This window comes from Apteryx rowi, unplaced genomic scaffold (assembly GCF_003343035.1).
Source record: "Apteryx rowi isolate R43461 unplaced genomic scaffold, aptRow1 scaffold_563, whole genome shotgun sequence".
Classification (NCBI taxonomy): Eukaryota; Metazoa; Chordata; class Aves; order Apterygiformes; family Apterygidae; genus Apteryx; species Apteryx rowi.
The window spans coordinates 249990-322078 of NW_020450831.1; the positions used below are offsets into that span (position 1 = coordinate 249990).

At 37.8% G+C, this 72089-nt stretch overlaps 1 protein-coding gene across 3 annotated transcripts; it reads left to right on the forward strand.

Annotated features, from left to right (window-relative positions):
- Positions 1–14976: 14976 nt before the first annotated feature.
- SPTLC1 (serine palmitoyltransferase long chain base subunit 1) lies at positions 14977–53002 on the forward strand. 3 transcript variants are annotated; one of them, XM_026081959.1, is made up of 15 exons: positions 14977–15076; positions 17919–18026; positions 25632–25726; positions 29378–29471; positions 29939–30011; positions 34681–34813; positions 36413–36542; positions 38561–38650; positions 39367–39474; positions 40455–40550; positions 40803–40899; positions 42120–42174; positions 47649–47766; positions 48561–48634; positions 49127–53002. In XM_026081959.1, exons 1-15 carry the CDS (start codon positions 15011–15013, stop codon positions 49218–49220), a joined length of 1431 nt encoding a protein of 476 aa, XP_025937744.1. In that variant the 5' UTR covers positions 14977–15010; the 3' UTR covers positions 49221–53002. The 3 variants fall into 3 exon arrangements, with proteins under 3 accessions (XP_025937744.1, XP_025937746.1, XP_025937745.1); XM_026081961.1 differs by lacking the exon at positions 48561–48634; XM_026081960.1 differs by lacking the exon at positions 40455–40550.
- The last annotated feature ends 19087 nt before the right edge of the window (positions 53003–72089 follow it).

Sequence of the window (72089 nt, forward strand, 5' to 3'; positions counted from 1 at the left end):
AAATGCCTATGTCAGGACTGACATTAAATTCAAGACACAGGTGTTTAAAAACAACATGTAACAATTGCCAGCACCATCCATCCCATTTTCTGAGAGTGTTAACTTAAATATTTTTAGGTAAATTACTTAAGAAAAATTGAAGTTTATTTGTTATGGAGTTTGTACTAAAAAATAAACAGATAGTTCAAATGACTTCATTAAATTTTCTAATTGTATTATCCAGGCCAGTTAAGGTTGTCAGGAAATAGATGCACCTGCTGTTTCCTGACTCTGGTTGATTTGTGTACATACACACAATAAGTGTATGAGGAGAAAAAAATTTCATAATCCACTCTTATAAATAAGACAATCTAGTTCAGTCCCAAATTATACGAAGTCATACTTTTATTTTTTTAAGCAAAGCTAGCCATTTTTACTTGCATCCTCAGATAATGGGTGTAACTGCTTCATATCATTCCTTTTGCATGATATTATTCAAAAGCATTTGTATAACCATGAATGATTCGCACCAACTAGGCCAGTCCCAAGCTATTGCATTACACAGATGTTGCATCACACCTGTACTTTCCAGCAGCAATGAGATTAGTACTGGTACTACCAGATGCTTCTAGCAAACATTGGGTCAGATACAACTGCAGCAGTTCCAAAAGCCTCCAGAAAACAGAGGTGAAGTCCATCACTGAGTGGCTAAACTGCAGAAATTGCTCAGAACATCCTTAGCTAGTGTTTTGCACGAGGTCAAAGAGAACAGGAATTAGTGTGCTGCAACATAGATATGCAAACTAAGCTTTTATTTTGCGAACAAGAAATTTCATAAGACATCCATATTAATCCTGGGAAGTTGGGGGGTGGTAATCAAAAAGCAGAAAGCGCATCTGAATACTGGAGGAGGGTGGGAAGGTCTCATGCCTAAGATAACATTCCTCCCAGCAGGACAGTCAGGAGTCAATTACTAGCACAGAAAGAATGTAGGGCAGTATGTCAGATCCTGGTAAGATATTTTTCCAGTGAGATGGTGTTAGTATTTAATCCTTTCTGGCTTGATTTTCCTCTCTCATTTACTTCTTCTTAAATTCCAAAGTATTACTGAAAAGTGGTCATTGACAATGCAATATAACCCGCAGTCTTGGTCAAGGATAAAAGATGATGGCTTTGGGACATTCATGCTTCCTGTCTTATAAGAAAATATAAAGCATGTTTCGTAAGAATGGAAAACCATCTTGACCTTCCAACCCTGAAAACTGGGCCACGAATTAGATAATAGCTCGGCTTTCACGCTGGCCCCCACTTCATTACCAAAAATAAAATTTGGCAACCTGAATTTAATTCCACTTTTCCTCACCCAAAGAAAATGTTTACTAATTCCTTGACTAGAATGTGGTTCAGTGGTGCTAAAAGGAAAAATATCAAACAATTTCTCCCAACTCTTCTGTTCCTAAAAAAAAAAAAATCCCCCAAACTCCCTGAAGCCAAAAGACCCCTTTAGTTTATACTAAATCTACATGTATTAAATACCTAATGAATGTTTGTGGGCCAACTGCTGTGACTAGGATAATAAAAAAGGTAACGAACGAATCATTCTTTACACGTTAAAAACCCAGTTTAACACAATCTATTTCCTTACAACCCCAGCAAAAAAGCCTTCTGAAAGGTCAGCGAGTCCTTCCCTTTCAGCACCTTGCGCACCCCTCAAAAATCACCTGGAGAAGACGACCTTTCTTTTCCATGTGTGTTCTCACTCAGCACCTATCACCACCATATCTGAGCTCCTTCTACGAAGGTTTTAAACAGTGTGACTAACATCTACCATATGTTGTTTGTACTCTCATCCTTTCCCCAGGGAGGAAATGTGCAGTAAAGAGTTTTGTTTTCAAAGGGATTTGGGGTTTTTTTTTGTTTGTTTTGTTTTTTTGTAGCATATGTAGAAAGTTAACTTATCTGAGCTTTGGCCCCAAAGAAGAAAATTCGTTCAGACCTCAGCCTGACAAACATTGCCCAGTCAGCAATATTGCCTCCGTGGGTGGCTAGCACACCTCAAGTGCCTCTTGAGTACGATTGCAATGTTGTGTGGGTGGGAGATGGTCTTATCCCTGCCGGCAGGAGTGTCAAAGATCAAACCCCAATACCCTGAGTTTCATGTGGAAATCCAGAAACGTGCAATTACTTCTGTGTTCTGTGTACTTGGTGCAAGGCACTATGCCAGGACTACATGCGTGTATTCTGAATCCAGTATTAAGCTCAATGCGTAGTGCTTTTTGTGGCATATGTGACTTCTTTGTTTTTCATGACTCATTATCCTTAGAGAGAAAACATACTTAATCATAGCTGCCATCTAACAAGATCAACATCTAGCAAGAGGTATGAGTCTGAACCTTCTCCTAAAATGCATTTTTTTTTAAACAAGGCCAGCCACATACAGTCTGGAGCACTGGTATCATTTCCGCAATTTTTTGATCCCTTACCTGTGCAATTATTCTGCCAGCCTTCTCTAAAATCGCGTTAGCTAAACTTAACCAGTTCCTAACTGTCAGGATATTTGAATCAGTAAAGCACATGTAATGCTCTACTGTATACACTCTTACAATGTTATAGTGAATACATTGAAAGTGTTCGGTTGAGAAGCTGAAAGATGTTTGAAAGAATCCCTAGAGCAGGCCTGAGCAATCTAATTCTTTTTAATGTCTCCTTTTTCTCTTTATAGTATATTGTTTGCCTCTTGACTTTCAGGTTAGCTGTGCTAACTGCCCTGATTAATAGGAATACTCTTACTGATAGAAAATGCACTTTCTCAGCCCCGACAAAGAGTAAACATCATGAAGAAAGAGAAATGTATTTCTGAAAGAAGTTTCAGCAGTTGTCTAAYGACAGAGATATAGGAACAGGTTTTCTATTTGGAAACTAACATAACTGTCGTCTGAAAGGTATATAATTGCAAACAGAAGAGCACCCAGGAATCAGTAGAACATACTTTTTCTAGTGAAGTATCAGTGTGCCCCTGATCTGAAACCACTCTGACAATTTCTCTCTTTCCCCACTGAATAGAGAACAAGAGGTTTGTCAGTATTGGTGCTTTTTATGTCTTGGTATGTTTGACAGGAACTGGATCAAGACTGCTAGCCGCCCCTCTGCAAGTCACATAACTTTAAAAATAATTTAGTTGTGATAGGACCACCTCTAGGTCGGACTCAAACCAATTTCCTTCTGATCCTTCTATTAACTCACAGGCAGAGATTTTCAGTGGAGGAGCCTTCTAGTATTAGAAGTGCACCTTGTTTGGCTGACTGAAAGGGCTTTTAAGATTTTTAGGGACTGCAACAGCTTTACCAAAGAAAACAGGCATCACTTGAACCAGTTGCTGAAGCGTGTGGGTAAGCAAGCCCTTCTTACAGCTCTGAGGTCAATGAAACAAGAAATAAGAGCTGGTTTTCCAGCTTCCCTCTCTTGCATTCTTGCTTCCCTTTCTTAGCACAGGAAAAAAAAAAAAAACCAAAACACCACCAAAAAACCCCCAGAGTTTTCCTGGAATACAGCATAAAATGTGTAAGATAAGCATAATGACCTCTGCTATTTTTACTTTCCCACAGCACTGTTGCATGAACTCCAGTGGCTTCAGTGCATTGCCACTCTCTGGCAGTAGATGTCCCCTTGTGCCCATCACTTTGTAAGAAAGGCTAATAGCTGCAAAATTACATGAACGATTTTGATCTGCTCATCTCCACAATTTTTTTACCTTGCTTATTTCCACAAAGGTCTGAGAAAATGCAGAATATGTTGCTTCTATGTTTTCTTAAATGCAGGACTGAAGGATTGAGAAGCAGTGTCAAAAATCCGTGAATCTCAATTTAGTTTTCATTTTATGCCTTCAAACAAATAAAATTAGGATGATGATTTTTAGTTAACTTTGCCAATTTCCCATAAAAATCATGAGTCAATCTGTAAAAGACACTCCTTCTTGACTGTGGTTTAAGTGCATTTCCTCTCTAACATGGAACTTTTTTCTCATAATCAAGCACCTAAATATCCATTCTCACAGACTGGTTTTAGCAAGTTAGATACATAAGTGAGAAAGTAAGTAAAATAATTGCAAAACTTTGAATTTGATGTCTTTTTGCTCTGTATTTCTGAGGGGAGCAGAATTCATTTCTGAATGTGCACTATTTTAAGTGTGCACTATTTTAGTTTTGAGTACTAGAATCATCCTACCACTCTTCTAAATTAGTAGGAGCAGGAGCAATCCTCTTAAGTCAGTTACAGGAGATGGCCACTGCTAGCTGTCAGAGCTAGTTCAGCAGTTATGGAAAGTTTACACCACTCACCAACACTTGCCCTGGTGGGGGGGGGCTCAGGATCCAGCCAATAATGATGTTTTTTCAAACCCTGCAATGTACTTTTGCAAATTCGTGGGGACAAAAATCCAGTGCAGATGTTTTGCACAAGTTTCTCTATAAGGGGGCATAAGTGTGGTTAAGGGAAAAAGAAAAGCCTTATTTCTGTAGCTAGCCACTCATATCCATTTTTGGTTAAAATATTTAACAGAAAAATCATTTGGAAAATGTATTATAATTTTGCAAATGTTTTCTACACATTTGTTACTCCATATGGAATAAAGAAATGTGTCTGGGAATGCTGGTACCACAACTCCAAATTCTTATTGTCTCACTCATTTCCTGATATGATCCACACACAAAAACCCTTGAAGTATGAATTGACTGTAAAGGCTACTGTTGCACAAGCCACTGGATTCGAGATAAACTTTCAGGTAATTTAACAGTATATGATTCCTTTTCCCCAGATGTGCTTGGAGCAGGAGGAAACACAAGTAATGTTACAGCATTAGAGAACAGAATACAGAAATTTGAAGAACTACTAAAGGAAAAATGCAGCAGAATCTACCCAGTGCTTCCCTTTTCTTTTCTATGTTAATATAGACATGATGCAAAGAACTACACCAAGGCATTTTATCTCCCAGGTTCAGAGAGAATTAAGATTTGGAAGTACCTCTGTATGTTCTTAATGTGTTTCTCTCTTCAATGAAAAGCAAATGCGTTATAATTGAAAAACACAACAAACCGATCAGGAAAGAATGTGACCAGATTAATTTATCCCCTAGTTTTGACAGCAACTGTCAGAGTTGATAAAGTTGATCAGATTTTTTGCACTGAAATTTAGTTTAAAAAAAAAAAATTTTTTTTCAAGAATGAAGCATTTGCCAGATTTTTCTCTAGCTGTAATCATTGACACCCTCTCCCCCAAATAATCAAGTATTCACATTTGCTTCAATCAGTGGTATCTGTTACTGATACCAGTGGGAACAAGTAAGCTCTCAACTCACTTCTCAACTTGGTAAGTGCCAAGATAGTCACCATGTCACCACCTTTCCTCTCTTCTGGAAAAAGAAGTCAGACTCTTGGGAGAGCTGTTCCATTTGGTTACTATGTTTAAGCAATGAGCAGCTGATTTTAAGATGCTTTATCATCTTAAATGTTTATTAAGACCAGTGTCATATATTTAAATAATCAGAATGTAATCCAAGGGAACTAGAATAAAAGTCACAAAGAAGAAACAGCAACTGAAACTAGCTAACTTTTTTTCGAAAACAAGAAGGCCAGAAAAACTCCAATCCACTACCTTTCACAGAAGACCATTTTAAGACATCAGATATCCTATTTTTAATATGAATTCTAAAGTAAAACAATGGTATATGTGGGAATTTATATTTAAAATATCCTACCACTTTAGTCACAAAATTGCAGTCATTTCACAGAATCGCAGAATGGTTGAGGTTGGAAGGGACCTCTGCAGATCATCTAGTCCAATCCCCCCACTCAAACAGGGCCACCTAGAGTATGTTTCCAAGGATTGTGTCCAGACAGCTTTTGAACATATCCAAGGAAGGAGACTCCACAGCCTCTCTGGGCAACCTGTTCCAGTGCACTGTTACCCTCACAGAAAAAAAGTTTTTCCTCATATTCAGATGGAACTTCCTGTGTTTCAGTTTGTGCCCGTTGCCTCGCGTCCTGTTGCTGGGTACCACTGAGAAGAGTCTGGTCCCATCCTCTTTACACCTTCCCTTCAGATACTTGTACACATAGATAAGATCCCCCTGTCAGTCTTCTCTTCTTCAGGCTGAACAGTCCCAGCTCTCTCAGCCTTTCCTCATAAGAGAGATGCTCCAGTCCCTTAATCATCTTAGCGGCCTTTGGCTGGACTTGCTCCAGTAGCTCCATGTCTCTCTCGTATTGGGAAGCCCAGAACTGGACGCAGTACTCCAGATGTGGCCTCACCAGGGCTGAGTAGAGGGAGAGGATCACCTCCCTTGACCTGCTGGCAGCACTATTCCTGATGCACCCCAGGATACCATTGGCCTTCTTGGCCACAAGGGCACATTGCTGGCCCATGGTTAACTTGGTGTCCACCAGCACTCCCAGGTCCTTCTCCGCAGAGCTGCTTTCCAGCAGGTCAACCCCCAACCTGTCCTGGTGCCGGGTGTTATTCCTCCCCAGGTGCAGGACCCTGCACTTGCCTTTGTTGAACTTCATGAGGTTCCTCTCTGCCCACCTCTCCAGCCTGTCCAGGTCTCTCTGAATGGCAGCACAGCCCTCTGGTGTATCCACCACTCCTCCCAGTTTTGTATCGTCAGCAAACTTGCTGAGGGTGCACTCTGTCCCTTCATCCAGCTCACTGATGAATAAGTTGACAATACTGGACCCAGTATTGATCCTTGGGGGACACTGCTAGCTACAGGTCTCCAAAAGAAGGGAAAAAATTATTAGGATAATCACAGAGCATATTCAGAGAGAGCACAAGCTAAGATGTGCCAGTTTTTTCTTTTGAAATTGCACACTAACTTTAGTGGCTGACGCAAACAATTGTGTGCAGCAGACTTTTCTTCCAATGCAAACATATTACAGAAGCTATGCTATAAAAACACTAAGCATTTCACAATGCTGAAGAGCACACTGTTAAATTCTGAAAAGCTTCAAAAAACAATTAGTCTTTCCTTTGATTCCAGCAGACTTTCACTAGATTTTCAGAGGCGTCAGAAAGATCAGAATCCATCTTATAAATCCACAGACGTTCATTGTATTAACAAAGACTGCTTTGTTATCTCAAATCTCTGTTCAAACCTACTGTTCAGGTCCCTCTGACAGATACATTTCAACACTTACTTTGTGCAGAAAAGTGGGGGGAGGTTTCTCAGTCATTTGATTTTCTGAACTTATCATTTTACCCAGTTTATTTATCTTTTCGATGTCAACTGCTTACAATTACCTAATTTTCTGCAACATCTGGGGCAACTGTGGATGCTTAATAATGAAGAACATGCAGTTTGTATTGCATTAATTGGCTATGAAGCAGCAGTTGAAGAGGGTAACTATGTTTTTACTCAGGCCATACTCAGGTAAATTCATATGGATTAAAAGCCAGGTAAGAATTTCAAAGCTTGAAAGAGTAATGCTCTATCAGTTCAAAAATATTTTTAGCCACATCTGTTCTGAATTCATAGCAGTTATGTTGCAATTCTCTGAGTAGCAAATATATGCAAGGTGTTGCCTGTCAGGCTTGACTAGCTCTGCCAACACATTCACACACATTTTACCTATAACCACAAAGAATTTCAGCTTGTGTTCTGGTACGTGTTACGTGGAACTGTAAACACTACAGTGCCTTTCTGAACTTCAGTATAGTGGCAAGAATGATGAGCTGGCAAGCAATTATTTTGTGTTTTTCTGGTTGAAATTTACTTGCTTCTTTAATATGCAATTTTAGAAGTGTATCTTCAGGGAAGCAAACTCCTTCATGGTGAAAGCCATGCTTTAAGATGCTGAAGTTAGCATGACTTTTCAAACTTCTCTCTACTCTGATAACTCCATCCAAAGTCTCTTGTTTTTAAATCCAGGTATGCTAGTAAGAGTTTTGCAGTCACTTGCTGGAGACCACATTGTTACCATTAAAATGCAAAATTACCTAAATAGCAAAAGAGCTGAATTGAAGAAAAGGAAAAAAACAACATCTGTCAAAGGTGTCACAAAGTCAATGAGTGCTTTACTAATGAAGGTGTGCTGGAACCAACACAATGGAGTTGCCAAGAGCATTAAACATTATGCAGTCAATGAAGAAACCCAGCCAGCGAGGAGGGAAAACAAAGGTTATGTTCTCATAGCAGCTCAACCTGCTCTCAAAGCTCCTGGAGATGGTTGGTGAAGGTTTCTAGCTTGCTTAAAACTTTAATTAAACATTCAGCTCTGGCAATCTGAGAATGTTAAGACAGCACTTGATACTAAAATACTTAATGCCCCATGATGCTACATGGATCTAAGAAACTACCAGAAATTGAGCCCTGTGCCCCATGATCAAGAGATGCTCTTGCTTTTACTGAAATCAACAAATACTTACTGTCATTCCATTTTTCTCCAAGCCAAGAAAAAGTGACTGCATAGAGCACAACTCCACCCCAGTTTTAATGTGTTCTGCAATACTGCAGACAATATTTTTAAATTGCAATGTCTGCAAAAGGTTAACAGTTCTTTTCTACTTTTCATCAGAAAAAATTGTTGACAATTACCAATGGAAGCACAAGGAGGATAAATCTGTTGTTAATCTTTGAATAYGATCTGCTACCTGGATGGATTTAACCTGTAGTCAGATTTAAGACTTGGACCTGAATTTGTCATGCTTGATTGATCAGTGCCAATTCATTAACGTTGGTGCTGGAAGGTAGGTACATTTTGTGGTTTCTTTGTGTGTTACCTGCAGTAACTCCATTAGAATGGCTTTGGGTACAAATCTGCCCATCAGGTCTACCTGCCTAGATATGCTTGGGAAATAGCTATTAGTCAATTCAATGTGAGCAAAATATGGGACAAGAAGTGAAGAACACTAATTCCAAGCTGTCTCATTTTAATACAGTGCTCAGGTTTCTAAAAGAAATGTGATTTAGACCATAACAATTTGGACATTGGTTATACTACTTAAGACCAGCCCTCTCTTTGTCCTGCTTTCTCTAAGACCCTGTAATTATGCTCCAAGAGAGTCCTCAGGCTCTCAAATTTCCTTTTGAAAAAAAGTACTTTGTGGGATTCCAGTCACTGTACCTGGGGGTCCAATTGCATCTTATTCCTATTTTATTGATTGTGTACCCAGTATTGTAGATACCCATGCTAGCAAAAATAATCACCAGTAATATCTACCATGTTAAAACACTTGTCTAACAGTATATTATGCAAAACTGCTTTTTGATACTATGATTAAAGCTCAGCAACTAGAATGTGCCAGAGAAATACTCTCTTTTCCCCACAGGCCTGATTTTCAGTTGTTTAGATGTCCCCAGTTTTTACCAATGTAGGCACAACTCCCATAGAAAAGCAGACTGAGAGAGAGGAGTTTAAGGTGCAATAATGTGTTCTATTCTGCAAACAGCTTCAAAGTTTAAATTTCTGTATGTTTCTATTATCATAAGATAATAGCACCATCTTTTTTTTGTTTCTTTTGCATCAGTGGCTTTAAGCCTTACAAGTGCACACGGCTAGCACTTCAGATATACTGCACTTTTTATACTGCATTTTTTACCCGATTTAAACAACTCAAATAAATGGTTTACCCCTTCTATTTGAACTATTCCATTATATTAGCTATTTTCACATTTGTAAATACTTGTAAAATATTTTGACCAAGGTTGACAGGTTTTTCATTGATTTGTAAACATAAAAGAGAAAAAGAGATTAGTTACAGCTGATACCTTCCTGCAAGCCAGCAGCCAGCTATTATAATGTTTTCAACAAAGATGAGGCAAGGTAAAGGTGAGTTCACATCAGCAGGAGACTAAGATATGAATTTAATATACTACTAAAAACAGTGTTACTGTTAGAAAGCTACCTTTCTAAATATAAAAAGCCAAAGACAACCACTACAAATCTCCCACTCCCTGCTCTTAAAGCTATTCATGAATTTTGCACAAAACAGTAACTGAGTAAGGGGCGTGCTCTTTGGACCAAAGGTTTGAAGCAGAAGGTGGACACCAGCTTCTTCTCCAGCTACGTATTAAGGTGGGGGAGAGGAATGGGTGAGCCACCCATCCATTTCCTTCTGCAGTGGAGGCACTTAGCCCAGGAGAAAGCTCTGGACTGCAAACTCCCAACCTGCGTATGCCTGAAGCTTGAATAAGAGACGTGTGGAATTTAGCCACACAGCATACATTAGGTAGCTCTGCAATAGCAGCATTACAACACTGCATATGGGTAACTGGCCCTCTCCTAGGCAAACACTCTAGTTTAAATGGTGTCTGTTCTTTTAGTGGTCCTAGTGGCCTGGCTGAGAGAGATACTGATCATCTTCCCATGGTTGCTGGTTTATATCTGCTGGAGGCTCTTAAAAGTTTCTAATACAAGGTTTTTTTGGTCATCTCAGAACTGGGTCTGCATGTTGTCAGTTCCATTTTAAGGCACTTAATTCTGCCATGTATTGGAAACTCAGATGCTTAGCCCAGTGCTGCCAAACTCACCTGGGTAACAGGCACTGAAAAGGAGAAGTATAAGCATAAGGAGCACTGCTGTGCCTGCACTGCTGTGCCTACATCCCTGTGCTAAGTTAGCTTTTTGTTTCAAAGGTCTACATGCACTGGAAATGCTTTGAGAAGAGGGCTATGGTTGCTCTTACACAATTGCAATAGTCATTAACTCCAAACAATTGAGGTCAGATTTGGTCCTCACTGTATGCCAGAAAAGTATCACATTTTCACTTCATGCCACTTCATGTCACATTTGTTCATGATGCCATGATACAGTTTGAGATAGCTAGAATGCACCACCGCTCTGACTGGGAGGTGCCTTACTCATACACGAAACTAGTATCAGAGGTTGCAGTTTCCAGATGTTTCCTAGGCAGATCTAAGACAGGTTTCTGCTGATGAAGTTAAATCAGAGCTACTTCACTACTGAACTGGGATTACGCACATTTCCAAGATGCAGTGGCACATGGCTTCAGATAATGCTAAATTTATCCTACACTCCACTTGCCTTGTGAACAATTACTCCTCCAGGTGTCAGGTAAATTCTGGAACTTGATATTCAAGTTCTTCTTTTCTTGGCACTTGCACAATACTCTTTCACAACATCTTTCTGCTTCCCACTAGGAGTTGGGACATGCTTTTTGGGCTTAAGACTGCTCCCAACTGACTTGGGACATTTTCTATGCTTGCTGCCAGCATCATCTTGGTTCAGTATCAGGTTTCAAGACGAAGGAAAAAAAAAGGAATAACTAGTAGGAATACCCTGCTATTCTCCTTTCCAGTGCAGGGTTGCTTTCCCAATGCTTTAAGACAAGGCTCTTTGATTATTTTTTGAGGGTAGCCACAGAGTCAACAAGTTACCACTGGGCACACTGAAAACACAATATAAGCTAAGCTTTGCCACCCAGCCTGTGTGAGAATGGTGACAAAGACTCCCTTGTGTCCTATCTCCTTTGTCATCATCCCTCTTCTGTGTGTGTGTGGGGGGGAGCGCTTGAATGACTCCCAGGACCTGTTCCCACGTTTCTCTTCCCACTCTCCCCTCCATGTGCATATCTCCAAGAGAGCAATGCAAGCAGGAATGCCAGCAACTACCGCCATGCCCTACACAATTAAGGTTGAAGGATGGCGTGTCCTACTGCCATTCTCCCCCCTTCCCAGGCCATAAAGTATCAGGTTGAAAGGAGCTGGGGGCAAGCCCCAACACAGTAGGAGGGGGTGGATGTTATTACCTCACTTCCATCCCAGCTCCTACTCTCTCAGACTTAACAGAAAAAGAATGAATAAGCCAGAGGAGGAGCTAAGAGGGAGGAACATAACTGGTACTGGCTGCCTCTGTGATATTTAGGAAAATTAAAATTCCTGATAGCCCTATTAAGGCCCATTTTTCTGCTTGTAGAGTGATCAGAGAATAACTTCAGATAACTGGCACGCAAGTGCTGAGTTGGGGGACCTGAGCTGGAAATTTGAAGCAGGATGGGGGAAACAAGTGGGTTGGTGAGGAAGGTCTGGAACAAGAACAATTAAGGAATACTGTGCAACTGGAGGATTTGAGGTAAGATGAAATTTGACACTTCCGGAACAGGAATTTCTATAGGGCATTATCTCAATAGCTTTTGTTAGGGCTTTAAGTTGAGATCTAGACTCAAGACTTTTTTCCTCTCACCTTGCTTCCTGGCCACAAACTCTGCCTTTGCAAGGACTCCTCCCTTCACCTCCCCCTCTTTTTTGCTGTCAGGAGTATAGCAGCCTTAAGCAATTAGCAGCAGTTGCCTTGTGTTGGAACAATGAAACTAGTGAACGATAGGGATAGGTTCATTATTTTAAGAGACCCAGCCCTAAAATAATCCAGACCAGGAACTCAGAATTCACTGCCAGAATTACTGGTAAGTATGTTACTAACTTGACTGCAGTTCAAGCTGGAAACAACTCACCCAGGGTCTCCCCAAATGGCCTTCTTAGTCTCCCAATCTTACATGCACACTACAAACACCAAAAGTCAGAATCTGATGTGGAGAGTGGGGGTACATCTTAATCAGCAGCCCACTAAGACAGCTGATACGGCGAAGACAGCTTCTGGGGACAATTTGGGACTGGGCTGCATACCAAACACATTCTTACAGACTGGTAGCAGCAGCCATCTCCCAAGAGCCCAGGACTTCTCTCCAGCATGATGCAATGGCCACAAATGTACTTAACAGTGACCAGAATAATCTTCACACAGCTAAAAAACAAAAGGGGCGTTTATTGTCTCTGTCTTGACTCCTGAGATAGCCTCAAACCACATTTTTTCCTCTTTACTGTGCAAAGCCCAGGATTTGAGAAGGCAGCATTAAATTCAGAATTTGAGGGAAGAATAGCTATTACACACTTTAGTCAACAGTCAAAATGAACTTCACTGATTTTAAAAATTAGCTACTGTAGAAGTGTAACTTACTGCTTGCTTGTAATAGGTATAACTTACTGCTAGCTGGTAGTTAGCCACAGCACTGAAGGTTTTCACTAGCATCTCTTCTCTCACTAATTGCTGCCCAGAGTTTTTTAACCATCCTGACAACTAGTGAGCGAAGCCCCAAAGAGTGCAGTTTCACACAGTGCTCTCCCAGAAGACCGTAAGAAGCCCTCTACTGCTGTTTTATTTCAGAGAAGTATCTCCCAAATGTCTCCTGAAACAGCAATGTCCTTTGTTCCCTTTTCATCAAGCACTAACTCGCTTGCTAAACAAACTTCTCTCCAATGCCCCTTCTCTCCAGGCCCTTTCAGAAAGCCGCTCAAGTCCTGTGTTGCTGCGTGCAGGGACTCAGATCACTTCCCCATATTCAGGTGCAGCCAGGCAAGTTCATGAAGATCTCCCTCTCTTTTTCTTTATGGCAGTTATCTCCCTCCAGCATTGTTCAGCTTTTATGGCTGTTCACTTTGGCAAGGTTTTTAAAGTTGTAATTGCTTTACTTATTTGAAATTACTTGTAAAGTTATTTCTGTTGTACTCTGGTTTTGCTTTTGCCATTAAATTTATGAACCAAATATCTCAACAACTGTTTTTTTGCAGCAACAAAGTCACCAATTATATATATACACAGACATCAAGTATAATAATGTGTTATTCAAGTATCTAAGTACAGATTCTCTCTCTCAACCAATTTCAATCTGATACAGAAGGAAGCTGAAGAAAGCTTACAGGTATTGGGAAAGTTAAACCAAGATTACACTGGGTTAATAGTGCTTTTGAAATAAAAATGCAGAAGCATGTACAAATACATCCAAGCTTATCTTCTTATGTAAGTTCAGTCGATAATTAGTTTTATTTATTAGAAGACTGAAAGAATACACATCTTTCTAGTCCAGCCTCACTCCTTGATCAAGGCCTCCAGAGAGAGGCCATAATTTGTGATGACATTGAGGAGAAACAATCGGAAAATTATTTGTTCCCAAACTCAGATTTACACTAGCGCTATCAGAAAAAACATACATTTATAAGCCACCACTACAAAACCTAAGTAATATGGCAGGTTCCCCCTGAGATTTCACATGCAGCTGGGGGGGTGGGGAAGAGAGTTGTTGCTTGAACTTGTCCAGAGATTTAGACATTGAGTGCTTTCTCAAAGCAGTGAAAAACCTTTCTTACTGATGATCATGAGACTGGCATAGTTGCTATAACCTTTTTTTTTTTTTTTGGGGGGGGGGAGGGAAGCATGGTTCTCTTCCTCCTCCTCCTTCGTGCTTTTTTTCTTCTTGTAACTTTTAATACTTGTGAGGTCAAAAGCTGCTCCAAATCGGCATCTCCATCTACCTATTTCTTCCCGTGTTTCATCAGCAGTGGCTCCTGAAGCTGTGTTGACACGCTCCTCAAGATGCTACCATGCGACTTACAGCCGGGGGAAGCTCCGAGGGCTGCACGGTAGAGCGTGAGGGTCTTGCGGAGCGGCCCAGGCCCCCCGATCCCGCCGCGGCCAGCCGTAGCGACCCCACAACCCTCAGGTCAAGCAGGAGGGGCAGCAGCGGCGGCGGCAGGCGGCCGCTGAGGAGCCCCTCACGGCGCAGCCCGGGCTGCCACCCGCCGCAGGAGCCCCCCGCGCGGGCATCTCGCGCGCTTTGTAACGGCTCACCGCTGTGCCTCGCGCCCAGCCCGCCGCGGCCGCCCGGCCCGCCTCGCCTCAGCGCGAGGGCAGCCGGACCGTTAGCGGACGGCCGCGCCTCGCGCCCAGCTCGCCGCGGCCGCGGCCGCCGCCCCGCCCCGGGGAGAGACCCGCCTTCCCCGCCGCCCACCCGGGGCCATGGTGGCCGCGGCCGCGGCGCTACCTCCCTCCCGCTCCCCCTCGCTCCCCGCTCGTTCCCGCCCCTCCGCGCCTCCCAGGCGGCGGCACGCTCCCGCCGGGCGGGAGGGGGCGCTCGCCCAGGCCGGGCCGGGCCCGCGTCCCCGCGTCCCCGCGTCCCCGCCCCTCACGCCGGCGCACGGCGGCGGCGCTCCGGCGTGCCGCAGACGCGGAAGCGAGCAGGCGCGGCGATGGCGGCGGCGGTGGGCGTGGGGCAGCAGTGGGTGCTGGTGGAGATGGTGCAGGCCTTCTACGAGGTGCGGCCCGGCGGGTCCCGGTCCCGTGGAGGGGGCGAGGGAAGCCGTCCGGCTACCGGCGCGGGGCGGGCGAGGCGGCGGGGACCCGCTGCCGGCGTGTGCGGGGCGGGGGGCGCCGCGGAGCCGGCCCTGTCGGCGGCGGAGCGCGGAGCCGAGCCGGCCGCGGACAGGTTCACGCGTGTCCCGGGGCTGCCGGAGCTTGTGTGATGCGTGTGAAGGCGTCTTGCTACTGAGCTGTCTCGTTTGGTGGTCGGTGAGATCGCTTATTTCTGAAGTAGAGAGTGGGAAGAGAGCCCGTGCTTGGTCTGGTAACCGCCGAGCTTTGCTTGGTCGCGGGGAGAGGGGTGTTTCGCAGGGGTAATGCGCCCTGAAATGCAGAGTGTGTCTGTCTTCAGACTGTGTCTTACCTTCACTGAAATCAGGAACTTGCTTTGAATCAGAGACCTCTTCCTTGTTATGTAAAACTGCTACTGTAGAAGTGTGTGTGTGTGTGTATACACACATAAATGCATACACTAATATATACATTTTCCTGTATTTCCGTTTATAAAGTTATATAGGAGGTTTATACTTGGGCATTAAAGCCTGATAAGATGAACTTGATGAACTGCATTCTTTGAGTACAAGGTCAGGGTTGGTAGTTTATAAGCTTAATTCGCAAAAGAAAAAACCTTTAAGTGTTTATGCCTGAGTTCTCTTGGAGGAGATCGGCATGACACATTTGTATCTAGACTTTGTTTCAGGAAATAAAAAGCGTGCCCTAATGATGGGCAGTACTGTTGTGTCAACAATCCACTTCCTTTCCTTTTCTTCCTTCTGAATATATTGACCATCAGGAAAACAGGATTGGCTTTTGAAAGCAGCAGAGATTGAATATGCCATGTATTTTAAAATAACAGACCCCTGAAAAAATTGTAGTCTGCAGTATCAGTGTAGTTCGTGGATTTAGGTGACTAAAGGTGAGCAATTTAACAAGTGCTTAACTAGCTTCTAGTTAGAAACTGTCACTTCTGTGTCTTTCCTAGGTGGTGCTTTAAACTGCTGTCAGGTAACATATTTTTCTCACTCTGTTGCCTGTGGTTTTCTGCATCTACAGATCAGGAGCTCAGCAGGGGTGATTCTGATGAGTCCTCTCTTTGGTTTCCTTCCTCTGCAAAACTAGGCAGGTGGAAAGGAAACAGCAGAGCTGTGGAATATAATTGGGAGATTCCTGGAATAGTTTATGCACAGAAGTTTGGTGTTCAATTTTACTCTGTATTAAATGTGAACAGGTAATGTGACTCCTCAGGATTCAAACTCTGGCTAATTCTTACATGTGTGTGATGTTATTTGTAATGCCAGGGCTAAATGTTGAGTGCTGGACTAATAGTTCCCAAAAGACAACCTCAGGATCTGGCACTTAAGGAAATACTGTTTTTCAAGAGTGTGGTGCTGACAACATTTGTTCCTCTCACTGAGGTTGCCTTCTTAGTATCGTATTAGCCCATTTGTTTTGTAAAATAGGGGGGAAAATACAGCCTGGTACTCCAAAGGAAATGATTGCTAACTTTTAAAGATATTTATGCTAGGGTTTGCAATGTAAGTACAGAAGTGCTTTGCTACCAAAGCTAGTAGTATGGTGTAGTGCACTGAATTCAGGATAATTGTAGGTACTGAGAAGCACAGGAAGGTAGTTTGTAAGGACTTCTGTTGCTTTTCTGCTAGGTCTGCTTGTGTTATCCTGGAGGCTGTACCACAGATGTATTCCTAATTTCTTTGCTGAACTAAAAAGTGCTCTACAAATGATAATTTTATTGTTTGTAGTCTGATATGCTGTAGAACTCTTTACTAGTTTTTAAACTTGGTATTCAATTTCCTTTTGTTTCTGGGTGTGTGATGCATTCCATTTCCTTTGTTTGCATGTCAGATCCCACCAGAAGCTGTTGATACTTGGGAACTTTTCCACTGAGTTGAACACGGAGCATACTAATGTGTGTGCACTTTCAGTCCTTTAAAAATGATTGTCTTCCACAGTGTAGCCTGGAACCTTGCTGAAATGGAATAACTAAACTAATCATTTAAACTAGATGTCAAGTACTGATGCCATAGTTCCTCATAGGCTTTAAATTGGTTCTGCTGCCAGAAGAAACTGGCCTTCCCCCCAGCCGTCCAAAGTGGCTAGCTTTAACTTGGATCAATTCCCTGTTCTGGTTTGCTGTATGCATTTGTAAATCCTCTTGTGTCCACACAAGAAAGTAAGTGGCATGGGGGCAAAACTGCTTTTGGTGACCATGCTGGGTTATACCAGCTCAAAGCACCTGTCAAACTAAGCATTAGAATGCAAAAATGGGCTCTGTGGGCAGGATGAGGTCTCCTTGTAAACAATAGTAGCTTTTGCTGTCTGTGATCTGCTATTGGACTATATAGTTGCAAAAATCTATGCTTGAAGTTGGTGGCCATAAGTGAGAYAGACCTTCAAGCTCTCAGAAAGCTTCAGCTTGCTCTTGTGAAAGCTTTCTGCTTTCGCAGTTACTGTTGCAACTTTTAAGGCTTATGTGCAGTGCCTCAGCTCTCAGTACTCAATTTATTGCATGTGTTGAATTGAAACTACTTATCATATTATTTTGGAGTTGTTTATTAACAAATAGAATAAATCCATTCAAAGTCAAGTTAATAGCTGCATGGAGTAGTTGCAAAGCAATGCACTTTCATATAATTATGATTTTTAGTGATTCAGAAATATGTATCAGCTGGTGCAGTGCAACCTTGTTTCTTCTAGAAGTATAATTAGTGGTGACAAAACTGTTGCAAAATATCAGATTTATTAAAATAGAATAGTTTTATTTTTATGCTTTATTTCCAGGCCCCAGCTTACCATCTCATTTTGGAAGGAATTCTAATACTWTGGATAATCAGACTCCTTTTCTCCAAGACCTATAAGCTTCAAGAACGATCTGATCTAACACCTAAGGTATGTTGGAAAAATATTCTTCTTTAGAGAATCAGTTTATAGCTGTTAATATGTTTGAACATCAGTGAGTTGAACCACTGTTGCATCACAGATTGGGCTAGAGGTTTTTTTAGTGGAGATTTCAAAGGATTTCTTACTTTGGAGTAAGAAACTGCTTATTACTTAAACATTTGAGATCTTGCTCTTAAAGTAAACACTGTAGTGGAGAGTTTAAGTATAAAAGAACTGATGTGACCATAGAAGAACTGTTGAGCTTTGAAAACCTGGCACCAGTTCTACTTTATGGATGGCTTTCTTTTAAAAATGGAAACTATATTTTAAAAACCCTGAGCTATTGGATTGTAAACAGTAGGAAAATAATCAGTCTATGCATGTGATATCTGTGAATAATAACTCTCRGAATTTAAAGTGTTAAGTGAATTCCAGAGATTTTTGTAGTTTAGTTGGGGGTGGGGGGGTGTTCCTTTTGCAATGCAGTTGTCTCAAACAAGGCTGTAATAGTGCATGAAGACTGAAATTTCTCCATGACTTCTAGCTGGACACTATCAGGAATGAATAGAATTTGTTCTGGAGATTTCACAGGACTAGTTTGTCTGAGGCACGGTCTGCAGTTGGGCTTGTTGTCAGAGGATGCAAGGGGTATATGTGAAGGATGATTGGACATACTGTCTTAACGTGAAAATACCAAGATGAATAAGAAGCCATTAATTTTCTCAGTGACACATGTACTATAGGAATGTAATGCAATGTGGCAATTGGCTTGTTTCTGTGAGGTGTTGATCCGAAATCCCAAGTAACTAACAGGCTTCGTTTGCCAGAACTTAAGAGACCGGTATCCTTCGTGAACAGTATAAAAGACTGGAATTTCTTTGTGATGCAGAGGAGGATTTGTGAAACAGATTCATGGGTATTTTGCCGCAGCACTTCTTATATCTTGTTGTTACAGCTATATCATGCACTTGCATGCTTTGATCTTACTTGCACTAAGGATGCATGTTAAGCATTTGGGCTTTACATTACAATGTGTTTCAGGATCGTTGAACAGGATGCAAGGTCTGTAGATGTAGGGCTGAAGAGGTGAGCAAATCTGCAGGAAACGTGCCCTTTAGAAAGGGAGTACCTGTTAAACAAGCTTAGAGTGTCGTAGCACTGTAATGCGTTTTTATAAAAAAACAGGTAAGAAATGAACTGAGCAGGAATCTAGAAAGGGTGTTTAAGTTTTGTGCGTCAAGAGACTTATGAACTGATCRTTGGATTCTTGATGTTTGCCTTGTTTATTAAGAACTCAGAGGAGGAGTGAATGCGAGGAGGACTCCAGCCTGGCAAAGCACTGAATGTTCAGATCATCTAGGAGGCATGCTGCAGCTTTTTAAGTAGCCCCTGGTTGTCTTTAAATCTGCTAGGGAGAAGTCCATTCACAAACTAGGATAGTTCATTAAATAGAGTTTTCTTGTCAGATGGTTTTGATCTCTGGTATTTTAGAGAACCACTTTTTTTGTTGTTGAAAGATTCATCCTCTTTGCTATAGATGGTGGAAAGAAGCACTTTGCTACTCTTGCATCAAACTGGATTCAATAATTGGTGACCTGAACAAAGCTGAAACCTGTCTTTTCCCAACAGCACTGGGGATTATACACAGATATTTCTGTGTGAATGTTGAATGTTATCATCTGGTTGCAGGTGATTTCCTTCATTCACTGACAGACCGTCTTGCTGAAGGTGTTCACAAAAGTGCTCAGACAAATCTGGAACAGTGGCGTGTGTGTTGGGGGGGGGGGGGAATTTTGTTCTGCATCTTTTTAGCTGTGGGCAGTGAGCAATTGGAAGATTCCAAAGGCAGCTTGTCTGTTGCAGCTTAATGGGAGCAGGGGCTCGGAAGTGGGGGAGAGAGGGAGGAAACATTTGGAAATGGCTCGTACTTAATACCAATCCTGTTTCTGCAGGACAGTAAGAATGAAGTCCATTGTCAGCACAGTGATAGCAGGCTTTCTGAGGAATAGAGGCATGCAGACATATTATTGCTATCCTATTCTGATGAGATTTATACAGTCTTTTCTGAGCCCAAGGGGAGGAAAGGAATGCGAACGCTAGCAAGAAATCAAAGTGATCAAGTCTTGGTTCTATAGATACTGGATGTATTAACTCACAGTTGCAAGGCACAGAAAAAAAAATACGCAGTATGCAAAGAGGTGCATTACAGCAAATGGTTTGACTTAAGATGTTGAAAATGTTAACACCTCTAGCTTTTTGTTATATGTATTGTGGCAGCAAAAAGAATATAGAGTGAATGTTCTTTAGTCTGATGGCATGATTAAGTTAGCTGACAACTGATGAAGCTAGATTTAAGCTGGTCTAGTTGACTTTGCTTCTACCTTCAGAGTTGTGAGATGGTAATATTTTCAATAGGAAGAACAGTATTTGGAAGGAAATGTCTTGTCTACTGCCATTGTTTATTGAAAGTAAGCATAAATACAGCAGTGAAGTGAATGTGTGAGTAAGTCTGCTGCAATTGGAGAAAGAAATAATGAGACTAATATATAATACATCAAAAGTATGGAGTGATTCAGTCCCTTTCCTATAATTAAGGTGAGAGTTGTAAAAAGAGCTTTTTAATTTTGGCTGCAGAAGCCACTTAATCTTCATTAAAAATCCTCCAATAGTTGATACTGGTCTGTTTTATACAATATGGGATCCCACAAGAGGTTTCTATGTGCATGTTGAGCTGCATGTTGTAACGTGTCAGCTGTTCAGCAAGGAGAACGTTGATTTGCCCTCTAAYTTGTTTTAGTTTGATTCATGCTGTGGTGTCCAATTTCTGCCATGCCAAAAAGAATGACTAGGTTGTTTGGGTACAGGCACTGGAGATGGGCCAGATCTCACAGTGGAGCTCTGACTACCTTCGTGTCAGCCAGCCATGTAACCATACTTGGAGTTTCTCTGTGAATTATTGTGGGGGATGCTGCCAGAGCAGAGCTGGATCCACGTAATAAAAATTACCAAAGAATACCACTATTGCATAGCCATGTAACTTGATCTGTCAGGACCAGCTTGTCCTGGGGAACCAGAGGTAGATGATATATTGTGCAACCTAGTGAACTGAGGAGTCACATTTCTGAAATAGTGAAGAAATCCACCCTAAAGGTGGGTTCCGAGTTTGGTCAAATGTGTAGCAAGAGTGCTTCCAAACCTATTCCAAGCAGGAATCAACTTTCAAGACTGATTGTCTGACATCCTTTAATAACAAAATTTCCTGAAACATTAACTAGAAAGATGGAATACTTCTCTGTGACTGTCAGTCCTTGATAGCTGAGGATTTCAGGAGGTACTAATAAATCTGTGGTCAGACAGGATGCTACTTATATAGATTCTTGTGGACTTCTCATTTGAAATGGAATCTCTGGAGAAGTAGCAARGTGCCAGTAAACAGTGGAATGGGTTACAGGAGATGGCTTGTTGCAGAATGATGCAATGCACACTCTCCAGCCACCAAGCATTTGTATGAAAGGAAGAAGCCCGCCAGACACGACTTTTACTCTGAAATAAATGATACTGAGCTTCTTGCAAAATCTCTGAAGTCCTAAGAGCAACACATCTTGCATCTGTGTGTGGGAGGAATAGTTGTTTTCTTTGGTTTCAGAATTTCTATTACAGCAGTAGTATGAGAACAGTTTCACTACAGTGATATTAGTCAAGGTATTGGTGAGTTCCTGTCAGAGAAAAATGTTTAATAAATAGCCTAGAAATCTTGTAGGTCATGAGAGCTGTCTCTTGCACATGCAGTGTTCAGGCATTGGATGTTCTGTGGAGAAGAACAGAGGTAGAGTATTCTTATAAAGGTTTTCAGTTGTTTTGAGACAAGGTTCCTTACATAGGTAAAAATCCTTTTAAATATTAGTACAGCTTGAAAGACAGAAATTTCTAACTAGTGTGTTCATTGTTTGTGCCAATTTCTGGTATGCTGATATTATACTATGATTCTGTAAATATCAAATTAAAGACCTATGTTTTGAGGAGTGCAATGACTGCAAATAAAAAGAAATTAATGTGTGCATATTGATATGGATATATGTATTACACTGTTTCAAAACACTTGTGTTACCTAAGAGCTGTCTTCATAAAGGTAATTATTACCTTGTTTGAAAACCAGGGTCAGCAAAGCAACTTGTTTGAATAATTTGTCTTGGATATGTTTGCACCTAAGTACTTCTCTTACCCGATGTATCTGGTCTTTAAAAATAAAAATAAAAAAACCCAATAAAACGGCAAACCATAAGCATATATATGTATGTATGTGTATGTATGTATGCATAAAAGTTATAAAAGGGAAGGAGGAGTAGCTGAGAGATGAGTTCACTTACATTACAGCCAGAGTGAGAGAAATTGGCGGTTTGGGGTTGTTTTTTTTCATCAAAAGGTTATTGTCATACAGTGAACTGAGGAGAACTAAGTGAATCTTTGTATACTTGAAAATTAACATTTTTATTCTTTAGATTGGTCTGAAGTTTGGTGCATCTGTGGAAGGTACAAGACAGGCGTGCTGTTCTAAATGTGAGGACATTRGAGTAAAGGTTTTCCAAGCCAGTCACGCTATGAAAACCTGCTTCTGCTGTGTCTTAAATTGATAATTTTTGGTAAGAGAGAGAGATGCTCATAAGCATTTACTCTAAAAGGTCAGCAGGAGAGGCCAGCTGGCTGGCCCAGTTGTAATTTGGGTGGCCTCTTTAGGTTGAGGTTGGTACTGATTTCAATCCTCAATATCCCTAGTCCTCCCACTGTAATAAAGAAACTTCTGTCATAGAAACTTTTGGTACACTACTGCCTGTGCAGTACATGCAGAAATACATGTGGAAGGAGAAGACATGAGACAAGAAGGTACAAATGTTTGTCCTTTATGTCTCTGTGTCCATTAAAATGCAAAGATGGAACAGATGAGAATGAATGTGAGCTAGAACTAGTGAAGCTTTGCTGTTGAGAATGAGGTTTACCCTTCTTCTGTGTATTGTATTTTGTGTTGAGGGGGGAAAAAAAAGGTCAGGATATTGCCACATCTTGTCACCTATGCTGTTAGTTTCTGTGTGCTCCACACATTTCAAAGAATGAATCAAAGCTTCACACAACTTAGTATGAGTGGGAGGGAGAGAAGTACTAATTAGGAATTGTATATTACCTTTATGTTCACACATCTCAATTACAATTTTACTATGCTGATTTATTGTAGTTATAGTGTCTTTCTATAAATACCCTTTTTCTTTCTGCTAAACTCCATATTAAAAAGGTTTTAATTGAATTTCTGCATTTAAGTATGTAAGCTCTTCAATGATATTTTTTACCCATACATAGTTCAACAAAACTAAGACAAAAAGAAAAAAGCAAAGTACTTGCTTGCTCAGCTTTAATTCTGCCCTCTTGAAGAAGAGGTATGTTATATTGCCTGCTCTGCCTTTGAACTATGTTGTATAAAAACGATTTAAACCTTCTTTACTCTCAAGTCTTAACCATCTCCGCAGAACAAATGCCACACTTCCTAAATCATTCCTCTTTAGGTGTTTGATTTTTCCCATTTATCCTTCTGTAACTGACAGGCTGCACCATTTCCCACCTGATTTATGCCATTTCCTAATGCAAAAAAAAAAAAAAAAGTGCTCTAAAACGAACACAAAACTGTTGATGGGAGCTACACAGTGCATCAGGGATTTGAGGCATGTGGATGGCAACTACAGAGGAGCAGATTGAAGGCTGTATGAGCATGCATCATGCCATCTTCTTCTGGTTTTCAGAAGTCTTTTTGAACTCTGTTGCGGAAAGGTGTGAGATACTACTGGGCAACTGTACACGAGAATATATGGGGGTATTTGTTGGATTATGTGGAAGATGAAGTTTGATTGATAATACAATGCGGTAGTGAAGAGCAGTCAATAGTATTCATGTACAACTTAGTTTATCTTTGGTCAGTTTTCGGTGCTCTGTTATTTATTTGGATTGTTTTTAAATGAAGTATTCAAATCTGCTATTTGACATGCATATGAATGGCATTGGTATAGAGCAAATGTGTAGCCTCTGCCTTAGTGCTTAACTGATTCCTGAAGAAACGGAGCAGCATGCCAATGCATGTGCTGCAACTGCATGCAAGGCTCAGCGGTCTGTCTACAGTGGATAAAGAAACTAAGCACCTCTTCTAACATAAGTGTAGCTGCTTCAGAATACTGAATATATTTAAATTTAATTCTGTTGCACATATTAATGGCACTTATTTCCATTCAAATATATGCCCCATGGGTAAAATCCTAGTAAGAAATCCAACATGAAAAAGTAAAATAAAAATGTATTTAAAGTACATCTGCAAAATATTAGAAATACAAGTGACTATACTCCCATAAAAATATCTTTTTTGAAATACAGGACTATTGAAATTTCCATTTGAGTTTTAAAATAGACCTTTACAGAGCTCTTGGGATATTAATTAATATTCCAGAAATACCTAAAAATGAAGTTATTCATTAGCCTAATAAAAGGAAAGTGGTGAAAATGCAGGAGAGTTGAACATGTATTATTGCCTATAGTTTCCTTTTGATTTCTAACATCTTAATTTTTTTTTTTTAACTTTGAAGTCTTTGAAAGGTATATTAAAAAAAATCAAAATGGAAAAAGTTATTGCTGAGATATTTTTAAAGATCAATGATAGTATTAATATTTAGGTATTGCAATAAGCAGCCTTAAAGATTCTACTGCTTTGAGAAGTAATAGAGAAATATAACATCATCGTAGCCATAAAATTCAAAGTTAGCATATTAACAACTATGTTATCAGATGTGTCTTGTTATACTGGTAAATATGGAAAAGTTCTTTCATGGCATAAAGAAAGAGTTAAGATGATTTGCCTTAGTAATTGCTGATGTCTTTTGTCTTGTGTCTCATTTCTTAATATAGTAAATTTATGTGGGACTAGTCTCATGTACAGGGGATGCTGGTCCTCTGGATGTCCTTCAGCAAATTATTTAACTGAGTTTTTCTATATATTTGTAAAGCACTTTGAAAATGAATATGCTTTTGCTGTCCCTCCGTGGTTAGGCAGGGATATGTGGATTAGTAGTTGTGCTGCTGTTTTTGAATATTTTGCAGTCCAGATCCTCCACCATGTCCTGCCCGTATATGTGTTATTTTGCTTAGCATTTTAGTACCACAGTTGTTTAAATTGCACTGTTGAACATTTTAGAATATGAAATGAGGCAATTTGTATTCAATTATTATTCAATTTGTCTTCAATTACTTGCATATACTGTAGAGGAGGATTTTCGTAGTTAGTAGACTGAATGAAATAGTACTGATTAAAATTTGGCAGGGACACCAAATTAATATCTCTTCTTTTGATTATCATACCATAAGATCTTTAATGCACAGACAGTTGGGCTGTCTTTGTTTACATCTCATTCTCTTTGAAGAAGGCAGAACTGCTCAGTTAAACATGCTGATATAATACCAATCTTAAGTGTCTCAGGTGTCATATACTGGTGTGCATCACTTCTYGTTTATCTATTATCAGTTATTTATTAGAATGTGTTTTTTCTAATGGAAATCTTTTTTGAGCAATGTTTTTCTCTTCTTCAGGAAAAAGAAGAATTGATTGAAGAGTGGCAGCCAGAGCCGCTTGTTCCTCCTGTATCAAAAGATCACCCAGCTCTCAACTATAACATTGTTTCAGGGTAAATCTCGCTGAAGTAAATTGTTTTTATTTCGGCACAAACACTTGATGACCATATTTTTAAGCATGTTGCTAAGTAAGGATTTCCATACCCCTACAAGCTTTCATGAATGAATTGCCTTTATAGATAACAGGACTGGATTTGCCCYGGAAGAGGTCTCCTCTCTGCAACCTTATCAAGACAACCTTAAGATAATGTTTCTTAATTTAAATGCTTTAATTCAACACTTTTTAAAATATTGGTGTGGGGGCTTTATCTTTGCATTTATTTTGGGTCTGTATTGTTTGGTTTTAATTTGTCTTGTTTTGTTTGAATATTAGGGTAGGCTTAGAGGTCCAAAAGTGGTTACTGAATTTTGCGGGAGTGGAGTTAAGGGGACTGTATCATCACAAAACGTTTCAGATGAAACTGATTTTGTGGCTATCCATTTGGTACATCATGAAATGTAGTTCCTTTTAAAGGTAGTAGATTTGGGCAATCAAAAATGGAGATGCTTGATGGCAAAGTTGTTTTGTGAGGAAATTACAGATTTTGTGAGGAAATTATGGGTCAGCGTTACTTTCTTATGTGTTTCGAGGCTTATAAAAACATCTGTGATGATTTAGCCAAGAGTCACAGTATTTCAGAAATTGCTTTGAAATTTCTTTAACAAGCTTCAACTTTGTTTATTTATGTTGGTAACTTATAAAATGTAAACATTCATAATATCCTGCCAGTGACACTAATATTTTAAAATAATGTAGTGACAGAGCACAATCATTTGCTCTCAAAGTAGCTCCATTTTGAAGGCTCAGCCACCACAGTGAAGAAATGCCTGCTTTGAAAAAAGGATGCCTGTTTTAATTGACTTCTGTTATATGAAGAGGGGTTGTTTTTTTTCCCCTCCATTGTTATTCAGGATTTTGAAACAAGCAGTACCTTAGAGTAAAAGGAGAGTTTGCTTGTTTTTTTTTTTTGTTTGTTTGTTTTTGTTTTTTTTTTTAAAGATCAGAACAAAGAATCCTCTTAGCTTAATTCAGAAAATGCTTAAATTATTTAGAACCTTCCAGTGCAGGGAACATATTGCAATTAGAATGTGGCTGTTAAGCTTAATAGCAGCTATGGGGACAACTTGGCATCTGTCTGGTAAGGTTTAATCTGCCAGCTAACTGCCTTCCTGTAAGATGCAGAACAGCCATGAGCTTGAAACTTGGCCTATAAACTTAGGCCACATTTCAGAGTTAATACAGAAATGAAAGTTTCTTTATTCTAATTGCAACTCAAGAGCATTTCTGTCCCCTTTTTAATTAGCATTTTAGGAGGAACCATATTGATGCTAATAAGGTAGTCCTCTTTTCCTGATTATCATGTGTTAATGTCTTCCATGAATGGTGGCGTAGGTTTGTCTTAATTATATTTGTTTGTGGTGGTTTAATACTGCATATTTGATGTAATGTGTGGATTGGGTTTGTATAGGCTCATAACTACTCTAGGAAGTATTAAATATTTTGGTAAAATCTTAAAAATTATTTTGACTAACAATCTGGGGCAGGGGCAGACTTCTTCCTCCCTCAATGTGTAAAACAGTTTGTGCCTCATGTTATATCTGTTAACATACTTTTTTTGGTCAACAATTTATTTATTTTTTTTCTTAAACAAGATTCCGGTGATTTATGTTGCTGAATGATAAGCAAAGCTGTGATGATACAATAATACTTTAGGAAATGTGTTATACTAGGGGAAACAAGATGAGGAAAACTATAAAGAAATTAATTTTTTTCCTCTTGCAAAGACTTATTGTTCATGTTGTTTTTGAGGTTGCAAAGAAGGATTTATGGTATTGTTAACATACGTATTTTGGGTATAATTATTTACTGGACTAAATTTTTCCATGAGTGGTTTCTGCTTAACCATGAATGTTCCTTTAAAAGATTGGGTGAAAATCTGATAGCAAAATATGGCCGTGTTTGATGAGGGCTGCAGCTTTGTCCAGGGCAAGTTGTTAGTGAACATTAGTTGATATTCTAGGACTGGGAGGTAGTGCTGGGGAGGCAAATTACTTTAGATTTATTGGATTAATAGTATGCTGGGAATATACTGATCCTTGTGTTAATGCCCAGATGCATAGGTATAGACCTGCTCTAGCAAACATCTGTGAACCTAAATAGCTGTTTTACTTGAATAGTGCATCAACCTTTGGTACAGCTCATTGATGAGCCAGATTGAGGAACTGATCCTTAAAGACAATTAGCTTTCCAAGTCAGTTTGCTGCACGTTGGTATAATGTTACTGCTGTGCAGAAGGTGCACGGTAGTAATGCAGGACTGCTTCTTTCAGCTGTGTCAGTTTAATGTGACAGAATGTCAATGATGGAGATGCGTGACACATGCAGTATATTAGATAAAAACTTCCCAAAGCTGTTTTGCAAGCTTTACAGTTGCTTGGTCGAAGCAACATATACTTAATCTTCAAAGTGAACAGGTTTAAATTTCTTTTTCATGTTTTTTCAGTGAAGTTCAGGCTCTTCAGTGTTTTTCTTAAATTGTTGCAAGTAACTTTTACTTAAACTTTGTGTTTACTTGGCACACATTCACCAAATGTACCCATTAAAGTATTGTCAGCAACTAGATTCTGAGCAGCTGTGTGCAGACATTTGACATTTGAGCAGCACTGTTTAGTTTTGATTGTTTATGAAAACTGCATGATGCCAATTTCCACATGGGAAAAACTTGGTACTATTGTTTTTGAGAAATAGTGTAGGATCTCAATATTCGACARCATATATGGCAATGGGCAGATGTAAGGTTTTGCATTCAGGCATAGCTTTGAGACTTCTCAATGCTTTGAATGATTAATTGAGGCTTTTGAGTTTGTAATATTGAATTGTATAATTGCTGAAACAAGGTTGGTGTTGGAATACAGAATATAGATATGATATTTATATTTAAAGAGGTAATAACTGTTTTTCTCTTTTCTTTAAATTTTAAATGTTTCTCTAAACCCTAATTTTTGTAGGGCAAAAATACTTTCCATTCTTTCCTTTGTATATATTGTGCTCTCATTGTTCTTTTGTTCATATTGCATGTTTCCACACTTCTTGTATTTTCTGATTACTTGAGTTACTCAAACTTACGGATTAAACAGAACTGGAAATTTGAGATTTGAGAATACTACTCACAGCTAGTATATCTATTTTAGAATCGCTATTCAGTACAAGATTTTTATTGCATGTTTGCTTTATGATAAAAACATTGTTTTAAAATTCATTTTTATCATTGAAGTAGCAAGAAAATTTCCTTCTTTTTATTCACAGTATTCCTTCTTTCAGATAGACATCACTTTTCAAGGAGAAGTTTTATTCATCTCTTCAAGAGTCAACTTTGTATGAAATAAGTTTTCAACAAGAATGGCAAAACTAAATATCTCAGGAAGAATTTTAAGGATTCTTTATTAAGCTACAGGAATATGGCTTTTGCTGAGATTGGCAGTATATTTATGCCTTGACACTGAACTTTTATATCAATTGGCAGTTAAAGGGGAAAAAGTGGGAAAAGGGAATCTTGAAAATGCTTTTTGCCTTCTGCTGTTGAAAAACAAAGCTCAGCTACTGTTTGACTGTTTATGAAAGCAGTAACTCTTCACTTGTAACAATAGATCTCTAATCTTTTTTAGTCCTCCCACTCATAAAATCACCGTTAATGACAAGGAATGTATAAATTTTGCATCATTTAATTTCCTTGGACTTCTGGATAATGAAAAGGTTAAGGTGAGTGCTTCCTGTTACTGTGTATTTTATGATTCTTCTTTTAGTTTGTATGTTAACTCAAAATTAGGAATGAATTCAGAAAGCACAGACTTTGTCAAGGAACTTCTTGCTACTTCTAAATATCAAGGAAGATTATAATTTTGTAATTTTGTGCTATTTACATTACTTTTTTTCCTAAAATTTTATCTGATACACTCATTTGGAGTTGTTGATTATCACATTACATTAGTATATACTGTGGGTTTTCATTAGAACACAATGAATGATGCTTAAACCCTAGTCTAAAATAGCTGTAGTGTGAAATAAATTCACAGAATTCAGTACACTATTATACTTTCTGTGAAGCTGGTTATATTACAGTGCAAGAACTAGTACATGTACAGTGGCATAAAACTGCGTGAATTGTATAGAAGAGTTGGTGATCTGTTTTAGGAATAAATGTTTCGTGTAATTTTTTTCTATTACAGAATGCAGCCCAGGCATCTCTGAAGAAGTATGGTGTTGGCACTTGTGGACCTAGAGGATTCTATGGTACTTTTGGTCAGTAACTTTTTTTAATTTACCTTTAAAGATGTTCAGACTGGGGTAGTGAGTTGGACATACAGTCCTACCTATAGGCAGCAAATTATTTCCGTCACTCTGAAGAACAATTACCCCTCTAACAGTTTTTTTTTTTTTTATTGTAATGGTAAGGATTGGCAGCATTTATAACACTGTTTTTTATCAATTTCTATGCCTTTTCTCACTCTGTCCTTTCAGTACTGTTCTTGGAGGAAAGTTACAAAGTTAAATATAGTCTGCTTTAGTTTTGACCACCACAGTAGAGAAAATGAGCATATTAGCATCTAATCAAGTATGATAAATTTGTGAGTGTAAGTTAGTAATATGTTTTTAAGTAGGCCACAAGAGGGCAGTCTGACCTTTGGGTTCTATGATAAAGCTTATTAGTTAAGTTTAATGCTGTTGTAAGAATGAAATTTTCCTTTATTTATGACCTTAGTGTTTTGATTAAGAGGTTTGTATGGTGTGAGAGGGTGTTACTGAGTTTTTTTCGCTCTTATTAAGAAGAATAAGCAACTTGTTAAATATCAGCCTCTGGAAATGCTTCTTCATAGATGTTAGTATTTTGAAATAGTGACCGGAAACCAAAGAGTAATAAATGAATAGCTGTACAGTTGTAGACTAAAAACATTGCTTTGTTTTCTTGTGAGCTTTCCTGATGCTTCCCGGAAGTGATGGAATTTGCAGCATGTTTGTACTCAAATGATTTCATAGAGCTAGGCTTGACCTGAATTCAGCCTAAGACTAACTTGGACTTTTTCAGTTAATCAGATTAGTCCTTTCCATGATCACTTAGTTGCTGCATCTATTTTGATTTCATAAATACTCTATATATCAGAACAAAATTTAGTCTTTGAACATCTGTCTTAAATATCGTTCATTAGTCTGGAGGTATAATTCTCTGTTAAAAAAGGTCATGGTAGCCTGTAGATTACTAGTGAGTTTTAAGAGGCTAGGTTCCCTTAGTTGATCTCAGTTCAGCAGTAGTCTGTGGGAATTCATTCAGACTCTTAAAAAAAAACAGAAACAAAAAAACCCCCCAAAAAACGGAAAAGCTCAAGAAAACTTGTGGACACATGCTCCCTGCTTTCTAAGTCCAGCCTGATTCTAAGCTTAGTGAAATCCTCCACTTTGGTGCTTCTTTTTAGTAACTATTTGAAATAGATTGTGATTGGAAGTTGATTATCTCTAGTAAATGAGAGATTCTTCAGGTTGTTTCCTGCCCTCTTTAGTGGTCTACTTTTTGTATTTAATTTGGTTGCTGTTCATTGGCTTCTGAATTCATTATGTAAATGCCTCATTTCACAAAGCAGGGGGTACAATCTGTGATATTGCTGCATGACATTACTAGACAAGAAACAGTGTTACTGACCATTTTCAGAGATCGTCTTTTACAAATAAAGTAATTGAGAATTGATTTCAAATTTGGGACAAACACCCACTACTCTGGTTAGATCCCAAACTGGCTTCCTGTTTCTCCTTGTCATTAAATGCTAAAATATTGCAGGATTATTAATCTTGGATATGAAATGCTTATTATGTCCATGATGTTGGACTGGTCAGAAGCTTTCTATGCACTGTGACTTCAGTAAATGAGTTATGTTGTGTCTAGAACTACATAGTTCTACTCTTGCTTCCAATATGGGATTTAACTGATGATTGTCAATAGTTCTTGCTCAGAATTAGTCCCTCTTAGGGGCTGATGTCTCATAGCAATATTAGCATTCTCTTCTTTTTGGGAAGGTAGATACTGTGTTCTAATTTATTCTGAGTGGAGACTTGATTCTTTGTATCTTTGCCTGTTTGAAGAGTTTTCTTAGATTTAATGGGACCCTATTAAGAAATTTTTGCTTTTTACTCTGCTGTATCCCTGAAAGCTGCACTGTGTGCCTTTATCCCATGCTAATCTTGAAATGTCAGTATATTCACGTATGACTCTGAATCTTTATGTTAATTTTCTCCATAATGAGAAGGTGAAGGTTGGTTGGTTGGTTTGTTTGTTTGTTTGTTTGTTTTTTAGGTTTTTGTAGGTTGCCTAGCAGCCATCATTTCAGTACTCTTCTGAACTGTGAAGATAAGGGTGGGCTAGCAGAAAAGATTTATAAAAGGAGATRTGGGCTTTGGTCTCAGTAGTTCTACTCTTGACTTGGATGCTAGCGCATGCTAAACTCTAAACTGGCATTTCTCTGCAATTGTTGACATTACTAGCTATATTAAGGTTTCATAAGTGTGCAGAAAGATGTTTCAACMATATCTTCCTCTGTGCAAATATACTGTAGTTAGTGATTGCAGCTCTCCCTTCAGGTAGGCTAATGCAGCTGATGTAACCGGACTGAAATAACTAAAACAAATTATTGCATTGAAGAATAGGTGAGTTAGGTGGTATGCTGTTTTTATTATGATGGAATAGTAGCAAAGCCTCAACTAGTGTTGCCTTAGGCATTTCAAATTCACAAGTTAAACAAAGCATCCATTCTCTTACGTGATGTTGTATCAGCTTTGTTTATGCTATATTTCACTCTTACCTACAGTGCTTGCCTTCAGTAGACTTAAATATTCTCATTCTTGACAAAATTTACCAGGCTTGTATGGTTTCTTTTTTTCTCTTTAATAGAATCTGATTATATTCACTTGCTGGTTGTTGCTTGCAATATTTCTTTTACTCACTATTTTCATCTAGCCCCTGTGCAGTACAGTGTTTGTTGTTGAGCAAAAGCTCAGTGAGAATCATGCAAGTTTTCATTTTTAACTGGGTGATGATCTCTTCATCTTTTCAGATCAAGTATATAAGTTGAAGGGTGTAGGTTGTCTTTTACTCTCAAACGAAACTTTTTTTCCCATTAGGCATCAATAACTGGGCGCTCAAAGTAATAGTTTAGTCCTTGTTCCCCCTAATTTTTTATTCTCAGCTGACAAGGCTTCAAAAAGGAGCGTTTTTGGATGAATGTCATTTATATTATACGTTTTATAAGCCATGTGGCCAGCCTCCTTTTCTGGTGCTTGCTGCCAGAAAAAAAGATCCTTCTTGGGCTTTTTGTTTAATAATTGAATCAAAGTTCATACTTCTTAAAGCCTGGCTGGAGATTCAGTTTCAGTTCATAGATGCCTGAAGTTCATGTAGAAATGAAGAAAAAGATACAAAGATGCTGAAGAAAGACTTAAAGTCTCTGTCAGAATGATCAGTATCCTTCCTTTTCAATACTTTGGAGAAGAAGGGCTATTCTAGGTTTCTCTGAATGTATTTAGTGTATCTACTACAGCTGGATCAAAGTGATAGGTAGAAAAAAAAAACTTTAAAAGAAGAATAAGTGATTAAACTTTTTTGCTTTCAGTTAAAACAAAACCAGAGAAAAAACAAATAAAAATTCCTCTTCCACTTTTGATGCTCAGGTATATATAAGGAAAAGATAGTTCAAGACTTACAGTTCATAGACTAAAGATAAAATTGCTTTTGACTGTGATTGGGAGGCTGTTGTTTGAAGACATACCCTTTGCTATTTGTTGTATAAATATACAAACCAGGTGAATATGCAGTTTTGGGGAAGCAATATGCTATTTGTGTCTCATATGGCAAAGTTAGGATTTTTACAAAGCCCTTTCTTGCTACACCCTTATTGGCTAGAAATATCAGCACGGGAGTAACCATGCCTCATAGGCTATTGAAGAATCTGTAAGTTCAGTTGGTGTTTGGTCATTTGGACTTAGTTTCAATGAACTTTGGATAATTGCAAAAAGATAACCTTTGGCTAGAGGTGATCTCACAAGTCTCACTTGATCTATTGTAAGGACCTCTATTTTCCCTTAAATCCAGTGTCGTTTCCAGTTGATAAAAGGTGTAATTCCCTAACTACCATATTTGCTAGCAGAAGCACCTAGTGGCAAGACAGTTAAACAATTAAAATAAGTTTGGCTGATATAGGTTGTCTTGCTTAGGCAAAATACCTAAGCCTGTGGTCACCTTTCTGCTTCTGGCAGCTTCTGAAGTCACTCCACCCAACTGCATGATATTGCACTTCTTAATCTTTTGATTTAATGTTGTTTTGTTTCTAACCTGGATCATTTTAACTGAATTGATTTGGGAAATGTATGTATAATTTTGTCAATTGATCTTAAGGGTGAGTAATCACTGACATGGAGATGGTGACCTCTTCAGTTGGCTGAATTGCATTCAGGACATGGAATGTGATTGCAGCCTGACAAGAGCAGTTTTTAATTATAGTGATAGCCATGCTAGATGCAGTGGAAGCATCAGCTTAGAAAAACTGATGATCTGCCAACAGGACCTCATTAACTGCTATAAATTACATTGCTGTTTATTGTCTGACTGTAGTGACTACGCTCCCTAGTCACAGACCAGGAAGCCTGCCTCGTTTACTTGTGGTCTAATCACAAATAGATTTTAATTATCAATATGAGAGCACCACATTACTTAAATATTTTCAAATCTATCAGAGCTTCTGATTAATAGCGGGTTATTTGTCAATTTAAATAAGATTGGATTGATTGCAGCTGTTTTTTGGTAGGTTATTTGTTGTAATGCTGTTACAACAAATAAACAATCATTAGATGGTTGTTAAAGCAACCATAGTTAGTCTTTCTGATATGAAAGCAATTAAACTAAGTTTGTTTTAATTTTTCTCTCAAGTAGATGTGCACTTAGAGTTAGAAGAACGACTCGCAAAATTCATGAGGACAGAGGAAGCTATTATATACTCATATGGATTTGCAACAATTGCCAGTGCTATTCCTGCATATTCAAAAAGAGGAGACATTGTGTTTGTGTAAGTACTGTTTTCTCCTTGGAAAGTTGCAAATTTGAGCCCTCCTTTAAATTTAGTTTTGATTACTGTAAGTCATATTAATTTAACCATTTAGAAAATGCTGTTTATATAACAAAATACTCAAAAAGCTCAAATGTCGTCTTCTTCTTCTTCTTCTTTTTTTTTTTTTTTTTGCCAAATACTCCAAATACAAACAAGTTACTGCTTTTTCAAGGGAAAGCAGATTTGGGTGCTCAGCTGAAAAACAAGATGTGTGTATACAGGGTTGTATGGACGTCTGATATTAGTTTTCTTCTTAAGAAAATGTATAGTCATATGTGCTTTTCTCTTATTTACTGCTGGCTTTTCACCTTTCTTGCAAGCCAGTTGTACCCCTCATGCATTTTTGCAATGGATTAGTTGGATAAAGATCACTATGGATTAACATAACATAAGAACAGCTATACTGGGTCAAACTAAGGATTCAGCAAGCCCAGTGTCTGGTCCCCAACAGTAGCCAGTGGCAATTTGTCTAGGGAAGAGTAAAATACCAGGAGAAACAGAGTGTAAAAACACTCAAAAAATTCTGAGCCAAAGGGAAGGTTTAGGCTTTAATAGTCCTTCATGGATTTTTCTTAATTTTTCCTATTGTTTTTGAACCAGTATAAATCTTTAATATCTAGAGTGCTCCTGTGACATGTAATTTCACAGTTTAACTGAGCATTGTATGAATAAATATCTTAGTGTTGAATGTAACATCTGCTAGTTTCAGTTGATGCATTTGATTTTTATAAAAAGAGACAGTGAACAGTTATTGCTTGCCCATCTTCTACATACCACTGATACTTTTGTAGTTGTCTATCATAAACCATTTTCGGTTATCTCTTTTCTAAGTGTAAGGTTCCTAGCCTAATAGACTTCTTGTATAGAAATTCTTTCATAACTCCGATCATCTTTTTTGGTCATCTTTGAACACTTTCAGTTTTTTTGAGATGAATGACCAGAATTGCACACAATATTCAAGATGCAGGTGCATCCTGGATTTAGCTGTCTTATATTGTTTCAGCTTCTCACTGGCAAAAAGATCTTCTTCCTTTGTTTAAAAAGCAGATTATTGTTTAAAAATGGCAGATTATTCTTTAAACTCAGCTAATAATTCCCCAAGAGTCTTAAAAATCAGGTTTTGAATACTCTGAAGACCACTGTAAATGTTTAGAGGCACATCCTTGTGCTTTTCTGCTAACACCCAGAGAAAGACCCAGGAAAGAGAGCTTTTGGGATGATTACTAGGGAATTGTACCCAGTCCATGGAATGTTGCACTCAAATGAATAGCTGTCACATACAAACAAAAGGACCAGTGCACACTTCAAGGAAACCTGTAGGCTTGCTTTCAGTGCAATATTTCAGTGTTATAGGGTATGGGAAAGTTGAGAAGCTTTGGAAATATGTTTCAAAACGTAAGTAAAATTTATGATGCTTTAATAGATCTGGTTTTAACTACACCTGAGTACAGATACCAACTCAAAAGCAGAACAGTCCTAAAAAGATCATTGGCTGGCTTTCTTCTCTGAGTAAATGCTAAACCAAGTGCAAATTTAAAGGGCTTGATGTATTTACAGAGATGAAGCTGCCTGCTTTGCTATTCAGAAGGGATTACAGGCATCTCGTAGTAACATCAAATTATTTAAACATAATGATATGGTTGACCTTGAACGACTGTTGAAAGAACAGGAGTCTGAAGATCAAAAGGTACAGTTCCTTTGATGAAATATTCATACTCTTTTGTGCCCGGTCACCTTTTTTTTTTTTTTTTTTTTTTCTTACTGGGTTCTCTAATTGAATGGACACAGTGCTTATAGACAGTTATTTCATTTTCATAAATCTCTTGAACAGTTGATGTTGCTTATATAATTATGATCATTTTTTGCATTTGTGAATGTAACCACTGGAAGTGAGCTCACAGGATTTGGTGGCAGGGGATATCACTGTGGGCAAATGACTGAAGTATGGAATTTCTTTGGTACTCTTGCATGGTTTTTGTCCTTTAGATGTTTGTTTAACCGCGTTTACCTAAAAACAATTGTACCTAACAAATTAATTATCAATTTGAACACCACATAGTAAAATCAACACAGAAGCAGTGATGCTAGTCCTAAGTTTGATTTATAGATGGAATGTGATTCTTTTTTTTTCTTTCTTTTACTTCTCAGTCAATTATCTATCTTATACTGAACTCTTAAGATGTTCTCTCTCTTTAAAAACTGTATTTGGGGTCAGCTGGATGACTTCATGCCCTGACGGGAATACAGAGGGGTGCCCAAAAGCAGCTACTAAAATCAGCGTCAGCAAGTCCAGATAATTTGTGTGTATGAGTTTTAAAAGAATCTACTGAAGAACTGGCTCCATTATATTCCTCAGTCACAGAATGCTGGGGAAGCTGCAGACAACTGGAAGAAAGCTGATATCGTGCTAACACTTAGAAAAAGTAAACTAGATAAAGTGGATAATTGTAAGCCAATCAGTTTAACATCAGTCTGAATCAATAATGGATCTGATTAACAGCAAATTTAAAGGAGTTAGTCTACATACATTTATGGAAAAAGCATCTCGTCAAATAATCTTTACATGAGATTTAAGATCTAGTTGACGGAGTAGTTGATGTAATTTGTTTGTGTAACGCATTTGGTCTGTTGGAGCAGAGTGTTTTGACTAAGTTACATGATTAAAGTTTTTTAATGTAACTAGCTGAATGTGAACATAAAGTTGGCAGCCAGCAAGCTTAATGTAGTCCGTATGTGTATAATCATAATCAAGACATCCTGAGTAGGAAGGGGTAGGTCTTACCACTAGAACTAGGGCAGCTTGTAAAGTGGACTGTGCCTAGTTTTGGTACCTACCGCTCAGGAAGGACAAAGGTTCTCTAAGTCTTTTTCCAAGAACTAAAAAAAGTTGATGAAGCTTAAATCCTACTGGTATTTTCTGATCTAGGGTATTATAGTAAGTAACAAGGGAACCATAATTTGAACATTGTTTCATTTTATATAAAAGGCTTAGCACAATCAAATGATAAGAAATTAAAACTGGGCAATGCTGAAGAAAGTAAGTGGTGAATATTAAGACTGAGGGTAGTGTAACCCATGGAACAACTTGTGGTTTTTCGATTGCTAACAGTTTTTGAACTAGAATGTTGTTTTAGAACAGCAAAAGTCAAATCATACAGTCATAGTTTAAGCAGAAACCAGTGCAAGATATTCTTAGGGCCTTTTTTGTCCAGAGACCAGACTGTGACTTGAAAGTTATGAATACTTTTGGATCATGTCTTATGAAGACAACTGCTTCCAAGAGGCTTGTGCTGCATTGAGAATCCAGTCACATAAACCAGTTGTTGAAAAGCCTTCTAAATGCTCTGACTAATGAGGGAACATAACTGTTCTGAATATAATAGAGACCCAGATTTGCAGTATTTGTTCATTTGTTCAAATGAATTGGTTATGGTTTGTTACAAAACAAGGAATCTTAAATTTTGTGTTACAGTTAAAAGCTTTAAAACTATTAGAAAAATAAAGAAAAATAGTCCAATGACACATTTCAACTTCTATTACAAATGATAAATACTAAATTTAGATTAAAGTAAAAACTTACTTTAAGAGGAGACATTATCTTCCTTCCCTTCCCATTACCTGCCTCCCAAAAAACTATCAGAGCTTAGTAACTATAGTAGAGTTAGTAACTATTGATACGAACTGAAACCATATCTTTCTCTGAAGAATCCTCGCAAGGCCCGTGTAACGCGAAGGTTTATTGTAGTGGAAGGATTGTATATGAATACAGGAGATGTCTGCCCTCTTCCAGAATTGGTAAGTGGTTTCAGTTTGCTTTTTAAACTCTGTATATGAACACAYATGATAATAAAACAGTAATATTGTGCAATTAAGCCTAGAAAGAAAAGCTTTGCTTGTAATTTTTAATCTATCTCCTTCTTTCCTCAAATATTCATGCAGTGGGGATCCCAAACTGACATTTTATTGAAATTCCTGATCAGTAAGTAATAACAGATTGGGAAATAAACATCCAGTTAGTCTTAGTTTTCAACCTGTAAAATCTATTGTATTTTCAAAAGCTGTATGTTACTAAATTGTTAAACTAAAATTATATCTTAAAAAATTGAATTTCAAAGAAACCTCCATATTTCTGTAATAAACAGTGGCTCCAAGGAACACATGTTTATTATTCAACATAAATTGGCTTGTTATGCAGACTGTAGGTAAAGAAAGAAATGCTGTGAAAACATATTATCTTGGAAGTGTTTGATAACCTATCAAGAAAAAACAGAGTTTATTTTTTGTACATGACCGTTGGCATTTATGAAATTTACTCTATCTTTAGCATTAAACAGTGATAATAGTTTGAAAGCTTTTTCGATGTCTTAATGACAGAACTCAGCTCTGGAGCGGACATTTTTGCAATATTCAGGATACTGTAGTTGTCTGTATTTACCTTGTCTCCTCCACCCATTTTGTTGCCAAATTCTGATGGGCTTGTCTTGTGTTTTGTATTATTTTCATTATTTTAGATAAAACTGAAGTATAAATACAAAGTTAGAATTTTTTTGGAGGAGAGTCTTTCCTTTGGAGTCCTTGGGGAACATGGACGAGGAATTACTGAACACTTTGGCATAAATGTAAGTGCCATTTTCTTGCATTTTTTGTTGTAAACGAGACCTGTGGAGAGGCAAATTCTGCTACTCATTTCTTGTGGCATTAACAATATTTGCTAGTGTATGATAGAATCCTTAACATACTTTTCCCTCTGTGCACTTATCAGCAATAAAGAGTCCAGGGCTTGGCACTATTTTCTTTCACCTGCTTAGCTGAAATTTTTTTTTTTTTTTTTTTTAGAATATATATCTTTAGTGAGGAAGATAAACAGAGGAATTCTTACGGTGCACAATTTTATACTATTTTTTTTTTGATGCTCCGTGAAATGACGATTATAATATTCTCCAGCTCCATATGCCCCAAAAGCAGTATGCTTGCACAGAAATATTTGGGAGTTAGGGGTAAGTCAGAAAAGTCTTCTCGGTGGCCACTTCCCAGTGTCCGCTCTGGTCTATTGCCTTTGACTCCAGGGGAAAAAATTGGGAGAAAGCTTTTGTTAGTCCTTTCAAAGGTGTTGTCCTACTCCTTTAGTGGCAGATTCAGCCAAAATATTTTCCCAACACAGCAAGTCTTTCTTTTATAGTTTTCCTTCTGGTGAGGAGTATTGACATGCAATGATCTATATATTTTGGAATCCTTGCAGTTCTTTGCTACTGCAACCACCTGAGCTGGGGAAGGAAGAAATGCTCTTTTGGCAGCCAGTGTCTCCTCAGTGTGGAGCATCTTTTACTGCCTCCTGTTTGTGTTCTTTACATTGCAATGCCTGAAAGAGAATGATCTTGTGTAAATTATATACAGATCCATAAATCTTAATTTCTAAAGTCCCTTTTGTATAGTTTGAAATTATTTCCATTGCAGCTTCATTTGAATATGCAGTTTCATTCTGGACATTCTCTAGTACTTATAATAATACAAAATAAGACACCTTTGGATGTATTTTGTAACTAGTCTTGATTTAATCAAAGGCACTTCTTGATAACTTAGTTGTTAATTTAAATGGCAGATAGATGATATAGATCTTATCAGCGCAAACATGGAAAATTCGCTGGCTTCTATTGGAGGATTTTGCTGTGGAAGATCTTTTGTTATTGATCATCAGGTAAGCCAAGTCTTATTTTTATATGGCATGGCAGGATTAGTTATTGAGAAGTAAAAGTTGTTTATTGACTTACAAGCTGTGTTATGATATAAATTATTACACAACATTTGATTCTGTATAGAAACTTTCTTGTTCTACAGAACATTATAGATGGATAGGAGACCTACTTTTAAATTTAAGCAAATTTACTTGTAAAACATTTTCTCTATTGTTATAAACAAAAAAGTGGATTTTTCTTTTTCCCCCCCACAGCGATTGTCTGGTCAGGGCTACTGCTTTTCTGCATCCCTACCTCCTTTGTTAGCTGCTGCTGCTATTGAGGCTCTGAATATTATGGAAGATAATCCAGGTACTTAATTCAGGAAAATCCTATTCTTCAGTCTTTCTTCACCCCAAACTAACAAATCATATTTTTCCCTACTGTGATTGCTTATCCTTTTTTGTTTATATGTTCTCTCTCTTCCTTTTCAGCTAATCGGTTTTGCACTCATAATTATTTTTTTTTATAATTTCCCATCCTGCTTTTCTTTTTAACAACTTCTTTTGCCTCATCCTTCTGGATAAAAATGTTGCTTGAGGCTAAAAGGGACAGAGATGGTAACTGTTGAGCTCCGGATAAGAAGTTATTGTTCTACTTTACAGACTTATTGTCTGCTCCTTCCTTGAAAATAAATGTATTTGGGACAAATGGAGGAATGGAAGGTTAAATACAAAAGAGTGGGGAAATATTTCCTCAGAATTGAAGAACTCTTCCATTTCCACTTTCACTCTATTGTTGTTGTTCTCCAAGTGAGCATCCAAGCAAGGATCTCAGGCAGGATTGTGGCATAATCACTTGAAGTTTTGACAGGACTAGCTATAGGACATTTGGATGAAGTTGGAAAGCCCTTGTTCCTAGAAGCTAAGAATGCATTTTTGGGGCAAGCATTATAAGAGGAGGACAAAACTGGCCAAATTGTGTTTAGTTATTTGGGTTTTTTTTCCTTCTTCATTACCATCAATAGGCTGAAGGAGATCTGCAGAGAGTTGTAGTATTTAATTTGTCACAAATAAAAAAAAAGCAATAAAAGTCCAAGCAGGAGGGTCCTGTGTAGTCCCTGCCTGGTCCTCAAAAGCTAAACAAAATCAGCAAAAAGTTGAGAGTAGGTTTTGGAATTGTTAGCTATGGTGAAGGGTTAACCTTTGCTTAGGGAAAGAACCAAGGTTTGTAGATCCAGGAGTCAAAATTTCCTGCTTAAGAGTCAGCTATGAGTGGGTGAGAGGATCAAAGGGCAGGAGTCTGCTTGGCTGTAGGTATTTTATACATATAAATAAATTGGATCTGTCATTTCAGTCCCCTTACTAAGTGTTTGTGTCATCCTTTACACATGATGATGAACTAGTGCGGATCTTAAAAAACCTGCCATTTCATGACAGAAATGGGAATGAGGAATATTATGAACAGTTGTGAAGAGACTTACTGCTTTAATATATTAATTTTCTTTCCAGATTTTTTTTTTAATCTTAGATTTACAGAAATGTAAAGCAGAAACAAGGTCTGAGAGTTTTTTGTTTGTTTTTTTTGTCTAGACATTTTTCAGACTCTCCAGGGAAAATGCAAGCGAATTCACAGAGCTTTACAAGGGTAAGCTGTTTGTTTGTTGTTGAGGATGTTTTGGGGGGGTTTTGTTTTGTTTTGTTGTGGGTTTCTTGTGCTATTGTCAATCTGTCCATTCCTTTATAAGGCCAACTTTAAGGAACTCTCCTTGCCCCAGAGTGTTTCCAATTCTACTGATGCTTAGACCGGAATTTTTAGACAAGTTTTCTAAATCCCTTTGCAGGTATTGAAATGAGATTACACCTTGTTTYTAGTGGGGATGTTTACAAGCTCTTAGGTATTTAAGTCTTTAAGAGAGTGCAATGAGGTTTTGATGGTGCAAAGTATTGATAATCATGGTGAAAGAAATGTGTAAGTAAAAGCATTTCATTTGATGATAGTTATGGGCATAGCTTAGCTGATATTCTTTCAAATGGAAAAAAGCACGTTGCAATCAACTTAAATACAATATTGTTTTTACATAGGAGATTTGGATATTAAATAGTAATAGAAGTATTGATTATTCTGAAGGCAAAGAGCAAACTGCTCAAGTTTATCTGAAAAATAAGAATTTTGTTTAAAAATTTCCTAACAGTAATCTGTTTTAAAAGATGGCTGTACTGAGTAATTGTATTTTTTCTGACAGTTTTTGATATTAAAAACTATAGAAGTTTCTCTGACTATTCAAGTACTATCTAATTTGCAGATTAGATACATAAAAAGTCTTTATTTTAGACTTCGTTTTCTTCAACAGCTTCCTGTTACATATTACAGAAATGCGTAAAAACTAAACACACACACACACACACACTCACACTCTAAATCAATAATGCATTATTAATAGTACTTTTTTTTTAATGCATTGGTCAATTACTCAGTATAAGTTACTTTTTATTTCAAATAAACATCTGTGCCTTGACAGCAGTTTACTGTTTAGCCCAATTTTTATGTTAGAATTTTTCTGATAGTCTTTAACAACATTCAATTTCTTTGGAAGAATTCTACCATCAAATAATCCTAGTCTCCTTTGATTGTGTTTTGTTTAAATAGTGGTTTGAAAACACGTAGGCTTTCAGGTTAGAAACATACAGATGCTCCTAAATTTGAAATATTTTACAGTCAATTAAAAATTTTTAGTGTTTCTTCTTTTTTAATAATAGCATCTTATGACTGAGGTAAAAGGGAGAATAATTGTAATATTCTTCTGTACTTGTCATTTTTAGGTGGTAATTATAAATACATTTGAAATACAGGAACAAACCATGTGTAAGGAGAAATGATCAACTTTTTATTCATTAATATCTGCTACGTAACAGTACTGGATAACACATGGCTAACACTTGATTATCCTGTGACTGATACTATTTTTTTCCCTTAAATTCTTTCAGTGATGAGTATAGTCACAAATTAACAAGCGGACAAAATGCCTGTCCTGTAACAGAATTTTTCTATTTCTGCCTTATGGAAAGTAGTGTGTTAATACAGAGGTCAAATTGCATAAATTGCAAAGGGAGTTACTTCTTGGTCATGCTAGAAGAAAACCTGTAGGATTTGATAATACCAGACTATTGGGCAGCTGTGTAGCAGGTAAATTATCTCAGCAGGTGTGTAAAGCAATATTGGAGGGAAGATTTGAACTAATATTTGCATAATCCTGTGTGGTGTGGGGTTTTGTTTGATTTTATTTAGTAAYCATGCTGGAAAATAGGTGCAACTGTTGAAACAGAAAGCAAAGTTTTTAGAATATGTTTTGGGTTTTTTTTTAATGCTATTACATTAAATACACTCTTCTCCCTCACCTAATCCCAGCTACTGTTTGACTCCMATTTTCTGTTGTGCTCTCCCTTTGATAGAATGGAACTGTCAGGTTAAAAGGGAGCATAAAAGGAGAATAGAACTGTGCACAAAGAAAGTGAGAAAGAATGCACAGCTTTTCTTTTTTTCTCATAATAGAACAAATGGGAGGAACAAATTAAAAATAAAGGAAGCCCTTCTTTTAGCCACAGTGTAACAAACCTGTAGAATTTAGGAGTTAGTATGTAAGGATATGTGCATAATTAACACCCTGCCCCCCCCCCCCAATCTTTATATGGGCAATGGGAAAAAAAAACAATAGTGTTGTAAGCTAAAAGAATGACTGGTGTTGCTTCCCATATCAGCTACAAGCCAACTGCTGGTTTATGGAAGAAAAGAATTCTTCTCAACCCTCATAGAATTACTTTCTTACTGTCTGCTGCAGCCTATATAGCATAAGACAATGCAGTGAGTGGTGGGATGCTCAGCTAACGCAAGTCAGGAATATTTCTAGCTTTCTAAATAATCTTAAGCAATGTGGCTGCCTGTCCTGTACTTAGAAATCTGTAGGGTCTTGGTAAATAGAAATGAAGAAGATCTGGTGCAGGGGGACAGGATGGAATGGGACAGGATTTTGTGCTTGCTTAAAAAGCTTGAAAGTAATAAGTAGTATTCCTTAAATAGTTTGTTACTCATTSCATATCCTAGACTTGGTTGAGAATTTTTGAATAAAATTCTCAGAATTTTGCAGAATTCCCTAAGGCTAAGAGTCTCACCCTGTCACTCAGTTTTGCAGCTCAGCCTCCGAACTGAGGCGTGGAGAGCTCTGAGGTACACCCTTCCAGGGAGCTCCCTGAAATTACATTTATACTAGTAAATTAAGGCCAGGAAACATTCCTGGGCACTGCAACTCGATTGTCTATACTGTTACATTGTTCGAATGGTCTGTGGCGTGGCCAGGCCAAGTAGCACTCTTTGAAACAATTCCTGCATGCTGTTCAGAAGTTAGCATGAGCCAGGAACCGTTCCCAATAGACAGTTTGGATGTGGCCACCCTGACTTGAAGCCTCGCATTTTAAAAGTATGGATGTGGGTCATTCTGTACCCATTGACCTCGGAGCCAGAGAACAGTCCAAAGCACGTTTAACTTACTAATACAGAAGTAGCCTTAAAAGGAGCCTTGGAGTTCAGGAGCCCAGTTTTGTTCCTTTGTTACTTCAAAAACGGATCTTTCAGACATCTTTTGTTTTTGCATGAAACTTGTAAATTTTTGTTTCAGAATGAAATCTTTCTTTTTCCAGTGTTTCAAGGGAATTCTGATTTCAGGAAACTTATAGTGTGCATGCATTGGATTTTAAAATATCTATTTGATTTTAATTTGGCAAAGATTCAGGAAAACACAGTTAATGCTCTGCGTGAATGTTAAAATACTGTCATCAAAAAACCTTATGTTAAACTCTGCTGTTTCTTCAAATAGTTGAATAGGAAGAATTACGTAGTTCTGTTTACTACAGCTGTGACTGATAAAAGAAGCTTTTAGATTAAACTTAAGTTTGAAACTTGTAAGCAGCCTCTATGAGTAGCTAATACAAAGCATGTTCTTTGGGCAAAGACTCAAAGTTTGAAAGGAAGTGATACAAAGCTTGCTTCCTACCCATCTTTTCTTGTTTCCTCTTTTTTTTTGGGGGGGGGGCAGGGGAGGTGCTAGTTATGATTACCTGTTTTAGTGGAAGACTGCATGGTGTATAATTACGATCTAATAGTGTGTCAACCTTAAACAAAACCTAATTGTAGTTAGTAACTTGTGGTCTTTGTAGTCTATCAAATGCGTATTTTGTTTTAAATCCATTTGCTAGAGAACAGTTTAAATTATGATAAAGCTTTGTGTGAATTTCACTCTCACCTCCCTTTTTAGAATTATGTCTCTTAAACATGAGGTCACTCTTAGAGAACATAACAAATAACTGATGCATTATACTGTGTATTCCATTTGTTTTTCTACTTTGTAGAGGACCTTGGACTGCTTTTCCTGGTTCTTTATGCTACCAAACTTTGCCTTCCCTGATTGCTAGATATGCACTGTTGTAGTGGGACACTTGCGCCGCATGTGCTTGTGCATTAAAGAAATTGCAATTTTGCAATTACGGATTTGATATCTTTTGTGTTCTGAGTGGGTTCTGAGCTTTGTAAAAACAGAAGACTTATTTTAAAATTAAAAGACTTATTTTAAAATAAGAGTGTAAATTTACATGTGTTTGTGTAATGCAAGCTTACCAAAGTCAGGAGATCAAAATTATGGTTGATGGTAGACATKTAGTGCATTTATGGGATCTGCTAAATTTTGGGCACAGACGTCTTGCTATGGTGTTGGATACAGGTTTTTAGAAGGGAATAATTCAGTCCTGTGTATCACAGAATCACAGAACAGTTGAGGTTGGAAGGGCCCTTTAAAGATCATCTAGTCCAAGCCCCCTGCTCAAGCAGGGTCACCTGGGGCACATTGCCCAGGACCCTGTCCACATGACTTTTGAATACCTCCAAGGATGGAGACTCCACAACTCTGGGCAGCCTGTTCCAGTGCTTAGTCACCCTCACAGTAAAAAAGTTTTTCCTTAGATTCAGACAAATTCCTATTTCAGTTTGTTCCCTTTGCCTCTTGTCCTGCCACTGGGCACCACTGAAAAGAGTCTGGCCCTGTCCTCTTTAAACCCTCCCGTTGGATATTTAAAGGCATTGGTAAGATCCCCCCATCAGTGTTCTCTTCTCCAGGCTGAACAGTCCCAGCTCTCTCGGCCTTTCCTCATAAGAGAGATGCTCCAGTCCCTTAATCATCTTAGCGGCCTTTGGCTGGACTTGCTCCAGTAGCTCCATGTCTCTCTYGTATTGGGWAGCCCAGAACTGGACGCAGTACTCCAGATGTGGCCTCACCAGGGCTGAGTAGAGGGAGAGGATCACCTCCCTTGACCTGCTGGCAGCACTCTTCCTGATGCACCCCAGGATGCCATTGGCCTTCTTGGCCACAAGGGCACATTGCTGGCTCATGATCAACTTCTTGTCCCCCAGGACCCCCAGGTCCTTCTCGGCAGAGCTGCTTTCCAGCAGGTCAACCCCCAGCCTGTACTGGTGCATGGGGTAAACAAGGTGTGGAGTGTAATGAGGCCATGTTCCAGGACTGTAGCAATCAAATTCTAAGAACCTGATTAACTGTTGTCTGCACATATGGACATGGGAGTTGTTCTGTCAGTGTAACTGGTTTTTGGAAGAGCTTTTGATTCAGTATTAGAAGATTTTCTAAAGATTTTCTATAGAAATAATTAAAAATCAGATGTATTGCCAAATATAGACCTTGTTTCTTCTTGTCACATAGGTAGGTAGAAGACTTATTATTACTGATTTTCCTATTGCAGATTCCAAAGACTTGAGTTAGCTAGCTGTATTTTTATCAGCAAATTGTAAGCCTGACATTAACAGTTCTCCTATATTTTTGAAAAGATCCTTTCAAAATCCTTTATTTTGAATTCTTGATTCCTTTCACAAAAGGAGGAGTTGGCTATTGTAATACAAAAACTTACTGTAACTAGATTTAGTAAATGCCTTAGGAAAGACAAGTTTTTGTGAAATATCCCTCTCTTGTCACTCCTTGCCTGGGGAGTGGAAGCATTTACTGTCTGGAACTTTAACACTTTGTTCAGGTAGTGTATATATTAAAAGTTTCTTATTTATTTTAGGATTTCTGGCTTAAAGCTAGTGGGAGAATCGTTTTCACCAGCATTGCACCTACAATTGGAAGAGAGCTGTGGATCTCGAGAAAATGATGTGAAGTTACTGAAAAGAGTTGTGGATTATGTAAGTGTCCCCATAGTGTTTAAAATACATTGTTGCCTTTTAATTTGAATAATGAACCAAGTGTATATGGGTAGAGTAGCTACCCTGTTTCTTGGGTAACTCGCTGGAATGTCTCACAAGAATGCCTGCCCTGAAACTCGGTTTCTTTGCTATCTGTAGGCCTGTGTTAAACACCATCTTCTAACCATTTCTGGCTGAAGATGGTTGTAACACTCAATAAAAAATATATGCATCTGAACTTTGTACTTTAGAAAATGATTATTTCCTATTATGTATTTCAAAGCCCAAGTTAAATTTGCATTTAAAACAGTTGCTTAGAAAACTGATGGTGTTTGAAGGGATAGCCTGTATTCCTCCAACAAAGTTCTTTTGGTATATATGAACAATCTGAGATATAGTTTTCTGTAATTTTGCTTGTTTGAGTCCATGGACATGTGAAGAATCTCGTTATGTTTTGTACTTAGTATTTTTTCCATCTTTGGTACASACTGGTTCTCTTTTTCTCATGTGAAGGAGGTGGAGGTTGATGATGATTGTGCATATTTCAGGTGGCAGGTAAACAAGACTGCACTAGAGAAAGAATATAGTTGATTCTCCTTTAAAATATATTTAAATATGATTTAATATTCTAATTAAAGACTTTTTGCACAACCTTCAAAACCTCCATTTGGGAAAGAGCTAATGATTATCCTGACACCAAACTCTTAAAATTTTGTTGAATGTCTTCAGTGATCACAAGGATATGCCACCTGAAGTTCCTGGAATGATGACTGCTGTGTTTTCTTTATCTGTAGTGCATGAACAGTGGTATTGCATTAACTCAGGCCCGCTATCTGGAGAAAGAAGAAAAGTGTCTTCCCCCACCTAGGTTAGTAGAAAGGCAATTTATTATTGCCTTTTATTGGATATGACTCTTTATTTTTCTTTGTACAATGTTGAGGTTCTGTTAAGTAACCTAGATTGAAYAGTGTGTTAGGTGGGAAAAGAACCCTGCTTTTTGAGTATATTTCCAGTGACTGTTATAGGGTGCTAATATGCTGAAATAACTATATCAAAATGACCTGAATCTTAGAGTTCAGCATGATACTGGCTTTGCCTGTTTACCAGGCATATTTCCATGAGCTGCAGATCTGCAGGTAAGATAGAGACCAGTTAAAATTATGTGTTTCCTGTGCATTTGGACAAAAGTAGTCTGACCATTTCTGTTTAGTCGTATATCTTGTTTCTGACTGAATTTACATTCATAATCCTTTTTCTGGAGGTAACAGTTTTAATGTGTGTTGAAATTAGTACAAGAAAAGCTTAAAACTGAGGCCAAGGAGTAATGGCTATTGTGACTGTTCTGGTTTTCTTTTTCTAGTATTCGAGTAGTGATAACAGTGGAACAAACAGAACAAGAACTGGACAAGGCTGCATCACTTATTAAGGAAGCTGCACAGTCTGTACTGAATTAGACTGCTGTTTTGGATACCTTTTTTCCTCAGATTATCAGGATATGTGTTTTACACCGTATAGTGTCTTGGCTTCCACTTCAGATATTCAAGTTTGTCCACCGATGGCACTGAAGCCTTACTGAGCAACAAGATTGTTCCAGAATGGTACAAATGCAGTGAGGGGAAGAATGCTGAATTTTGGAACTGGTAAATGACACAATGTATTTACAACTTCAAACTCTACCATTTAGTAGCATTCCTTAAAATGGAATATCGACGTCGCACACAAATTTTCATAAGTTTCATCTTAAAAAGCCTTAAATCTATTTCCTCACACCCTTGAATGTTTTCAAAAATATGTGTAAACATTTGTGTTTTTTTCTCCAAAACATTAATATAAAATGCATAATTTTCTCTGAATAGTCTCAGAATGTAGGAACTTCAAATAAATTTTAAGGAAAATTTTTTTTCAAAATGAAGATAGCTTGTTCCTAATACTGCCAGAAAGGGAAGAATAACATATTAAGAGGTATATTTCAGCTATATAAAGTTGTTTTGTTATTGAATCACAGTGGGAACTTCAATTCTTATTTGTTGACCATTTCTGGAAGGCAATTTTTCAGAATCCCTGGCCAGATTATTCTGTCATCTAAATGATAAATTCATATTAAACACTATTTGCTTACTGCATTTCATATGTAAATATATGCATGTTTGACATATTATGGGTGAGGTTTTTCTTATTATTAACTTAAACACCTAAACTTAAACCTCTAAATTGTGAAACTGGTGCAATTTCGTTATAGTATGTTCAGTCAGGGGACCTTCGCACCAGTCTTGAAGAGGAGGTATAAACCATATGAAGAATGAACCAAAGTTCTGAAACAGCCACTGAATATAAGCTTATTCAAACAACATTGAAGCACTAAAATACGTGTGCTAAGTTGTATCTCTAAACAGCTATACCTTAGAGGGGAACACTCACAGATAGATATTAAGGTTTTGGGTGGTACAAATACTACTGAAAGGCAACTCAATATGTATGCCTAAAATCCTCACATCATTGGAAAATAATTATTTACAGGTTATGCTGTAAGGATTTTCGATAAGCACAGATGGACAGAAACATTACACCAATCAGAGAAAACTGGTAAGGGAGGATGGCAGTAAACTGTAACTTTTTTATAAAATAGAAACTATAACTATGTATTTCAGGATTTTTTTTTTTTTTTAAGAATGCCTATTTAAAAAAATTTGTATTCTGCCTGATCTGTATTCTGGGTTGTTTTATAATTATGTGCCTTTTTGGTTGCTGCTGCAAGGACTACAGTACTATTTTTGAGAAAGAACATTGTTTAAATAAAATGTTAAACATGTTTAATTCAAATCTTCATGTATCATATGGTTGAATAATGCTACAAAGTCTAGCTATATTTTATTGAGTGTTCTGCATCAGGTGCCTGTAGTCTGTGTTGTTTCCTTCAGTTCATAGTAACCAAATTTGTGCTGGCTCTCCAAGCTTTGCAACTGTGTACATTCAGGTAAACCAGCTAAAGTTGTGTTTGGGCACTTTTGTGATTGTTGTTGCTGCTGTTAGAAATAGTGACTCTGAAATCACTCTCTGTGCAGTGTAAAGAAACCTTTACCCCAGTGTGAATGAGTATAGCTATTACATTGGCATTTATGAGTCTCTCTCCCTTAACTATAAGAGCCTGCGAGAAGCCAACAATTTAAAAGAGTAAAAACATGAGGAAGAAAGCTGATTTTCATTTTACAGGTTGGAACTGAAGCACAGAACAGTCAAGTTTCTCAAAGCTCTCAAAGATTACAACAGAGCTGGAAAAGAAAACTTACTGCTCTACTTTGAGTCTGTGAAACATTTTTGTTTTGGTAATACAAAATTGTATTGTCAAAGGCAAATTCATTTATACAAATTCATTCATACATCAAGCCTTTGATGTATGAGTTGGGGACAAATGAGATGCTTGGATTCTAACATGGCATAGTAAATGGTTTCGGAGTTCAGGGTAAGCCTATGAAGGTAAGCAAATCACTAATTAACAATGAAATATTAGATTGCAAAATCTGTATTCACTGCTCACATTGTGTTTCAAATTGTCTGCAAACGGGGAGAATTTTTTTGGTGCCACCATTGAGAGCCAGAAGCAAACTTTAGATATGTGTGTGGTTTTGTTTTTTGCTTTTTTTGAATGAAGTGATGACACCTAAATTGGCAGGAAGCAGTGGAACTTGTGGGAGTTTCAAAGCCATGACTAAGTGGTTCTGAGGAGACAAAAGTTTGAGTATGCCATTAAGAGACATTATCCTCCAGTTCATTTAGCAAACTTATACCCAGCATTAAAACATTGGTAAAACTGCCTTTGTCCATTGCTGTTGTTTATAGTGCTTAGAAAATCAGCACTTAGATCACAGTGAAGTATAATGCCTTGTGGTTAATAGCAATTGAAGTATTTTCATAATGTGTGTTTTACTGATGGGCTCTATGCATGGTCTCTGGTAGAAATTAAGAAGCTCAGGTGATCTACCGGGTGGAGAGAGAGATTCCATGTCAGTTTAAGCATGTCTGGCCCTCTTCATTTTGTCTCTTTTGAGAAATGTCTCTGTTTGACAGGGCAAGCAGATGAAGCAAATGATGGCTGTGGGGGAAAAAAGGTTGGCTGGGGTTAGAGAGACAGCAGGTGATTCTGGTTAAACTTTTGACATTAGGAAGTCAGATTGGAAGCCTGTTAGGGTGCTTAAATTCTCAGTGCTCTAGGCTGATAAAAAGATGAATAAGCCTGTTATAGTCGCTTTGCAGTTATGCTTGGATGAAGCCAGACTTTTTCACACATTTCATCAGATGCAGCAGCAAGGCTGGATCTTCGTAAATAAATGGAAAGCTATTGAACTTTACGGTGATGTAGATCAAACCCATAAGAGCCTGATCCTGAACTTCAAAGTTTCTATTTAAAATAAAAGTCCAGATTCTTGATTTGAATTCAGCTAATCTATGTATTTTTACCTTTGCCAAGGATTGGGATCAAAGTTGCAGCTAAGTGAAAGCATCAGGATGATAAATAGTGATCAAAAATAAATGTTATTAATTTTTTACTAAAGATTAGTATTTAGTACTTGAGAAGCAATACATTCTAATTGTGAAATGGCCATCTATTGAAGTTGTCCTGATGAACATGGCTGTTTGCAATACATAAGGAGTTGGATAGACTGGAAATAATTTATACTTGGAAGATATTTTTGCATAAAGAAACATGTCTGCATTATATGTGTGTGTGTGTGTATATATATATATATATATATATACACATTTTTTTTTAAAGTAGAGGACATGTTTTCCTTGAACATTTAAAAATAATTGATTGTTATTTGTGTAGGCTCATTGTTTTTGTAGGAAAACCTACAGATGCCTTTTCTGTTTATTATAGAAATCATTATTTTTGGATAGGAGGTGAAATGCATAAGGAAAGTATTAAGAACGAAGTGGAGGTGAGGCTGAATAACTTTGATTTTTTCACTTTTGAAATACGATCCCAGTCACTGCACAGAATGGTGCACTGTCTCCTTTCTGTCACTCCATCTGGATTTTATTATTTTAAACAGGGTTGTGGAGTGTTGGCATTCACTGATCTATGAAGCTGCTACTGCAAAAGTATCTTGCATCTTAAGATGACTCGAGAACTGTACATGAGCTGTAAATGCTGCTTAAACAGAGGAGATATTTAGAACTAACACAAGCATTTGTGCGTTAAACTGTTTCAGTGTCTCAATAAAAGGAAGTGTCTGGAGAGCGTTTCTTGTTGTGTTTTTATGTTCTTTGGCAGTTTTCATGCTAATGAGGTAATGGACTTAGTCTGTCTTGCTCTTGATGGACTGTTGAGACTGCTAGGTCATTCCAAAATATGCATAATAAAAGTCACATACACTAATAAATTGGCTGAGCTGCAGACTGTCGGAAGCTGCAAGCATCTATCAGGGAAGAACTGCTCTGTACATGACCAATTTCTGATACTTAGGTAGCAGATACTTAAGGGAAACTGCTGTTGGAAACCAGACAGTGGGCCAGATATACTTTTGCTGTGACTCAGTATGGAATTTCTGATGTTTGAACAAGCCCTTAAGTCCAGATGAAGTATGCCCCAGACTTGAAAGACCTTTGCGGAAGAAAATAATGCAATTTTGCCTATCATGTTGTATAGATAATACTTACCCCTCATATTAAAGGTGTTATCACCTGGCTTTGGATATGCTTGGGATAACTGAGCTGTGTTTTCCAACAGGGAATCCAGTGTTGGCAAAGGCCAGTAAGTGTTGGAGTCAGAGGAGGAACAAAAGTAGAATTGGAAAGATAATTTAGCAAGTAGATTATACATTTGATGCAGAACCAAAATGAGAACTTGTGTAGCTGCACAGACTTAAGCTATGGGAAGACAGAAAACTTAAACTCAAGGTATGTAAACTAAATTTTTTAAGAGATATATAATAGGATCTAGGTGGAACCCATATTTTTGCCTCTTGGACTACAAACTCTTAAGCCTGTTCTCTCTTTATAAGTTTGTATATGTGATACTGGCCAGGACTCTGGTTCCAGTGTAATGTAACTGCTGTTTCTGCTATATAAATAGTTTGGAGGCAATTGGAATGCTGAAGACTACTCAGCACAGTGTTACTGATCTCTGTCTTACGGTAAATAGCATTCAATTTTTTCCMTTTTTTTCCCCCCTTTTAAGACTGAGCTGTTGCTCTGCCCAAACTTTTCTCATCTAGCAATTTAATAGAAATACATTTATGTGATATAGTAAATGGTGTTTGGGATGAAATAACTAACAAACTAGTGAAATGGCTGTTCTGTATAGTTAATAGCTGTAATTTTTGTGTTTTGACTTTGTCAGGGTAATATTATAACCTAGATTAGTTGTTTAGCATATTTGTATTGGGTGAAACTTTGTCTTGGTATCAATGGTAAATGTGGACTTTAAGTACAGAACCTAAACAAAATATGACACCCCTTACCTTGATATGTGGCCTTTAGTTTTTAAACCTGGGAGTATTTGAGTGACCTTAAAAGCAAAAAAAAAGTGAAATAATGGTAACAAAATTCCAGCTTATAACTGTTCAAATAGGAAACCTTACTTGTGAGAGAGAATGCCTGATCAAATAGGTCAAATTTTGATCTACCTTTGAATTTCCACAATCAAGCTATATGTAAAGAATTGTTAGCCAGAAGTAATTGGCATCTTTTGAAATAGTAAATTTCCTGAGTTTTTCATGGGTAAAACTCTTCATGGAAGAGATTAAACTAATTGACATAATCATATGCAAATTGTCTTGCTGAGATGTAGTTTTTCAAACTTTTTTAATTAGCAAATTTTGAATACTGTATTTGTTTGTACTTAAATTGCTATCTTGCRGATAACTTTAAAATGTTTAACAATTTGCAAAGATCAGAACTCTTTAAAAAAAAAAAAATTACTATCTTGTTCCTCAAATCTTTCATCATTTCATGCACCTTTCTTCTTGAATCTTCTTCCTGCCATCTTGTTTTGGATGGGATAGCCACCAAAAATAAATGCATTGTTACTTGCTTAGATAGTTTATTAAGCAGCAAAAAATATTTGATATACAATAGACCTTGTTTTCAGTGATTACGTCCACATCTTCTAAGTRTGAAGGCATATCGTTGTCTGCCTGCTATGAGGCAAAGGATGTGCAGCAAGATGGATTAGATTAGGGTCATATGACGGTCTTTACTAATGAGTAAATTTTATGAGGTGATCAGTCTGGTGAAAACGGTATGACTTGATGTCAGTCTTTGTTCAACTATTTGCTCAGCTGTTCCTAGGTGCGTAATGCTGGTGAACACTGTGCAATTTACAAGAAATATATTTAAGCTTGGAAGCATAAGCTAAAATCTGTGGAGCCACGTAGTGACTTAAGTGTCAGTGGTCACCTTTAAGTATAGAAAAGGTAAAGGCTGCTTTTGTCATTTTAGTCGCTTGTCATTTGAAGCCACAGAATCGAGTAAAGGTGAAATACCACCGCTGCAATGTCAGACATACTGGAGTTACAGATTAAAAATGGAATCAAATTTTGAATGATGTTGGGTGAAGATAGCAAGGTTTTGATATAGGTGACATTTGTTAGTAGAGGGGGCCCTTGGGCTGAACAATAATACACAAAACATAAAGCATTCATTAAATGCTTGTTGGAGTAATATGCTATATGCAGATAAAGAATGCAAAGTGTTCCAGTGGAGAAGGTGGACAGCAGGATCATAGTTATTGTTAGTAAAGAGACTGTGGTTATAGAAGTTAATTATCACCAAAATTGTTACTGCTTGTCTACCTGCGTCTAGGGAATAACAGTGCACATGGGAGAATGGTGAACCTGGTTCTGAATACTGGAAATTGTTGCATATCAAGAATTGTTTGTATTCTTAAGAAATAGTTTGATTCCTAAATGCGGTGATAGTGACTGATCTCACAGCCAGACTAGATGCAACTGTGAAATCATATAGAAACTACCAAATGAATGAAGTATATGTACCTGTTGCARCTTGGAGGCAGAGTACAACATATGGGATGACAAAGAGAATTTATTATGTATCCTGATTTCTTTCTAATGAATACAATTGCTATGCTGGGCTAAAGAAAGAATTAAAAACAGCTAGGTGAAAAAGTAATTGACCTCTGAACAGTTTTGAGCAGATCTAAGAGAAGGTATCAAATGGCAAGGTTTGAAAAAGTTGTGGTTGCTTCAACCCTCAGAATTAAAAAAAGGTTCAGCAGATAACTGTTTCGATCACGTAGATTCTCTGTGCAATCAGCAGGGCGAAAGAAAGGTGCAGTAAGCCAACCTGTGGGTGAAGGAGTTTCTGTCAAGATGGAAAAATTGCAGCAAAACTTGCCTTGGGGACAGTTTGTTATGGAGCTGTTGATGGACAGCATGAAACTTGCACAATGCCTGATCTGTTTAGCATTTGAATTTCTTATTCAGTGACTGAAGGGACTGTCACAGTCCTTTGCTTCTAGAAAACAGAAGTAGCCTCAGAACAAAGTCTTAGGCTGCTAGCAAACATTTACCTCAGTGTGTTTGTTTATTCTCCCTTAAGGCAGTGTTGATGGATCTGAGGAGACAGTGCGATGCTCCTCCTCCACTTATCTGCTCTGTCTCTATTCAGTAGTACACAGCCCAAAAAGCCATTGATTAGTCTAATCCTGTTCTCTTAATTCTTTGCAAGCATCACAATATTGCTTTTGCCAGGCGTTAATGACAAGGAAATGTTGGAATATCTGTGTTACAGATGACACTAGTACAGCAACTTCCAGAGCAAAGGATAATTTCATGTGGATCACTGCCCGTGTATCCAAAGAATCTAGAGATGGAAGGGGGTTAACCTTCAGGTTTTCTCGGAAGATACAGGTGTGGGTCCCATCTGCTGGTTATCACTTTCCTTGCAGTGAAAACATCTACTGCCTTGACATGAAATAATCACTGAAGGTCCTGCAAGAGCAAGCCATGTTACTGAAATACCGTGGGAGTGTCGTGCTGTGTTTCAGAATGGTCTCGAATGTATGACCTCTGTGCTACCTGCAGCTTTTCTGCCCGTTTGTTTCTGTAAAATACTTCCAATATGCCAGTTTCCCGAGAACTACATGTAACTCAGGGATGTTCCTGAGCAGTACTAATAATACGCAGTATAGCCATGAAGTCCRGCTACGTGATGTTACGTAGAACTACTTAAATTAACAAGGCAATAACTTCTTTGTTGGCTTCTCAGTGACTGTGTTTGTGATGTTTCCTGCTCTAGAGGCACCAGAGGCAATATACTTGGCAGTTATCACAAGCATTTTGGTGTGGTCTTCTAAAATTACTCATTTTCGTGAATCCTGCATCCACTTGAAATGTCTTAGCTGGAATGGAGATGTACCTTRGTACATTGGTGTGGTGTTTGTTATCCATCATGTTGTATCGGTGTTTAAGAAAAGTGTTTTGCAGTAGACAGGATGTACTTATGTTAAAGGAAAGCATTGCTAGTGATAACTAAAAAATAAATAGAAATGCATATTTTTGTGTGTGTGTGTGAGAGAGAAAATACACGTTGTTCCTTACATCTTCAGTTTTTCTTAGACCAGTAAGCCTGTAAGGCGTGAATGCCCCTTGTGCAAAAGCATGTTTAGCATTGAAGAAAGTGTAGTTAAAACTCCACCTGCCATTAATAAGCAACTGCTTTCTGAAGACTTTGATTTACATCTATATATTTTCTTGAGGGATTTGCAAAGAGCAGCACATAAATGTTATCAGTAGCTGAAACTTCTTTGGAAACCTGACTCAGGTGCACAAGTTTGTCAGAGAAAGGTATCTTCAGCAAGAGTTTGTAAAGATCTAGCAGGCTGTCGGTTCAATCATAAAGGGAAAGGGAAACCTTTAAAACCAATAATGAGATTACATATTGTTTACTCAGTATTTATGTTCACCTACAATTGTAAGGTTTGTATTAAGACTTTGTAAGTCAACAAGTCTATTTAACATTAGCTTTTAACTTTGCTTATTTCAAAATACCAAAATACCAATGCATTTCTTTGGTTTGGGGGAATCCTTAAAACACAGTGTAAGGGTGTTCTTTGATGTTTTGAAAAAAGAGTTTAGATTTATTGTTTCTAATGTATGTTTTGARTATATGAAATACAATAATGACCAGCCTCATCACACAGTTGAGATAATGGAGCCTACTGGGGGATCCTTACTTCTTAGTATAGTATTGATAACATTTTATTGCTTTATGTTGGTAGTTTTGTCCATTATTCCCAACTTTTGACTGTATGTTCATTTTTAACTTTTTCTAGTAATAAAATGGCTTCTGTTTTATTAGACAGACAAAACATTTGACTCCTACAGGTATCATCTTTAAAATTCAGATCCTGAACCACTGTTTCTGTTTGGCATAGCAGTACTTTTCTCCAGCTTTTGCAAAGAGTAACAGTACACCTCAGTAGAACTACATGAAACTGTGGTTATTAGTGTATGTATTTATTAGACAGGAACATTTTGCTGATTTCCAATGTTAGCCAGGTAAGCTTCCTGGCATCAATAGTAATGGAGGGAGCATCTATATAAGGTGTCCCAGGCAACTTTGGCACCCTGCGTAAGGCTGTAAGTAAGAGTACGTAGAATCCATGCCCCACAGAAGTGAGAGTATTGTTTCTTATTAGAGTCATGATTTAATAGTCATGTATGCACTTAATTTACTACTGCTAATACTCATCCCTTAAAGAAGTAAGCAAGTGACCTTGTGGGTTGTTGAGATTATTGGTGTTGAACTATCTGTACATCCTTTTAGCCAAGTACACTCTATACGATCCTAATGCTGAGGAACCAGAGCATTTTTGTTGATATTCTGATCCTAATCCAAAACTGTATCTAAAAATGATTGTCTTTAGTATTAACTTTTTTTTACCATCAGCTTACAAACGCATCTAGTTCTGACTGGGACACGTGAACCAGCATAGCCTACTGATCAATGCCAAATCCCTACTTTCAAAGGTCTCTCCAACATCCTTGTTTCCTTTCTCCTTGGGTTTTGGCCTTTTACTGTTATTTATCAGTCTGACTTAGAACAGCATTTCAGTAAAAGTAGGCAAAACTAGACTTATTTTTGAGGTGTGTCAAAGGTTATTGAGAATCTTGAAGGATATGAAGAAATAATTGATGTTGAATATTTTGTTGAATCCTGTTGGTATTAACTGTTGAATTGATTGACTTAAGAACTGTAATAYGGAAGGCAACTGTAGTGTAATAGTTAGATCAAGAAAGCAATACTTTTACCCTCAGGCAGGTGGTTATGTTTTTGACCAAATATAGCTTCTTTAATCATTTAGCTATACAGCAGATCTGAGAAGGCTCCAGATGGAGGCTGAACCTATGACCCCCTAACATAAAAACATCTATGATACCAGTTACACCATCTGTTGGTCATAAAAGCACATTCTCTATCTTTTCTTGGCTCTTGTGTTATACAAAAGCTGAAGGGTGATATTTGGGACTGTTCTAGTTTATCCATGCACTTTAATGCAGAACACATTTTCACAGAGAGAGAGAACAAAGCACAATAGCACTAAAGTTTAATTTACATTCTCAGTCAGTGAAAACAAAAACGAAAATAAAAAACAGTTGTCTGAGTCATTATTTATACCCAAACTGCGGCTTCAATTGCACTTTTTTTCCAATGCTTGTGACAACCCCTCTCCCAAAAAAACAACAAAAGCTCCCCCAAAAACAAAGAAAAACTTCTGCCACCCCACAGCTTCTGAAAGTCCTGAATAGAAAGATGATCTGTAATGGTAACAGGAAATTATGACAGTATTGCGGGTTACATGGATCACGTTGATAGATGATGCATGCCTAATAATCTTTCTAACTTTTACACTTGGTGAATTGTGTTTGGTGGTAGCGACTGGGCATGTAGTGATTGTGAGTGTGGATTTGTAATACTGTTATGCTAAAGATTCAACTGCTCCACTGCAGGTACCCTCCGAATCCCCCTGAATCTCTCCTGTTGTAACTCATTGTGCAGGATCATCAAGCAGGTTCTGAAATGGTTGGTAGGCTTTGAAGCTGGATCCCAAATTTTGTCCTGTGTGTGTGCAACATTTAGTCTAGGTGATTTATTGTGGTTATCAGAAATGATACTGGAATACTGAGGGCCAGGATATAATGAATGATATATAATGCTTTTTAAAATGTATTCAAATAAGAGATCTAATGTATTAGGGATAACAATGATGGCATCGGTCCCTCAAAGCAAAAAAACGAGAGAAAGTGTGTTACTGGTGCAGAATGGATAATTGAGGTATGAGATAAGTTTTCAGTCTTTCAGGAGCATTTTCTTCTCGTAGTACAAATTTTATTTGCTTGTAGTCTTTGACTACATTGTAGTTCAGAATAATAATGACTAGTTATGGAGACTATATCCTTAGATTCAGTGACTGCTTTTGCATATGTTGTCTTAAAGTCAAGAACAGTTTGGAGAATTACCTGGCTATCTGGTGGCRTGTTGATCAGTAGTCAAAAAGACAAAAAAGTAACTGTTAGAGATAAGCRTGACCTATGCATTCTGGTACAATAGCTGATGGTTCTGCACTCAGTGATCAATAAGGTCCGTACAAGTTTGGTTTTTAAGAAAGCTTTTATTCTTTAACCTGTTATTTATCTGTTTAACACCAAAATAAATTACCATTATAGTGCATAAGTGGCCTAGATAAAATCAATGGGGGAAATATTTCTTAGGAGAAAGTCCAAAATCTCCAAGCCTTCTGTGTCCTTTTGTGCCTTGGATGCTGGCTTCTCAAACCAAAATCAGGCATTGAATAAAGCACCGTTTAGTTTACTGTTAATACATTGTTGTTTTCTTACTGTAATTCTGTCATTACTCTTTAATAAACCATCTTTTTCTTTCATAAATATAGTATCTAGAGAAGTAGAAAGGAAAGAATTGAAAAATGGAATTGAAATGTTTCTCTGGAATCTTTGTTTTTGAAGAAACTGAGTAGAATATTTCAGTTTTCTATTTTGATTCATCCCTTTTGTGTACATCTCCATAGGATTGTACCACAGATTTGGCAATTAAAAGTAGCTGTGTAGTAACTAGAAGGAAAAGGAAATAAGTAAGTGCATACAAATGAGCAGGATATATAATGTGACAAAAACACAATTCAGATGTTTTTCTTCTGCCACCAAAATAATTGAATGCACTGTCACTAGAAACCTTACGCTTGGCTAGTACTAACATGTCCCTTCAAAAGTGAGTGTTTGATTTTCATGATTATGATAGAATCTCTATTCTGAAAAGTAATACTGACACAGCTTATCACAGAAAAAAATTATGTCTATACTTTCTAGGTTGCCAGTTCAGTCTCAACTTTGCATTCATTTTCACAGACAAATTTGGATACTTCAATGCTTGTTCATCTCAGTGAAAAATGATTATATTTCTTGTGCCAGAATTTAACATTTTATTGTGGTCACAGTTTCTTAATACATTTCTTTATGTATTAGCAGTACCCATTTTGCTGTTTAAAAAAAAAAAAAAAAAAAGAGGTCTTGGAAAGGATCTCAGAAGGTCCTGTAATCTGTTCTGAATCAAGTAAGCAGAATCAAGTAAGAGGTACTCTCATGCTTCTCTATCATTCTTGAGATCTTTTTGCATCTGGTAAATGTTCTCATTAATAGGCTTTTTTGTTTGTTCAGCACTGCCATCCAGGAGGCTGCTGCAGATGATAAATCTTCACAGTGCCATTCAAACTCAGCCCAAGTTTTAAAGGAGGGAAAGAGGCAAGGTCTCTTGGCACCTCTTCCCTCTCTTGAGAGCGAAGTACAGAATTTTACCCGATGGAAACTAACTTTACATTGTTGTTTTGTAATGACTCCATTATTCTGTATTGGGTCACTACTCTTATGAGTTCTAGGGATAGAAATCTCAACTGAAAGCACAAACCGAAATTGTACAGTGCAAAATTTTGTGTTTCTTTTCCTGTGCTTTCATCAATTTCTCTAGCTCTCAAGATGTTATAAGTAATGCAGATGGAATTCTGTATTGAAGACTTCTTAAACAGAGAAGAAGGGATTTTCTTAAAGCTAGTCTTCAGCTGAAGCACAGTCTGAAAGTCAAAATGGTATGAGGTTTTTATGTCCTGATCTGAGATGCAGGTTTTATTTCTAATACTGTCACAATTTCTGTGAAATTTCGATCAACATCCCCATAGGTTTAGTTTCTTCCACTCTAAAAAGTGGTTAACACAGCTACCTTAACTTAGGGTTAAATGCATTCATGTTTCCATAAGACTTTGAAAATGTCTGAAGCAAGAAGTTATGTAGTACAAAGTATTTATTGTAAAGCAAATCTCTATTTTCAAGTCCTACATCTTCAGTTACTTTCAGACTCTGTGCTGTGTAATTTACAGTAACACTTTAGATATCTTTGGGAAACAACTTTCATCTGAACTCCGTCATAACTTCTGACAGACATGTATAAATACCAAACTAAAGGAACATACATAGGCAATAATATTAAAACCTTTTAGACAAAGTCTGTTTTGAAGGTTATAGTTATCAGTGTATGTGTTTTGGACAGAAAAGTCTCTCCTGAAGCTTAAGACCAAATAAAGCTAGATGGAATAAAACTGATAGAACTACATCGTAAATGTCAATGTAAATATAGTCTTCTTGGTGGAAAAGAGTTGGTAAAAGATGACCTGATAAACAGATATGTATTGGAAATTGTTCTGTTAATCTACTATGCATTTTTTTAAAAAGTTCAGTGCTGTGAGATTGCACCAAGTATTCCTATATATGGTAGTCCTAAAAATGTTAACTGTAATGTTTAATCCCTTTGTTGGAAGGTATGCATGTTTTTGTTTATATAGAATTTAGTTRTATTACTTTTGTTAGACATGTCTGATTAAAATTTGCCAAGAAGGTTGTGGAATAGTTCCCATGTGGATACTAAGTTTCTTTTTATAACATTTCAGAATTTATTGTTTCCATAAGTTTTCAACCTCATTCAACCCTTTGTTTCAAGTCTTCCCAACAAATTTTAGCTATTATTGTTCAAATCTTCTTTATAATATATTGCATCAGGTTTTAAAGCAAATGCTGACAGCAGCAGTATTAGATCCTACATACCAGTCAGATGCCACATGGTTTGAATAACAGGCACCTCTGTTAAGTGTGGATCAAATCAAAATCCTTGCATAATCATTGTACAATGCACTGATAGAAATCTCTGCCTTTAAAACTGCTTTTTGATGTAAAGATGAATTCTTCCAGAGTTTATCCTGTCACTGATGCATGCATGTAATTCCCCCTAATGCTAATGAAAGTTGAAAACACTATGGTTTCGAGCAGTCCTAGAAGTCATCTTGACCTTTCATACCACTAACTAAATAAAATGAACCACATGGAGTTTACTCTAGGTGTCTGGAAGGCTAACTTTGTTTACGATCTTAAAAATTATAGTCCTGTCTGCATTATTATCAATGCTAAAGATGTAAGGGCTTTTTTAATAGGCTTTGGCCCAGAATTCTTAGCAACAGTTCCATTTTTTTTCTGCTATTCAAAATTGGAAGGTAAAAAATAAAAAGAAAGAGCAAAAGTTAATTTTCCAGGAGTAGCATTAACTCAGTCATGTTATATAAGAGGAACGTATCTGTTTATATTTAGTTAAATTTCTGTTGGAATGTTATTGCCTGAAAATACAATAATAGGTAATTTTATGAAATTGCAAATGTAAACAGAAACAAGAAATATAGTCCATCTATGCAAGTTTTTTACTCCTTATTATGTTACTAATTCTGCCATCTTTGTTTACTTTAATGAACTATTTTCCTGCATTGTTTCCAATGAATTTAAACAACAAGAAAAAAAAATGTAGATTTGGGACACTGATGGCTGGTTTCATTAGAAGATCTTGTGAAGTTCTTTATTTCAGTAGTATCCACATATAAGTGTTGAACCATGTGTGTGGCAAACCATTAATAAAAAATGCATACACCCAGTATACAATTTCTCTGTTCCAATAAATCAAGCTCTTGTTCACAAAGAAACTTCCTCACTGAGGCTAACATCCGAGGCAAGCTGTAGGTTTCACATTCAGCTGCATTGGCAGCAGTTCTCTTCAAATGTATTCCAACTTTTCCCCCCTTTTACAATGCAAAAAGATTGATTTCTCATGGTTCAGTCCTTCCACCCAGATATATTACTTAGTTGGTTTTATTTCTAGTGCCATGTGTGGTTCAGAAATCACTCTGTCAAGCAGTGTGCTCCATTCAGGTTCATTTCAGTGCAAGCAGCCCTGTGCACTGTATGTCACTATATAACAAAAGTCTACTGCTTCCTTCCTGCCCTTTCAAAAGTGCAGTTATCTATTGCTGTCTTTTCCCCTATCCGGTTTGATTAAAAGTTATGCATGTTTATAAATAGACCACCACCTTATGTTTTATGTTGTAGATATTAAACAGGGGGCTATCAAGATAGCACACAGCTTTTTCTGTCAACTCAGTCTATGCCTTCTTGTCTGACTTAACTGAAACTGCTGTAAATACTGAGTACTTCAGAACCAACCATGGTCAGAAATGATATTATCTTCCAACTGTCTTTATTCTTCCTATTATCTTTAACATATGGGCAGAGAAAAGTGCTGTTTGGACTTTCCCCAGTTGTCTTTGATGTTCCCAGAGGGCTTCAGCTCTAAAAATGGGCTGCTCCATTTCTCCACTTGCTGTTTTTCTTAGTTGGGTTTATTCCTGTGGCACTGTGCGTTTGTTCTGTAGTGGCTGAGAACCTGAGAGAGGACAGTTTTGTGCAGGGTCTGCATTTTGCCTGGCCAGCGTTGCATAATGTCAGCTGTTGCACAATGCAACAGCTGGCTCATGCTGTGGCCTTTTAAATGAACTCTTCTCCACAAAAATGACACTGGTGTTGCAGAGATATCATCAAGTCTATGCAATAGCTCAGAGCATCTGAGTCTAATTTAACTGTGCTATTTAATTTAATTACAGATTTGTTGTAAGTACTATGTTAAAGTTGACTGCTGCTGCTGTTATAATTGATTGGGAAAGAAAGATGTCAAGAACTGTTCATTTAAGAGGCTCTCACATAAGGCAGGTAGACGCATAGCACAGCAGCTGGCATTATGCACAAGATATAAAACTCCATCAAAACCTTTGGCTCAGTGATTTTGGAGCAATGTAGGAACCAAAGCAAGTTTCCTCTTCTGCTTGATCTTGGTCATATTACAGCTGTTATGGGACAACAGTAATGACTGATCTAATAATCCATTCTTGCCTATTTGTTCAAAGTGAGAAATGTAAACTGATACCCAAACTAGGGGTAGCGACCCTTGTAAGTGGAGTCTCAGACTAGGCAGAAATTCAATTGCATAAATGGTAGTCAAAATTGGAAGCATATTCTCATGATCCCTGAAATGAAACAGGAATTGATGCCTCCAACGAAGCTGACCAGGTACAAAAATATAATTCCTTAAAAGGTGTAGCAACTTACTTTCCTTCAGTCCCTTTTCTTCTCTCTGTGTAGCATATGGAGATAACTCTCCTGAAAGAAAGTGTGCTACCTAATCTGCCCCTAGGATGGGGCAATTACCTATGTCCCTTTGCAGATCAGACTGAGCTTGCAATTTAAACCTAAGAGAAAATATAAATCATTTTTTAAATTATTGCTAGTCTCCAATCTTGTCATGTCTTTTGTGAATGAAAGACATAGAATGTCAAAGGGATGATAATGAGATCTTGAAGGGAAAATATATTTAGGTAACATTTTCCTTCCTGCAGCATTTAAGGAACGTAGCCCTACAGAAGAGATAAGACAGGTATTTAAAAATCCACTTTAATAAAAACAAAAGTTCTAGAAGAGAAAAAAAATGATGTAGCCTTTTTTTTGTAGTTGTGCAGTCTATTTTAATTGCTTTTTAATGATGAATAGCTGTTCAGGTAGTTCCAATTCCAGTAAAGGGAAGAAGAGATGTAGAGCATCTTTAAGTGAACAGAAGTGTCTCACTTTCCTATTTTTTTGAAAAAAAAAAAAACACTAAAACCTTATGGGACTTGAGCACAGACGACGAGAAGGTAAAATGAAGGAAAAGTACAAAATATTGGGTAGCAGCACTGCAATATCAAAACCGTTGGATGGCTGGTTCAGATACAGTACAAGCTTACAATTATATATAACAAAAAAGTCAAATTTAAAATAGTTTTTCTTGTTAACACTATGTTTTTATTTAACAGAAGAGCACTTCAAAGATCCATGTGGGAGTTGGGGACCTAGTTTTCATTTTCTTTCTAACTAATTGGCTCTGCAAATCTCTAGAGAGAAAAGGATTTATGTAGTCTTGAAAATGTTTTAAAAGTAGAATTCAGTGTAGTCTCATCTTCTTCAGCAGACTTCTCAGTCTGAAGTTTTCATTATCTATGCTGGTCATTAATTTTGTGCGCGTGTATGTGTTAAGTAGTTTTATTCATGCTTATAGATCTATTTGAGCTCATGTCACTCTTAAGTTCTTATTCATTAGCCCAATGGTCTGAGAACACTGTAGAATAAATTATTTGAAGTATCATAGATAATTTACAAATCATCAATATGTTGAATTTACTTTTCACTAGTCTAAAATTCAGAACTCGGCTAYAAATAGAGTAGAAGATGGGGTAAGCTAAATAAAAGAGAGTGAAGTCTGATGGGGGGGGGTGTGTGAGAAATGTGGCATAATGTCTTCCTCAGTGTTACAGACCCAAGGCAAAGCATGTATGGGAACGTATACTCAGAGCAAACAGTACTCATCTGCTCCAGCACCGTGCCCCAGAACACAGCAGCCCTGAATGGATTAAACTTGTATAGATGTCCCCTTTACTGTTCGTGTGTTGTCTTTGAAGTTTTTCCCATGGTAGCTATTGCTCCCTTATGTGTGTACGCCATATGTGCCAATGCACTGGGGAGGGGAGAAGGAATTTCGCTTTACCGCGCAACTGCTCCCTAATGCAGGATTGCATGTATTTAGCTTGCCTCTGCTGGACTGAGTTTGTTGTCCATTTGCGGGTTGCTTTCTGACCCTGAGGAATTGCAACAGATAATGTCTGTGGCGCAAGAAATAGTAGCTTGTGCTGTCTGCTTCTCGTTTTCTCCCAAATTTTGCCACTTTCTCCAATACATCCATCTATTTTTTTTTTTTCCCAAAGCCAAGACATTCTTTGCACTTTTGACAAGCTACTAATGGGATGCCTCCCATCTGGAGACCTCTTACGTACTCTTGAAAGCAGAGCATACAACTTTCTGATTCCTGTTTGATGGGGCCCTTAACCATGATGTGTCAGTGTTGAAGCCTGCCTGTCCCCTAGCTAAGACTGGCTTTAAAACAGCAACAAAAACCCAAACCTCCACACCTCCTCCTCTTCCCCTCCCTGCTGTCAACTGTCATTTAGACATTGATATATACATCAAGTTTCTCAGAAAAGCATTCTCTGTAGCTGTACCTTTTGTTGCTGACTTTTAAACCCTTGGTCCAGGTAAGTGTGCCTCTGACACCTCTCCATGGCCAGGTGCTGACCTTTCAAAATAGTATATGGTTTTGTGGTGCCTTCAAAGATCTGGTGCATTTTTAAATTAAGCTGTTTTTTTAGCTTTTCTTATGTACCATTTTCTGGTGTCTAGACCCACTGAGATAGTTATATCTTTCTTACTGAGATAATGGTGAATTTTTGGTTTTGATTTGTGTGCTGCAGTACTTAACACAGTATTCTAGTACTGAGGGAGATTTTGGGTTWTGGCTTTATAGCTTTTTGTGAACTCAACAAGTAATGTGGGGTATTAAGGGTGCTTAGATGCCTTTTTTACTTTCCAATCTGTGGGATTGGACAACCAAATTTCTGAATGTTTTTGTGCTCCAGCTTGCCAGCTACAAATAGAAATACAATGTTTTGGGTATTATRTAAGTAAGTTTAATAGCTATGATTTTAATTGTTTGGATGTTATTTACAAGACTGAAGCATTCTAGTGCTGATGAGAGACATTAACAGCTAAAATAACTACACAGAAGTATTTCAGTATAATTTACAACAAATGATAATGACAATTGCATTAAAAACATACTTTGGTTTTATTTTTGGGGATGCAAGAGACTAAATGCCAAGATCATTCCTTAGCGTATTCATAGCAATTTCAAAGATTAGTTTAGCTCTACATTACATTAATTCAGACACTTCAAGCTCTTGTTTTATGTGTATAAAAGAAGGTAAATCCTGTCCTCGATTCCGATTCTGAGCTTCAGCACTGTCTCATTGCCACACTCTCATTGTTTTACCTATAGGAGTAACTGATGGAGAAGAGGATGAAGCTTTTCCCCACTTTCATTTTCAGGTTTTATAACTGAGAGAATTCAGAAGGCATCAGTCTAAAGTCACCTTGTGTTGTTCAGACCCTCAGGTGAGTATGATTTTACAAGCTAAGGGGATCAGCTCGGTTTCTGAGAGTGCTGTCTGGATCATACTTTAAGAAATAAATGGAAAGCTCTGTGAATGCTTCTTGTGCTTTGGGCATGAGAAAGGCTCATGATGATCTCCTTTTAACAAGAGTGATGATGATGTCAATACTTGTCACATCTGTTTATTCGTCTTGGGCCAGCTTCTGCAGCACTAGTATGTGACATATTTGCGTGCTGAAGGGTTGGGGAAATGCAAGAAAAGAGATGATGCCTTGTGTGCCTGTTTGGAAAAGGGGAGAGGCAAAATACTTATTGTGGCTTACTATTTTAATAAGCATATTATATATATATAATGTATATTTAAAGTGTAATAAATAATGATCTTAAAGTGTTGATATAGAAAACTGACACTATTTTGTGTCTATAAGAGGAAAAGGCTTTATGATGAGTATTTTTAATTTTTTTTTATTTTGACAGTTGCAGGCTTTATTAAAGAGTTTGGAAACTTGCAGATAGACTATGAATTTGAGAATAGCGTATACTGTATAGTTCTTTATTCCAGTGCCTTCTCCTAAATTCTTTTTGTTTTAATTCAGTGATTGAATAACTGTAACATTTATCAACGCGTTCTGACTTGCAGACTTCCCACTCCTTGGCCAGTGCTCTAGCCATGAAGTTGAGCAGCTTCTWGTGCTTTTTTGTTTCCATTCCAATACTCTTATACTTCTTTATGTCCAATGGAACAGCTTCAGTAAGAGGGGTAGAGTGTCCTGCTCCTCTGCATAATGCCGTGTGGCTAAGTCAGTCTCTAAGAGGAGATTCCTTCATGCTGAGGAGGTCCAAGAGCCTAGCTCTTCATCTCTTATTCCTCTAACTGCTGGACGGATGCATAAGATTGGGCACCATCACCAAGCTCTGCTTTTCAGGAGACAGCAACTCAAACTATTTGGGTTGTGAGAACTGATCATGCACTAAACGTTCTTAGAGGATTTGGGTTGTCAGGGTTGTCACAATGTCTTAAGCATTATGTCAGTTAGTTTCTGGATCTCAGTGGAATTGAGTGTCTAGTTGCTATGGCAGGGGCAGTTTTAATTGTGTATAAAGGTTCAGGCATATAAGGCATTTTTAGGCAAAACAGGAGACAGCTAATGACACTTTCCAGATTAGCTAGATACTTTTTGGGGGTTACAAATTCAGACTTGGGTGTCTGAAGCCTGACTGACTCCTATTTTAGATACCTAAATCCCTTTTTCAGTTTCTGTCCTTAGCAGAATTCCGTGGGATGGACTTTGCTGTTTTTGTAATAAATACTGTAAAAGAGAGCCCAAGGGTAGGTCCTGCAGACCTGAAGCATGTAAATAATTTTTACAGTGATGTTTTCAGTGCTGCTTTCATCACAGGAATAGAAAGATCAGGTGTGAAATGCATTTTTGGAGTAAGGACAGTGCACCAATTAAAATTTATCTAAGCTTATAAAATGATTGTGGGAACACTAAGACCTTGAAGTTTGAACCACATCAGACCTTACTATTTCTTTAAAGTTATTTCCGTTATGTTTATTATGAAAGCAGACAACACATGGTAAACAGAATCCAAAATCCAAATTCTATCAGGGATTCCCAAACAAGTTCAGGCCAAATTCCAGCTTTGCCTGTTGCTTTCAACTGCTCCTATCAAGCACGTACCATATGGCCGTGAAAACAAATACATGGACAGCTTTTTTTTTTGTCAAATAGTGACAAAACAGTTTGGGACCGTATGCTACAGGACGTGAGTGAGCACTCTAACGGCTTACATCAGTAGGATGAACAAACACAGAAGAAATGTACGGTTGCCCATCCTTCTCTGCTTGCTGCGTATGTTTCTACAGTACAGAGCAAGAATTTATTCTGTGGTTTCTTCACTGTAGTGATTTCATCTCAGCTCTGCCCACTGATTCTCCCTGCATGCATATTCATCAGTGAAATATGACATGGAGTTTTTTTGCGGTCAGTGACAAAATCTTATGTGGCTATGAAGGAGACTTCAGTGCTCAATATCTAACTTGGTCAAATAATTGAGCCTTCATAACCCCAGTTTCCTCCGGTAAGTCAGATTAATAATTCACAAGCTTGTGTCAAATGCTAATTAATTCCCAAATGCAAAAATTATTTGGATCCATATCCTAATTATTTTGTAAGATTCTTTCAGAGCCTCAGAGGAAAAAAAAGCAAAGTATTTTTATGGAGGATTTTGCAAAACATAGACTGCTTTTATGCAAGCAATTTTATCTTCTTACCATGTTTACAAGGTAAGAAACTCAGCTGAACAATTGTAAGTGCCAGAGGAACACAGACTCAGATCTTGTAAGGCTTTAGGCAGGTAACTGCTTGTGTTTTAACCAGTTAAACTTGCTGTAAAAGTCACAGGTTGCAGCACTCATTCTTTCTTAGCCTCCTGAGCACACTCCTTTGTGTACTGAACTCACCTACTGCCCTGCACTAGAACAGAGACCCCATATCCTGTTGCCCCTAGGTACTACTATGATGAGGATGCATGCCCAAGATAGATCCTGAAGGGCTAACCTGGTGCGTCAGGTCTGGTGTGAAAGGACTTGGCACTGCAGGTCGTAGCCAGCTCCATCATAACCTTTGGGGAGCCTTTCCACTAGCACCTGATAAGAAGTGTGCTTATCGTCACAACCAAACCGCAGATATTGCCAGAATTCTGGAAGAAAATAAAAATGGGTGAAGGGAGAAGCAATGCATTCAATCATAGCCCTGGTTATGCTTTTTTGTTTGCTTTGGGGTTTGTTCCCCCCCCCCCCCCAATTAATTTACTGAAACAGATGCGGTACCATGTAACTGGAAAGTAGCAAATGCACTGGCTTACATATAGGTGGTGGCAAATATGGCAAAATAGTGAAAGGGGGAAAGAAATTGCCAGGCCAGACACTTAGAAGTTTTTGCAGTTATTCTCTGCTGTTAGATATACATTGGAAACAACAGAGGAAGAAAAGGACATATATTTTCTAACTGATCAATCTATAAGTTGAAGAGGTGATGTGATCATCAGGATGTATCAGTTAGTCTTGTTAGCATAGAAAGGAAAGTACAAGTGCTTTGGAAGAGAAGGCATCTGCAGTACTATGCAGAACTCCAGCCACACATGTTCAGAAAGATTAAGTTGGATTGCCAAAAATGCAGGGGGAAAAAAAAGGCTAAGGTGATCAGGGAATGAAGAATCAATAATTTCAGAAGAGGTTAGAAAATTTAGGCTTGTTTAGTTTAACAAAATGAAGGCTGAGGAGTTACTCTAGTCACTTTATACAGTAAAGAGGGGAAGTGGGAAGCTACTTAGGCAAAAGAATAATAGTGGCACAAGAGATAAAGGGTATAAACTGGTCATGAATAAACTTAGGCTGGAAATTAGGCATAGGTTCCTAACCATCAAAGATGCAAGGTCTGGAGCAGCCTTTTAATCAAAAGAGTGGAGCTTAAAAGAAGGATCCTCACTACTAAATTAAGTTTCAGATGTTTCTGAAAGGGATTATAAAATGTGTTGTTGGTCCCCCTTTGTCATCTGTAGGTGCCAGAAGAGTTTTCAATATGGGACTGGAGCCCTAAGAGGAAAGAAACTGGTTGCAAGAGCATGAAGAAGAGAATATGCTGCAGTGTGTGCCTTTGTCTGTGGTAAGGAGAAAATTTCATGCAAAACAAGTTTCATTGAAAGAAAAGAAAATTTAGAGCTTGATTTGGGGAAGAAGTTAAGGGAATTTGTATGTATGCAGCACCACTCAGCATCAAGTCCTCAGAAAAGAAGCCTAAAACAGTAGGGATATTGTATTTATATAGAAGGCTTCTGATTACATTTTGCTATTAAATTATACCAGAATATTTTTTGTATTTAAGTTA